Genomic DNA, 68,362 nt, shown 5'->3' with positions numbered 1-68,362 from the left:
TTGGCACAGGGATGTGGGTCCTGTGCCTTGGCCCGTGGGGCCATCTGTGGGTGTCTGGTGCCCTGCAGGCCTCTCGGGAAACGCTGCTTGGTGTGGCCAAGTTCCTGAAGAGGAGGAAGCTGAAGCAGCTGGTGAAGAAGGGGCAGCTGTCAAAGTTCAGCGAGGTGCTGGTAAGGAGGGCCTGGAAGGCCCAGGCTGAGGCTGGAGAAGGCCCCTGAGGGCGGTGCTCAGGGTGCGGGGCCGGGCAGCTGTGCCCCTGGCCGCTGCTGCAGGCAGAGGCCGCGCGGGCTCTTCTCCAGGCTCCCGTGGGCCCGAGGCGGGTGCCCATGGAGCCCCGGCCCGGCAGGGCTGCGGGGCGGCACGGCGGCTCCCCGGGCAGCAGCCGTCCCTCTGCCCCCTCCCCTCGGGAGCCCTTGGCCAGCGGCTGCTGTGGCCACGCCTCAGGGCGGTGCGGGCAGGGGAGGCCGGGGCTGGGCGCAGGCAGCGCCCGGCCCAGGGGCTGAGCCCGCGCCAACGCTTCCCTCCTGCCGCTCTCTGCAGCTGGCAGAGGACAGGAGCCGAGCGGCCGAGCACCTGCGCGGGGCCCTGCGCTACCTGCAGAGCCCACAGGAGCCCCTGCGAGAGGCGGCCGTCAGGATCATCGGTGAGTGCCGAGCCCGGGCTCCCTCCCCGGGCCGCCGCAGCTCGGCCCCGGCCCCGCCTGCTGCCCCGGCAGCGCCGGCCGGGCCCGGCGCCGTGGAGCCCCGGCCGGGCTGGGGGCTGCTGCCGCCCTCTGGCAGCCGCGCTCTGGGGCGGCAGCGTGCGGCAAGGGTGCGGGCTGAGCCCTGCCGGGCCAGCAGCCCGTGTGGCCGCGGCGCCGGCAGCGGCGCTGGCAGGGAGCTGCGCCGCTGGGGCCGTGACAGGCTCTGTTTTGGCAGGGATGGCCGGGATGGTCATGAGGGGCCGCAAGGAAGAGCTCCAGCTCCTCAATGAGGGTGAGTGCGGGCAGCGGGCTGACAGCGGGGGCTGCCGCTGGGGGAACTGCAAATCCTGGCCTGGCTGCGGCAGGCTTCGCTCCCTGTGTGGACAAGCACAGAGAGATCTCAGGGAGACGCGCAGGGGAGATTGGTGGCCAGCACCTTCTAAGCCATCTCATTGTCTCCTGCTGCCTCCTGTCCATGGCCAGAGTTAGGAGCTATGGCCCTGGCAGGAAGGCCTCCTTGGCTACCTGCAGATCCAGGCTCTGACCGTGGCTCTGCTCATGTCTCTTGCAGCCCTTCAAGGCCTGAGAAGAGATGACAGCCCTTCCCAAAGGAACATAGCGCTTCAGCAGAGAATCATGGAGAGATCTGCAGAACTCCGTTTATCTGGCGGCTCAGAAGAACCATTGCTGCTAAAAGGCCTGAAGACACCATGGAAGAGGAGATCACCTGGAGAGACCAGAAGAGACCAGGAGAGACCAGCTGGAGCTTCAGGCACAGCTGATGATTGGCACAGCTGAGCCTGTGGGAAGTTGCCATAGCTCCTGCCTTCTCCCTGCCTGTTGACAACTGCGTGCCTCCCCAGCCCTCAGACCCTGCCCGTCCCCTTTCTTCCCTCACCACTCCTCCCTTTGCTTGGCCTTCCGTGAATAAACAGTTTGGCTTCTTCACTTTGCCCGCATGCCTGTGGAGGTGAAGCAAATCCGGGGCCCTGGGACACACAGGCCCCTGCTGCCGTTCTCTGCCACGCCGTGTTTTGTGCACAGAGCCAGAGGAACAAGGGCAGGCCAGGCTGGAAAGGTCCCTGTGCTGAAGGTGCAGTTGCAGAGCACTGTGCAGTTCCAGATCTTGCTGAGCACACTGGAGGCCAGCAGTGGCACAAGGAGCCTGTGTGTCAGGACCAAAGTGGTGTCAAAGGCCCTGCCATATTTGGACACACGCTGTTGTGCGTGTCAACAAGATAATGAAGAACAGACAATGAAGGAAACCTTATGGTTTAACTGGTGGGAATTTGACCCTTGAGGGAAACAATGGACTGGTCAATGGATGGGAAGCTGTGCCACAATGGAGCTGTGCTTGGCATGGAGGGAGTATCACAAGTCATTGCAGCCTCATCTCACGCACTGGCCAAGCGTGAGATGACGTTGTAACGGGAAAAGCTCCATTCCAGAGGAGGAGATGTCAGGCCTGGTTCTGGGCTGGAGGGATGAAAAGGACAAAATGCCCGTCCTTTTGACGCAGGGCATGGCCTGCATGTGGGTGGCCGGCCTGCCCCTCCCACTGGAGCAGCATGCTGCGATAGGCTGAGAGCAGCCCGGTGCTCCTTGCTCCTCTCTGCTGAGCCGGGAGCGTTTGTCTGCTTTCGGCATGGCCCTGGCTGTGTGTCAGGGCTGCTGCGTGGACACGAGACAGCCGGTCCTGTCCTGCTGGGTGCCAGCGGTGCCTGGCAGCAGCCCTGCATCCACATCAGGATGCTGGCCAAGAGAGGCCCTGGAAGCTGAGGCAGCTGATTTGAAGCTTTTGCGGATACGCACAGGAGATGGCCAGCAGCGTTCCCTCAGGATACAGCAGTGCTGAGGGGTCTCCCCAGAGCTGCCCGATGCCACCCAGTTCTTGTGGCAGCAGTGTCTTTCCTGTGGGATGTTCTAGCTCCCCCAAGAGTGAAGAAGGAGCTGGAGAAAGAGCTTGCCAGGCTGCTCTGGATCCTTTCCCAGCAGGCCTGCCAGAGTGGAGAAGTGCGAGCTGAGCGCAGATGTGCCCATGGAAGAGCCGTGCACGGGAAGGCTGGCTGGCAAGGATGACCCAGGAACCATAGGCCTGGCAGGCTGGCTTTGCTCCAAGCCAGGGAAGGCCTTGGAGCAGATCCTCCTGAGTGCCATCCCACGGCAGGTGCAGGGAAGCAGGGGCCCTGCTGGAGGCTGGGAAAGCTCTGCGGAGGGACGGGCAGAGCTGGGGGTCCTGGCAGGGTGTTGAGGGCTTCTGTGGGGGTGTTTGGGGGGGTGGGTTTTGGGGAAGGAGTTTTCTGGAAGGTGAGAGGTCTGGGCTTGAATTTGAGTCCCTTTGAAGGCAGCATCTGTGCTTTGGCACAGCTTTGGTTCTGGAGGGCAGAAAAAAATCTCTGTGACTATTTCTTTTCCTGGTCCTGTTTCTCCTGCAGGGAACAAGAGGGGAGAGCTGTACTTTCTTGGCCACTTAGATATCTGTACTGGGGGAGGATTAGCCCTTTTGCCATCTACTCATTTGTTTGGGTTACTCTTGTAACGCTGAGTGGTCTTTCATTTCTTGAGAGCTTTTATTCCTTTAAGAGAATGAGGAGATGATCATCCCTTCTTGGAAAAGCACTTGCCAATCAAAGAATGGCCTTCTTTTTGGCTCTGTGTAGTGTTATGTTTGGTCAAGTGACTTGCAGTGGATGATGTTAAGGCAAAGGAGTTGCTGCTTTGAGAAGGGAAGAAACTTCCAAAGCATTCCCATTCTCGTGGCTATTCATTGGAGAAGTTTGCAACTTTTGCAAGTGCTTGAGTTGAGCAATGGGAAGTAAAGCTTTCCTGAAGTGAGGATTCTGAACTGGCCCGAGCCCACAGAGCAGGGCAGCATTTGCTGATGTTTGGAGCAGTTGCAAGAGATCCTGTGGGGCTGCCTGAGACACGTGGGCGCAGGGATTGCTTCCAGCCTGGGCCACTTTGGCCGGGCTGGGGGCGGCCCCGGGGCAGGCGGCAGTGTGTGCAAGGGCCCTGGCTGGCACGCTGCAGCAGGGTCGGCGTTGCATGGAATGGAAGCCGGTGACCAAGGGCCCTTTGTGACACGTGGGAAATAGAAGCTTGCCCGGGTGCTCGGAACAGGCGACGGGACAGAAGGGGACAGAGCGGTGCCGTGAGGAGCCCCCGCACAGCTCGCTCCTTCCCGTCTCAGCCGGAGCTTTTCCGCAGCGTCATTCCCGCAGCTGAGCTCGAGGCCAGCCTGCGGGACTCTGTGACTCGGAGCTTTTCCGAGGCGTCTGCCATTCCTGCGGCCAGCGCCATCAGGTCCAGACGGTGGGATTTGGTCACCTGAATGGCTTAGGAGGAGTCTCCTGTCATTGTGGCAGGAGCCCTCAAGACCACAGTGCAGGACTTGCTGTCCTGCAGCCTTCCTGAGGCTTGTCTGTCACAGGTGCCTTGAAGGCACAAGCGCAGTTGTTGACTTGGTGATATCCTGAGGCATCTCTCTTGAAGGCACCCTCAAGAATAGACTCTGGCATGGCAGCCAGATTGCCCAGCTTGTTGAAAGTGTTCAGGGGGGAAAAAAAGAGAAGGCCTGGAGCCGCCCCAGCACAAGAGCCTGAAGACCCGGAGCAGATCCAGACGCTGCAGGATGGTGAGTAGCAGAGCTGGGCCATAGGGCTGATGGCTACAGCCAGCACGGCCCCATGCCATCCCATCCCATGCCCTGGGGACATGCCCATGGACAGGATGGACGAGGGGCAGAGCAGACAGCCCACAATGGCCGCGCTCCATCGCCTGGGTCATGCCGGGGCTCTCCCTGCCTGGGGAGCGCAGGGCTGGGCTGTGTTCTCCGGCCTCTCCCGCAGCCCCTCAGCTCTGGCTGCGCTCGCTCTTTGCCAGGTGCAGCCCTGGAGAAGACACAAGAGCAGGAAGCCGGCCGCGGCCGCTTGCGCAAAACCCTGAAGGTACCTGCAGTTACCCCCGGCTGGGCTGGGCCTGCTGTCCCTGCTGAGCCCAGCAGCACGCTTGGAGCATGCCACGGAGCATGCCTGGCTTCCCTGCCCTTTATTCTCCTGCAGATGTTTGGGAAATTGCTGCGCATTCGACGACGTAGAAAGGTGGGCCCCACAGCAGCTGAGGGCACAGCCCAGCCTGCCTCGGGGCTGACCGAGGTCCAGGCAGAGCCTGATGTCAACCCAGATTGGGCTGAGCGCTCAGCAGACTCTGAGGCTGCAACGAACGAGGACAGGGCAAAGGCAGACGAGGCAGCGAGTGAGGATGTGGCCGTGACGAACAGCAACACCGCCGAGACCGAGGACATCTCAAATACTGGCAGCGGGCCCACTCTCACTGGGATTCATTCTCCCACTAGGGATCTTTTGGAGGACAGTGCTGCTCCTTCTCAGGAGCAGGTAAGCAGCCTGGGGCCGGGCCTGGAGGCCTGCCAGGATGGTGTGTCCCCTCAAGCCATGGTCCCTGGGCCCCTCAGCCTTTGAGGCCAGCAGAGTGTGGCGGGAAGGGAAGCACTTCTTGGGGGAAGCTGGGCAAGTTGCTCCCTTGGACAGCACTCCAAATCTCCCCCATGCCTCCTCCAGGTGCCGGCCATGGTAAGAAACATCCACCAGACTCTACTGTCCCATGGCACTGTGGATGCCAGGCTGCACAGCCACATTGCGAGGCTGGCTGAAGAGCACCCTGCCGACGTGGTGCTGACCCTCCTGCGCTGTGCCCCAACATGTGACAGGTACGGGGCCCACGTGCCTGGAGAGCTCAGGGCTCAGCAGCCTTTAGGGCCCGTGGCCCTGCGCAGCCTGTGCTATGGGGTCTGCCGGACAGGCAGAGAGGTCCAGGAGCCTCGGGCCCCTCTGTTTCCCGAGCCTGCTGCCAATGCTCCCCCCTGCCCCCCCAGGGCACCGGGGCTCTTTCACCTGCACTCGCACAGCTGCACAGGGCACGGTACTGTGACTGAGATGCCCCTGACACAGAGATCTGATCCCACAGAGCTGCTGCGAGGATATGGAGAAGCATTGGCTCGTCAGGAGTAACAATGCAGAAAGTGCTGCCAACTCTGCTCTGTGTAATGGAGGATTGGCCACTGCACAGCGCATGCGCCTCTGCTGGGGACGACAGGGACGTTTTTGCCCTGGCTGTGAGTTTCTGGGCCCATGCTCAGGGCCGCCAGGTGGCCTCTGCAGTAGCTCTCAGTGCTCTCAGTGCCGGAGTCACTGGGCTGAAAGCTGGGCTAGGGGCAGGCTCAGGGGACACCAGGCCCGCTGCTCCTCCTGCATCTGCCCTTGGGCCCTGCCCCATGGACACCTTGGCACTGAGCGCTGTCTCTGGCTGCTTCTTTTGCAGGCAGCTCTGGTGACTGTGCAGGTGCCCGGGTTGCTCAAGGCCATGATCCCTTATTCTGAGCAACTGTTTCTGGCACTGCTCTTCCATATTGTCATCACTACGCAGCAGCCGCCAGCAGAGGAAGTTGATAGCTTCTGGGGAGCGTGCCAGGAGGAGCAGCGCCTTCCCATCACGCTTAACAGGTGCCAGTCCTCCTGTCCTTGCCATGCCCTTGTGGCCAGCGCCAGCGCTCCTAGTGTGACCTGGGCTTTGCTCTGCACACAGGTTTGCAGTGCAGGCCATGAAGGTTCTGCTCTGCCGACTGCGGTGTGAGCACGTGGTGATGTCTATGGAGCGCAAGTGTGCCTGGGAGACGCTGCTGTGTGCTGACAGCCAGCACTATGCCATGGCTCTGCTGGCCAGGTGAGACCCCCTTGTCCCCGCTGTCCCCGGCATTTGTGCCCTGTGCTCCAGGCAGTCCCTGTGGTCATGGGCCACAGAGGCTCGTCACTGAGGGACGGCCAAGGAGGCTGAAAAAGCCTGGGAGAGGAGAGTGCCCAGAAGGGGCCACCTCCCAGAGCAGCCACATCCCCTGCAGGGATGCTGGGGAAAGAGCAGGCCTCTGTGAGTCAGTTCTGGGAGAGGTTTGTCCCCCACCTCAGGCTCTCGGTGCCTTTGTTCCCCCTGCCAGGGAGATGCGTTATGACTTGAGCCCACTGTGTTCGCATGTGGCATATCGCCTTCTCCTGCTGCTCAGCAGTGAAAAGCCAAGCTGGGATCTGCCCTTGCTGGCATTCCTTGTGGAGGTGAGCCTGGTGGCCAGCAGTGCCTGGCTGAGCTGCCTCGCAGCTCTCTGGCCTCTCAGAGCCACAGCTGCCTGGGCCAGTGGCCACGCCCTGTGCTGCTGCCTGGGCCCGGCCCTGTGGGGTTCTGGGCTCCTGCTGGATGGTTCCCCTGTCACTGCCCCGTGCCTTTCAGGTCCTCGAGTGCCTGCACTTGAGGAAATGTGCTGGCACTGTTGTGAAGATGATGTCAAGTTGCCTGCAGATGGAGTGCAGGGAGCGGCGGCGCCTGGCGCTCAGAGGCCTGGTGGTGCTCAGCAGGGAGCCCTGGATGGTGAGAAGGGGGCTGCGGCTGAAGCTGCGCTGTGCAAAGCAGCCCCTTGGGCGTGCAGGGCTTCAGGAGCTGAGGCAGCTGCTCCCAGCTCTCCTGCCTCAGCTGCCCCAGTGCTTTGGCTCAGGCCTTTGGCCTGTGGGCCCTGCAGCAGCAGCAGCAGCAGCAGCAGCAGCAGCAGCAGCAGCAGCAGCAGCAGCAGCAGGGTGGGCTTGCAGTGCCAGGGCGGTGTTGGCGGTGCAGCCGTCCATGGCTTTGCAGCGCAGCCTTGTGTTCCACGCAGGCCAGGAGAATGTGCAGCCTTTCTGAGAGCCTTCTGGAGCTGCTGGCTGAGGCCGATGGAAAGGTGGTCAGCATGTCCATGCATGTGTTGACAAATGTGCTCCAGGCAGACATGCTGGTATCCAGCTCCACTGCCCCCAAGCTGGCTGAGGCACTGCTGCTGCTCTTTGACCACGTAAGGCTCTGTGTGCCCAGCTGCGGGCACTGGCTGCTGCCCAGAAACTTTGGCCAGGTGAGCGTGGAGTATTTGGTGTAAAGGCCTGATCCTCTTGCATTCCTCCAGGACAACAGCTATGTGCAAGTGCTCTCCCTTGAGCTCTTCTTCAGGGTGATGGAGTCGGTAGTGGAGGAGGGAAGAAAGCCCCTTGCGAAGGTTTTGAGCCAAAGCCTCCTTCCACTCTTCTTCCAGTGCCATGATGAGAAGCGGTGTGTGGCAAAGGTGAGGTTTTGTGTGATGCTGGTGGATCTTGGGGAGGGGGCTGGGCTGCCTCCTGCCCTGGCACCTCCAGGAGTGCAGCCTGGTGCAGGCCTTGGCACAGGGATGTGGGTCCTGTGCCTTGGCCCGTGGGGCCATCTGTGGGTGTCTGGTGCCCTGCAGGCCTCTCGGGAAACGCTGCTTGGTGTGGCCAAGTTCCTGAAGAGGAGGAAGCTGAAGCAGCTGGTGAAGAAGGGGCAGCTGTCAAAGTTCAGCGAGGTGCTGGTAAGGAGGGCCTGGAAGGCCCAGGCTGAGGCTGGAGAAGGCCCCTGAGGGCGGTGCTCAGGGTGCAGGGCCGGGCAGCTGTGCCCCTGGCCGCTGCTGCAGGCAGAGGCCGCGCGGGCTCTTCTCCAGGCTCCCGTGGGCCCGAGGCGGGTGCCCATGGAGCCCCGGCCCGGCGGGGCTGCGGGGCGGCACGGCGGCTCCCCGGGCAGCAGCCGTCCCTCTGCCCCCTCCCCTCGGGAGCCCTTGGCCAGCGGCTGCTGTGGCCACGCCTCAGGGCTGTGCGGGCAGGGGAGGCCGGGGCTGGGCGCAGGCAGCGCCCGGCCCAGGGGCTGAGCCCGCGCCAACGCTTCCCTCCTGCCGCTCTCTGCAGCTGGCAGAGGACAGGAGCCGAGCGGCCGAGCACCTGCGCGGGGCCCTGCGCTACCTGCAGAGCCCACAGGAGCCCCTGCGAGAGGCGGCCGTCAGGATCATCGGTGAGTGCCGAGCCCGGGCTCCCTCCCCGGGCCGCCGCAGCTCGGCCCCGGCCCCGCCTGCTGCCCCGGCAGCGCCGGCCGGGCCCGGCGCCGTGGAGCCCCGGCCGGGCTGGGGGCTGCTGCCGCCCTCTGGCAGCCGCGCCCTGGGGCGGCAGCGTGCGGCAAGGGTGCGGGCTGAGCCCTGCCGGGCCAGCAGCCCGTGTGGCCGCGGCGCCGGCAGCGGCGCTGGCAGGGAGCTGCGCCGCTGGGGCCGTGACAGGCTCTGTTTTGGCAGGGATGGCCGGGATGGTCATGAGGGGCCGCAAGGAAGAGCTCCAGCTCCTCAATGAGGGTGAGTGCGGGCAGCGGGCTGACAGCGGGGGCTGCCGCTGGGGGAACTGCAAATCCTGGCCTGGCTGCGGCAGGCTTCGCTCCCTGTGTGGACAAGCACAGAGAGATCTCAGGGAGACACGCAGGGGAGATTGGTGGCCAGCACCTTCTAACCCATCTCATTGTCTCCTGCTGCCTCCTGTCCATGGCCAGAGTTAGGAGCTATGGCCCTGGCAGGAAGGCCTCCTTGGCTACCTGCAGATCCAGGCTCTGACCGTGGCTCTGCTCATGTCTCTTGCAGCCCTTCAAGGCCTGAGAAGAGATGACAGCCCTTCCCAAAGGAACATAGCGCTTCAGCAGAGAATCATGGAGAGATCTGCAGAACTCCGTTTATCTGGCGGCTCAGAAGAACCATTGCTGCTAAAAGGCCTGAAGACACCATGGAAGAGGAGATCACCTGGAGAGACCAGAAGAGACCAGGAGAGACCAGCTGGAGCTTCAGGCACAGCTGATGATTGGCACAGCTGAGCCTGTGGGAAGTTGCCATAGCTCCTGCCTTCTCCCTGCCTGTTGACAACTGCGTGCCTCCCCAGCCCTCAGACCCTGCCCGTCCCCTTTCTTCCCTCACCACTCCTCCCTTTGCTTGGCCTTCCGTGAATAAACAGTTTGGCTTCTTCACTTTGCCCACATGCCTGTGGAGGTGAAGCAAATCCGGGGCCCTGGGACACACAGGCCCCTGCTGCCGTTCTCTGCCACGCCGTGTTTTGTGCACAGAGCCAGAGGAACAAGGGCAGGCCAGGCTGGAAAGGTCCCTGTGCTGAAGGTGCAGTTGCAGAGCACTGTGCAGTTCCAGATCTTGCTGAGCACACTGGAGGCCAGCAGTGGCACAAGGAGCCTGTGTGTCAGGACCAAAGTGGTGTCAAAGGCCCTGCCATATTTGGACACACGCTGTTGTGCGTGTCAACAAGATAATGAAGAACAGACAATGAAGGAAACCTTATGGTTTAACTGGTGGGAATTTGACCCTTGAGGGAAACAATGGACTGGTCAATGGATGGGAAGCTGTGCCACAATGGAGCTGTGCTTGGCATGGAGGGAGTATCACAAGTCATTGCAGCCTCATCTCACGCACTGGCCAAGCGTGAGATGACGTTGTAACGGGAAAAGCTCCATTCCAGAGGAGGAGATGTCAGGCCTGGTTCTGGGCTGGAGGGATGAAAAGGACAAAATGCCCGTCCTTTTGACGCAGGGCATGGCCTGCATGTGGGTGGCCGGCCTGCCCCTCCCACTGGAGCAGCATGCTGCGATAGGCTGAGAGCAGCCCGGTGCTCCTTGCTCCTCTCTGCTGAGCCGGGAGCGTTTGTCTGCTTTCGGCATGGCCCTGGCTGTGTGTCAGGGCTGCTGCGTGGACACGAGACAGCCGGTCCTGTCCTGCTGGGTGCCAGCGGTGCCTGGCAGCAGCCCTGCATCCACATCAGGATGCTGGCCAAGAGAGGCCCTGGAAGCTGAGGCAGCTGATTTGAAGCTTTTGCGGATACGCACAGGGGATGGCCAGCAGCGTTCCCTCAGGATACAGCAGTGCTGAGGGGTCTCCCCAGAGCTGCCCGATGCCACCCAGTTCTTGTGGCAGCAGTGTCTTTCCTGTGGGATGTTCTAGCTCCCCCAAGAGTGAAGAAGGAGCTGGAGAAAGAGCTTGCCAGGCTGCTCTGGATCCTTTCCCAGCAGGCCTGCCAGAGTGGAGAAGTGCGAGCTGAGCGCAGATGTGCCCATGGAAGAGCCGTGCACGGGAAGGCTGGCTGGCAAGGATGACCCAGGAACCATAGGCCTGGCAGGCTGGCTTTGCTCCAAGCCAGGGAAGGCCTTGGAGCAGATCCTCCTGAGTGCCATCCCACGGCAGGTGCAGGGAAGCAGGGGCCCTGCTGGAGGCTGGGAAAGCTCTGCGGAGGGACGGGCAGAGCTGGGGGTCCTGGCAGGGTGTTGAGGGCTTCTGTGGGGGTGTTTGGGGGGGTGGGTTTTGGGGAAGGAGTTTTCTGGAAGGTGAGAGGTCTGGGCTTGAATTTGAGTCCCTTTGAAGGCAGCATCTGTGCTTTGGCACAGCTTTGGTTCTGGAGGGCAGAAAAAAATCTCTGTGACTATTTCTTTTCCTGGTCCTGTTTCTCCTGCAGGGAACAAGAGGGGAGAGCTGTACTTTCTTGGCCACTTAGATATCTGTACTGGGGGAGGATTAGCCCTTTTGCCATCTACTCATTTGTTTGGGTTACTCTTGTAACGCTGAGTGGTCTTTCATTTCTTGAGAGCTTTTATTCCTTTAAGAGAATGAGGAGATGATCATCCCTTCTTGGAAAAGCACTTGCCAATCAAAGAATGGCCTTCTTTTTGGCTCTGTGTAGTGTTATGTTTGGTCAAGTGACTTGCAGTGGATGATGTTAAGGCAAAGGAGTTGCTGCTTTGAGAAGGGAAGAAACTTCCAAAGCATTCCCATTCTCGTGGCTATTCATTGGAGAAGTTTGCAACTTTTGCAAGTGCTTGAGTTGAGCAATGGGAAGTAAAGCTTTCCTGAAGTGAGGATTCTGAACTGGCCCGAGCCCACAGAGCAGGGCAGCATTTGCTGATGTTTGGAGCAGTTGCAAGAGATCCTGTGGGGCTGCCTGAGACACGTGGGCGCAGGGATTGCTTCCAGCCTGGGCCACTTTGGCCGGGCTGGGGGCGGCCCCGGGGCAGGCGGCAGTGTGTGCAAGGGCCCTGGCTGGCACGCTGCAGCAGGGTCAGCGTTGCATGGAATGGAAGCCGGTCACCAAGGGCCCTTTGTGACACGTGGGAAATAGAAGCTTGCCCGGGTGCTCGGAACAGGCGACGGGACAGAAGGGGACAGAGCGGTGCCGTGAGGAGCCCCCGCACAGCTCGCTCCTTCCCGTCTCAGCCGGAGCTTTTCCGCAGCGTCATTCCCGCAGCTGAGCTCGAGGCCAGCCTGCGGGACTCTGTGACTCGGAGCTTTTCCGAGGCGTCTGCCATTCCTGCGGCCAGCGCCATCAGGTCCAGACGGTGGGATTTGGTCACCTGAATGGCTTAGGAGGAGTCTCCTGTCATTGTGGCAGGAGCCCTCAAGACCACAGTGCAGGACTTGCTGTCCTGCAGCCTTCCTGAGGCTTGTCTGTCACAGGTGCCTTGAAGGCACAAGCGCAGTTGTTGACTTGGTGATATCCTGAGGCATCTCTCTTGAAGGCACCCTCAAGAATAGACTCTGGCATGGCAGCCAGATTGCCCAGCTTGTTGAAAGTGTTCAGGGGGGAAAAAAAGAGAAGGCCTGGAGCCGCCCCAGCACAAGAGCCTGAAGACCCGGAGCAGATCCAGACGCTGCAGGATGGTGAGTAGCAGAGCTGGGCCATAGGGCTGATGGCTACAGCCAGCACGGCCCCATGCCATCCCATCCCATGCCCTGGGGACATGCCCATGGACAGGATGGACGAGGGGCAGAGCAGACAGCCCACAATGGCCACGCTCCATCGCCTGGGTCATGCCGGGGCTCTCCCTGCCTGGGGAGCGCAGGGCTGGGCTGTGTTCTCCGGCCTCTCCCGCAGCCCCTCAGCTCTGGCTGCGCTCGCTCTTTGCCAGGTGCAGCCCTGGAGAAGACACAAGAGCAGGAAGCCGGCCGCGGCCGCTTGCGCAAAACCCTGAAGGTACCTGCAGTTACCCCCGGCTGGGCTGGGCCTGCTGTCCCTGCTGAGCCCAGCAGCACGCTTGGAGCATGCCACGGAGCATGCCTGGCTTCCCTGCCCTTTATTCTCCTGCAGATGTTTGGGAAATTGCTGCGCATTCGACGACGTAGAAAGGTGGGCCCCACAGCAGCTGAGGGCACAGCCCAGCCTGCCTCGGGGCTGACCGAGGTCCAGGCAGAGCCTGATGTCAACCCAGATTGGGCTGAGCGCTCAGCAGACTCTGAGGCTGCAACGAACGAGGACAGGGCAAAGGCAGACGAGGCAGCGAGTGAGGATGTGGCCGTGACGAACAGCAACACCGCCGAGACCGAGGACATCTCAAATACTGGCAGCGGGCCCACTCTCACTGGGATTCATTCTCCCACTAGGGATCTTTTGGAGGACAGTGCTGCTCCTTCTCAGGAGCAGGTAAGCAGCCTGGGGCCGGGCCTGGAGGCCTGCCAGGATGGTGTGTCCCCTCAAGCCATGGTCCCTGGGCCCCTCAGCCTTTGAGGCCAGCAGAGTGTGGCGGGAAGGGAAGCACTTCTTGGGGGAAGCTGGGCAAGTTGCTCCCTTGGACAGCACTCCAAATCTCCCCCATGCCTCCTCCAGGTGCCGGCCATGGTAAGAAACATCCACCAGACTCTACTGTCCCATGGCACTGTGGATGCCAGGCTGCACAGCCACATTGCGAGGCTGGCTGAAGAGCACCCTGCCGACGTGGTGCTGACCCTCCTGCGCTGTGCCCCAACATGTGACAGGTACGGGGCCCACGTGCCTGGAGAGCTCAGGGCTCAGCAGCCTTTAGGGCCCGTGGCCCTGCGCAGCCTGTGCTATGGGGTCTGCCGGACAGGCAGAGAGGTCCAGGAGCCTCGGGCCCCTCTGTTTCCCGAGCCTGCTGCCAATGCTCCCCCCTGCCCCCCCAGGGCACCGGGGCTCTTTCACCTGCACTCGCACAGCTGCACAGGGCACGGTACTGTGACTGAGATGCCCCTGACACAGAGATCTGATCCCACAGAGCTGCTGCGAGGATATGGAGAAGCATTGGCTCGTCAGGAGTAACAGTGGAGAAAGTGCTGCCAACACTGCTCCGTGTAATGGAGGATTGGCCACTGCACAGCGCATGCGCCTCTGCTGGGGACGACAGGGACGTTTTTGCCCTGGCTGTGAGTTTCTGGGCCCATGCTCAGGGCCGCCAGGTGGCCTCTGCAGTAGCTCTCAGTGCTCTCAGTGCCGGAGTCACTGGGCTGAAAGCTGGGCTAGGGGCAGGCTCAGGGGACACCAGGCCCGCTGCTCCTCCTGCATCTGCCCTTGGGCCCTGCCCCATGGACACCTTGGCACTGAGCGCTGTCTCTGGCTGCTTCTTTTGCAGGCAGCTCTGGTGACTGTGCAGGTGCCCGGGTTGCTCAAGGCCATGATCCCTTATTCTGAGCAACTGTTTCTGGCACTGCTCTTCCATATTGTCATCACTACGCAGCAGCCGCCAGCAGAGGAAGTTGATAGCTTCTGGGGAGCGTGCCAGGAGGAGCAGCGCCTTCCCATCACGCTTAACAGGTGCCAGTCCTCCTGTCCTTGCCATGCCCTTGGGGCCAGCGCCAGCGCTCCTAGTGTGACCTGGGCTTTGCTCTGCACACAGGTTTGCAGTGCAGGCCATGAAGGTTCTGCTCTGCCGACTGCGGTGTGAGCACGTGGTGATGTCTATGGAGCGCAAGTGTGCCTGGGAGACGCTGCTGTGTGCTGACAGCCAGCACTATGCCATGGCTCTGCTGGCCAGGTGAGACCCCCTTGTCCCCGCTGTCCCCGGCATTTGTGCTCTGTGCTCCAGGCAGTCCCTGTGGTCATGGGCCACAGAGGCTCGTCACTGAGGGACGGCCAAGGAGGCTGAAAAAGCCTGGGAGAGGAGAGTGCCCAGAAGGGGCCACCTCCCAGAGCAGCCACATCCCCTGCAGGGATGCTGGGGAAAGAGCAGGCCTCTGGGAGTCAGTTCTGGGAGAGGTTTGTCCCCCACCTCAGGCTCTCGGTGCCTTTGTTCCCCCTGCCAGGGAGATGCGTTATGACTTGAGCCCACTGTGTTCGCATGTGGCATATCGCCTTCTCCTGCTGCTCAGCAGTGAAAAGCCAAGCTGGGATCTGCCCTTGCTGGCATTCCTTGTGGAGGTGAGCCTGGTGGCCAGCAGTGCCTGGCTGAGCTGCCTCGCAGCTCTCTGGCCTCTCAGAGCCACAGCTGCCTGGGCCAGTGGCCACGCCCTGTGCTGCTGCCTGGGCCCGGCCCTGTGGGGTTCTGGGCTCCTGCTGGATGGTTCCCCTGTCACTGCCCCGTGCCTTTCAGGTCCTCGAGTGCCTGCACTTGAGGAAATGTGCTGGCACTGTTGTGAAGATGATGTCAAGTTGCCTGCAGATGGAGTGCAGGGAGCGGCGGCGCCTGGCGCTCAGAGGCCTGGTGGTGCTCAGCAGGGAGCCCTGGATGGTGAGAAGGGGGCTGCGGCTGAAGCTGCGCTGTGCAAAGCAGCCCCTTGGGCGTGCAGGGCTTCAGGAGCTGAGGCAGCTGCTCCCAGCTCTCCTGCCTCAGCTGCCCCAGTGCTTTGGCTCAGGCCTTTGGCCTGTGGGCCCTGCAGCAGCAGCAGCAGCAGCAGCAGCAGCAGCAGCAGCAGCAGCAGCAGCAGCAGCAGGGTGGGCTTGCAGTGCCAGGGCGGTGTTGGCGGTGCAGCCGTCCATGGCTTTGCAGCGCAGCCTTGTGTTCCACGCAGGCCAGGAGAATGTGCAGCCTTTCTGAGAGCCTTCTGGAGCTGCTGGGTGAGGCCGATGGAAAGGTGGTCAGCATGTCCATGCATGTGTTGACAAATGTGCTCCAGGCAGACATGCTGGTATCCAGCTCCACTGCCCCCAAGCTGGCTGAGGCACTGCTGCTGCTCTTTGACCACGTAAGGCTCTGTGTGCCCAGCTGCGGGCACTGGCTGCTGCCCAGAAACTTTGGCCAGGTGAGCGTGGAGTATTTGGTGTAAAGGCCTGATCCTCTTGCATTCCTCCAGGACAACAGCTATGTGCAAGTGCTCTCCCTTGAGCTCTTCTTCAGGGTGATGGAGTCGGTAGTGGAGGAGGGAAGAAAGCCCCTTGCGAAGGTTTTGAGCCAAAGCCTCCTTCCACTCTTCTTCCAGTGCCATGATGAGAAGCGGTGTGTGGCAAAGGTGAGGTTTTGTGTGATGCTGGTGGATCTTGGGGAGGGGGCTGGGCTGCCTCCTGCCCTGGCACCTCCAGGAGTGCAGCCTGGTGCAGGCCTTGGCACAGGGATGTGGGTCCTGTGCCTTGGCCCGTGGGGCCATCTGTGGGTGTCTGGTGCCCTGCAGGCCTCTCGGGAAACGCTGCTTGGTGTGGCCAAGTTCCTGAAGAGGAGGAAGCTGAAGCAGCTGGTGAAGAAGGGGCAGCTGTCAAAGTTCAGCGAGGTGCTGGTAAGGAGGGCCTGGAAGGCCCAGGCTGAGGCTGGAGAAGGCCCCTGAGGGCGGTGCTCAGGGTGCGGGGCCGGGCAGCTGTGCCCCTGGCCGCTGCTGCAGGCAGAGGCCGCGCGGGCTCTTCTCCAGGCTCCCGTGGGCCCGAGGCGGGTGCCCATGGAGCCCCGGCCCGGCAGGGCTGCGGGGCGGCACGGCGGCTCCCCGGGCAGCAGCCGTCCCTCTGCCCCCTCCCCTCGGGAGCCCTTGGCCAGCGGCTGCTGTGGCCACGCCTCAGGGCGGTGCGGGCAGGGGAGGCCGGGGCTGGGCGCAGGCAGCGCCCGGCCCAGGGGCTGAGCCCGCGCCAACGCTTCCCTCCTGCCGCTCTCTGCAGCTGGCAGAGGACAGGAGCCGAGCGGCCGAGCACCTGCGCGGGGCCCTGCGCTACCTGCAGAGCCCACAGGAGCCCCTGCGAGAGGCGGCCGTCAGGATCATCGGTGAGTGCCGAGCCCGGGCTCTCTCCCCGGGCCGCCGCAGCTCGGCCCCGGCCCCGCCTGCTGCCCCGGCAGCGCTGGCCGGGCCCGGCGCCGTGGAGCCCCGGCCGGGCTGGGGGCTGCTGCCGCCCTCTGGCAGCCGCGCCCTGGGGCGGCAGCGTGCGGCAAGGGCCCCGGCTGAGCCCTGCCGGGCCAGCAGCCCGTGTGGCCGCGGCGCCGGCAGCGGCGCTGGCAGGGAGCTGCGCCGCTGGGGCCGTGACAGGCTCTGTTTTGGCAGGGATGGCCGGGATGGTCATGAGGGGCCGCAAGGAAGAGCTCCAGCTCCTCAATGAGGGTGAGTGCGGGCAGCGGGCTGACAGCGGGGGCTGCCGCTGGGGGAACTGCAAATCCTGGCCTGGCTGCGGCAGGCTTCGCTCCCTGTGTGGACAAGCACAGAGAGATCTCAGGGAGACGCGCAGGGGAGATTGGTGGCCAGCACCTTCTAACCCATCCCATTGTCTCCTGCTGCCTCCTGTCCATGGCCAGAGTTAGGAGCTATGGCCCTGGCAGGAAGGCCTCCTTGGCTACCTGCAGATCCAGGCTCTGACCGTGGCTCTGCTCATGTCTCTTGCAGCCCTTCAAGGCCTGAGAAGAGATGACAGCCCTTCCCAAAGGAACATAGCGCTTCAGCAGAGAATCATGGAGAGATCTGCAGAACTCCGTTTATCTGACTGCTCAGAAGAACCATTGCTGCTAAAAGGCCTGAAGACACCATGGAAGAGGAGATCACCTGGAGAGACCAGCTGGAGCTTCAGGCACAGCTGATGATTGGCACAGCTGAGCCTGTGGGAAGTTGCCATAGCTCCTGCCTTCTCCCTGCCTGTTGACAACTGCGTGCCTCCCCAGCCCTCAGACCCTGCCCGTCCCCTTTCTTCCCTCACCACTCCTCCCTTTGCTTGGCCTTCCGTGAATAAACAGTTTGGCTTCTTCACTTTGCCCGCATGCCTGTGGAGGTGAAGCAAATCCGGGGCCCTGGGACACACAGGCCCCTGCTGCCGTTCTCTGCCACGCCGTGTTTTGTGCACAGAGCCAGAGGAACAAGGGCAGGCCAGGCTGGAAAGGTCCCTGTGCTGAAGGTGCAGTTGCAGAGCACTGTGCAGTTCCAGATCTTGCTGAGCACACTGGAGGCCAGCAGTGGCACAAGGAGCCTGTGTGTCAGGACCAAAGTGGTGTCAAAGGCCCTGCCATATTTGGACACACGCTGTTGTGCGTGTCAACAAGATAATGAAGAACAGACAATGAAGGAAACCTTATGGTTTAACTGGTGGGAATTTGACCCTTGAGGGAAACAATGGACTGGTCAATGGATGGGAAGCTGTGCCACAATGGAGCTGTGCTTGGCATGGAGGGAGTATCACAAGTCATTGCAGCCTCATCTCACGCACTGGCCAAGCGTGAGATGACGTTGTAACGGGAAAAGCTCCATTCCAGAGGAGGAGATGTCAGGCCTGGTTCTGGGCTGGAGGGATGAAAAGGACAAAATGCCCGTCCTTTTGACGCAGGGCATGGCCTGCATGTGGGTGGCCGGCCTGCCCCTCCCACTGGAGCAGCATGCTGCGATAGGCTGAGAGCAGCCCGGTGCTCCTTGCTCCTCTCTGCTGAGCCGGGAGCGTTTGTCTGCTTTCGGCATGGCCCTGGCTGTGTGTCAGGGCTGCTGCGTGGACACGAGACAGCCGGTCCTGTCCCGCTGGGTGCCAGCGGTGCCTGGCAGCAGCCCTGCATCCACATCAGGATGCTGGCCAAGAGAGGCCCTGGAAGCTGAGGCAGCTGATTTGAAGCTTTTGCGGATACGCACAGGAGATGGCCAGCAGCGTTCCCTCAGGATACAGCAGTGCTGAGGGGTCTCCCCAGAGCTGCCCGATGCCACCCAGTTCTTGTGGCAGCAGTGTCTTTCCTGTGGGATGTTCTAGCTCCCCCAAGAGTGAAGAAGGAGCTGGAGAAAGAGCTTGCCAGGCTGCTCTGGATCCTTTCCCAGCAGGCCTGCCAGAGTGGAGAAGTGCGAGCTGAGCGCAGATGTGCCCATGGAAGAGCCGTGCACGGGAAGGCTGGCTGGCAAGGATGACCCAGGAACCATAGGCCTGGCAGGCTGGCTTTGCTCCAAGCCAGGGAAGGCCTTGGAGCAGATCCTCCTGAGTGCCATCCCACGGCAGGTGCAGGGAAGCAGGGGCCCTGCTGGAGGCTGGGAAAGCTCTGCGGAGGGACGGGCAGAGCTGGGGGTCCTGGCAGGGTGTTGAGGGCTTCTGTGGGGGTGTTTGGGGGGGTGGGTTTTGGGGAAGGAGTTTTCTGGAAGGTGAGAGGTCTGGGCTTGAATTTGAGTCCCTTTGAAGGCAGCATCTGTGCTTTGGCACAGCTTTGGTTCTGGAGGGCAGAAAAAAATCTCTGTGACTATTTCTTTTCCTGGTCCTGTTTCTCCTGCAGGGAACAAGAGGGGAGAGCTGTACTTTCTTGGCCACTTAGATATCTGTACTGGGGGAGGATTAGCCCTTTTGCCATCTACTCATTTGTTTGGGTTACTCTTGTAACGCTGAGTGGTCTTTCATTTCTTGAGAGCTTTTATTCCTTTAAGAGAATGAGGAGATGATCATCCCTTCTTGGAAAAGCACTTGCCAATCAAAGAATGGCCTTCTTTTTGGCTCTGTGTAGTGTTATGTTTGGTCAAGTGACTTGCAGTGGATGATGTTAAGGCAAAGGAGTTGCTGCTTTGAGAAGGGAAGAAACTTCCAAAGCATTCCCATTCTCGTGGCTATTCATTGGAGAAGTTTGCAACTTTTGCAAGTGCTTGAGTTGAGCAATGGGAAGTAAAGCTTTCCTGAAGTGAGGATTCTGAACTGGCCCGAGCCCACAGAGCAGGGCAGCATTTGCTGATGTTTGGAGCAGTTGCAAGAGATCCTGTGGGGCTGCCTGAGACACGTGGGCGCAGGGATTGCTTCCAGCCTGGGCCACTTTGGCCGGGCTGGGGGCGGCCCCGGGGCAGGCGGCAGTGTGTGCAAGGGCCCTGGCTGGCACGCTGCAGCAGGGTCGGCGTTGCATGGAATGGAAGCCGGTGACCAAGGGCCCTTTGTGACACGTGGGAAATAGAAGCTTGCCCGGGTGCTCGGAACAGGCGACGGGACAGAAGGGGACAGAGCGGTGCCGTGAGGAGCCCCCGCACAGCTCGCTCCTTCCCGTCTCAGCCGGAGCTTTTCCGCAGCGTCATTCCCGCAGCTGAGCTCGAGGCCAGCCTGCGGGACTCTGTGACTCGGAGCTTTTCCGAGGCGTCTGCCATTCCTGCGGCCAGCGCCATCAGGTCCAGACGGTGGGATTTGGTCACCTGAATGGCTTAGGAGGAGTCTCCTGTCATTGTGGCAGGAGCCCTCAAGACCACAGTGCAGGACTTGCTGTCCTGCAGCCTTCCTGAGGCTTGTCTGTCACAGGTGCCTTGAAGGCACAAGCGCAGTTGTTGACTTGGTGATATCCTGAGGCATCTCTCTTGAAGGCACCCTCAAGAATAGACTCTGGCATGGCAGCCAGATTGCCCAGCTTGTTGAAAGTGTTCAGGGGGGAAAAAAAGAGAAGGCCTGGAGCCGCCCCAGCACAAGAGCCTGAAGACCCGGAGCAGATCCAGACGCTGCAGGATGGTGAGTAGCAGAGCTGGGCCATAGGGCTGATGGCTACAGCCAGCACGGCCCCATGCCATCCCATCCCATGCCCTGGGGACATGCCCATGGACAGGATGGACGAGGGGCAGAGCAGACAGCCCACAATGGCCGCGCTCCATCGCCTGGGTCATGCCGGGGCTCTCCCTGCCTGGGGAGCGCAGGGCTGGGCTGTGTTCTCCGGCCTCTCCCGCAGCCCCTCAGCTCTGGCTGCGCTCGCTCTTTGCCAGGTGCAGCCCTGGAGAAGACACAAGAGCAGGAAGCCGGCCGCGGCCGCTTGCGCAAAACCCTGAAGGTACCTGCAGTTACCCCCGGCTGGGCTGGGCCTGCTGTCCCTGCTGAGCCCAGCAGCACGCTTGGAGCATGCCACGGAGCATGCCTGGCTTCCCTGCCCTTTATTCTCCTGCAGATGTTTGGGAAATTGCTGCGCATTCGACGACGTAGAAAGGTGGGCCCCACAGCAGCTGAGGGCACAGCCCAGCCTGCCTCGGGGCTGACCGAGGTCCAGGCAGAGCCTGATGTCAACCCAGATTGGGCTGAGCGCTCAGCAGACTCTGAGGCTGCAACGAACGAGGACAGGGCAAAGGCAGACGAGGCAGCGAGTGAGGATGTGGCCGTGACGAACAGCAACACCGCCGAGACCGAGGACATCTCAAATACTGGCAGCGGGCCCACTCTCACTGGGATTCATTCTCCCACTAGGGATCTTTTGGAGGACAGTGCTGCTCCTTCTCAGGAGCAGGTAAGCAGCCTGGGGCCGGGCCTGGAGGCCTGCCAGGATGGTGTGTCCCCTCAAGCCATGGTCCCTGGGCCCCTCAGCCTTTGAGGCCAGCAGAGTGTGGCGGGAAGGGAAGCACTTCTTGGGGGAAGCTGGGCAAGTTGCTCCCTTGGACAGCACTCCAAATCTCCCCCATGCCTCCTCCAGGTGCCGGCCATGGTAAGAAACATCCACCAGACTCTACTGTCCCATGGCACTGTGGATGCCAGGCTGCACAGCCACATTGCGAGGCTGGCTGAAGAGCACCCTGCCGACGTGGTGCTGACCCTCCTGCGCTGTGCCCCAACATGTGACAGGTACGGGGCCCACGTGCCTGGAGAGCTCAGGGCTCAGCAGCCTTTAGGGCCCGTGGCCCTGCGCAGCCTGTGCTATGGGGTCTGCCGGACAGGCAGAGAGGTCCAGGAGCCTCGGGCCCCTCTGTTTCCCGAGCCTGCTGCCAATGCTCCCCCCTGCCCCCCCAGGGCACCGGGGCTCTTTCACCTGCACTCGCACAGCTGCACAGGGCACGGTACTGTGACTGAGATGCCCCTGACACAGAGATCTGATCCCACAGAGCTGCTGCGAGGATATGGAGAAGCATTGGCTCGTCAGGAGTAACAGTGGAGAAAGTGCTGCCAACACTGCTCCGTGTAATGGAGGATTGGCCACTGCACAGCGCATGCGCCTCTGCTGGGGACGACAGGGACGTTTTTGCCCTGGCTGTGAGTTTCTGGGCCCATGCTCAGGGCCGCCAGGTGGCCTCTGCAGTAGCTCTCAGTGCTCTCAGTGCCGGAGTCACTGGGCTGAAAGCTGGGCTAGGGGCAGGCTCAGGGGACACCAGGCCCGCTGCTCCTCCTGCATCTGCCCTTGGGCCCTGCCCCATGGACACCTTGGCACTGAGCGCTGTCTCTGGCTGCTTCTTTTGCAGGCAGCTCTGGTGACTGTGCAGGTGCCCGGGTTGCTCAAGGCCATGATCCCTTATTCTGAGCAACTGTTTCTGGCACTGCTCTTCCATATTGTCATCACTACGCAGCAGCCGCCAGCAGAGGAAGTTGATAGCTTCTGGGGAGCGTGCCAGGAGGAGCAGCGCCTTCCCATCACGCTTAACAGGTGCCAGTCCTCCTGTCCTTGCCATGCCCTTGGGGCCAGCGCCAGCGCTCCTAGTGTGACCTGGGCTTTGCTCTGCACACAGGTTTGCAGTGCAGGCCATGAAGGTTCTGCTCTGCCGACTGCGGTGTGAGCACGTGGTGATGTCTATGGAGCGCAAGTGTGCCTGGGAGACGCTGCTGTGTGCTGACAGCCAGCACTATGCCATGGCTCTGCTGGCCAGGTGAGACCCCCTTGTCCCCGCTGTCCCCGGCATTTGTGCTCTGTGCTCCAGGCAGTCCCTGTGGTCATGGGCCACAGAGGCTCGTCACTGAGGGACGGCCAAGGAGGCTGAAAAAGCCTGGGAGAGGAGAGTGCCCAGAAGGGGCCACCTCCCAGAGCAGCCACATCCCCTGCAGGGATGCTGGGGAAAGAGCAGGCCTCTGTGAGTCAGTTCTGGGAGAGGTTTGTCCCCCACCTCAGGCTCTCGGTGCCTTTGTTCCCCCTGCCAGGGAGATGCGTTATGACTTGAGCCCACTGTGTTCCCATGTGGCATATCGCCTTCTCCTGCTGCTCAGCAGTGAAAAGCCAAGCTGGGATCTGCCCTTGCTGGCATTCCTTGTGGAGGTGAGCCTGGTGGCCAGCAGTGCCTGGCTGAGCTGCCTCGCAGCTCTCTGGCCTCTCAGAGCCACAGCTGCCTGGGCCAGTGGCCACGCCCTGTGCTGCTGCCTGGGCCCGGCCCTGTGGGGTTCTGGGCTCCTGCTGGATGGTTCCCCTGTCACTGCCCCGTGCCTTTCAGGTCCTCGAGTGCCTGCACTTGAGGAAATGTGCTGGCACTGTTGTGAAGATGATGTCAAGTTGCCTGCAGATGGAGTGCAGGGAGCGGCGGCGCCTGGCGCTCAGAGGCCTGGTGGTGCTCAGCAGGGAGCCCTGGATGGTGAGAAGGGGGCTGCGGCTGAAGCTGCGCTGTGCAAAGCAGCCCCTTGGGCGTGCAGGGCTTCAGGAGCTGAGGCAGCTGCTCCCAGCTCTCCTGCCTCAGCTGCCCCAGTGCTTTGGCTCAGGCCTTTGGCCTGTGGGCCCTGCAGCAGCAGCAGCAGCAGCAGCAGCAGCAGCAGCAGCAGCAGCAGCAGCAGCAGCAGGGTGGGCTTGCAGTGCCAGGGCGGTGTTGGCGGTGCAGCCGTCCATGGCTTTGCAGCGCAGCCTTGTGTTCCACGCAGGCCAGGAGAATGTGCAGCCTTTCTGAGAGCCTTCTGGAGCTGCTGGGTGAGGCCGATGGAAAGGTGGTCAGCATGTCCATGCATGTGTTGACAAATGTGCTCCAGGCAGACATGCTGGTATCCAGCTCCACTGCCCCCAAGCTGGCTGAGGCACTGCTGCTGCTCTTTGACCACGTAAGGCTCTGTGTGCCCAGCTGCGGGCACTGGCTGCTGCCCAGAAACTTTGGCCAGGTGAGCGTGGAGTATTTGGTGTAAAGGCCTGATCCTCTTGCATTCCTCCAGGACAACAGCTATGTGCAAGTGCTCTCCCTTGAGCTCTTCTTCAGGGTGATGGAGTCGGTAGTGGAGGAGGGAAGAAAGCCCCTTGCGAAGGTTTTGAGCCAAAGCCTCCTTCCACTCTTCTTCCAGTGCCATGATGAGAAGCGGTGTGTGGCAAAGGTGAGGTTTTGTGTGATGCTGGTGGATCTTGGGGAGGGGGCTGGGCTGCCTCCTGCCCTGGCACCTCCAGGAGTGCAGCCTGGTGCAGGCCTTGGCACAGGGATGTGGGTCCTGTGCCTTGGCCCGTGGGGCCATCTGTGGGTGTCTGGTGCCCTGCAGGCCTCTCGGGAAACGCTGCTTGGTGTGGCCAAGTTCCTGAAGAGGAGGAAGCTGAAGCAGCTGGTGAAGAAGGGGCAGCTGTCAAAGTTCAGCGAGGTGCTGGTAAGGAGGGCCTGGAAGGCCCAGGCTGAGGCTGGAGAAGGCCCCTGAGGGCGGTGCTCAGGGTGCGGGGCCGGGCAGCTGTGCCCCTGGCCGCTGCTGCAGGCAGAGGCCGCGCGGGCTCTTCTCCAGGCTCCCGTGGGCCCGAGGCGGGTGCCCATGGAGCCCCGGCCCGGCAGGGCTGCGGGGCGGCACGGCGGCTCCCCGGGCAGCAGCCGTCCCTCTGCCCCCTCCCCTCGGGAGCCCTTGGCCAGCGGCTGCTGTGGCCACGCCTCAGGGCGGTGCGGGCAGGGGAGGCCGGGGCTGGGCGCAGGCAGCGCCCGGCCCAGGGGCTGAGCCCGCGCCAACGCTTCCCTCCTGCCGCTCTCTGCAGCTGGCAGAGGACAGGAGCCGAGCGGCCGAGCACCTGCGCGGGGCCCTGCGCTACCTGCAGAGCCCACAGGAGCCCCTGCGAGAGGCGGCCGTCAGGATCATCGGTGAGTGCCGAGCCCGGGCTCTCTCCCCGGGCCGCCGCAGCTTGGCCCCGGCCCCGCCTGCTGCCCCGGCAGCGCTGGCCGGGCCCGGCGCCGTGGAGCCCCGGCCGGGCTGGGGGCTGCTGCCGCCCTCTGGCAGCCGCGCCCTGGGGCGGCAGCGTGCGGCAAGGGCCCCGGCTGAGCCCTGCCGGGCCAGCAGCCCGTGTGGCCGCGGCGCCGGCAGCGGCGCTGGCAGGGAGCTGCGCCGCTGGGGCCGTGACAGGCTCTGTTTTGGCAGGGATGGCCGGGATGGTCATGAGGGGCCGCAAGGAAGAGCTCCAGCTCCTCAATGAGGGTGAGTGCGGGCAGCGGGCTGACAGCGGGGGCTGCCGCTGGGGGAACTGCAAATCCTGGCCTGGCTGCGGCAGGCTTCGCTCCCTGTGTGGACAAGCACAGAGAGATCTCAGGGAGACGCGCAGGGGAGATTGGTGGCCAGCACCTTCTAACCCATCCCATTGTCTCCTGCTGCCTCCTGTCCATGGCCAGAGTTAGGAGCTATGGCCCTGGCAGGAAGGCCTCCTTGGCTACCTGCAGATCCAGGCTCTGACCGTGGCTCTGCTCATGTCTCTTGCAGCCCTTCAAGGCCTGAGAAGAGATGACAGCCCTTCCCAAAGGAACATAGCGCTTCAGCAGAGAATCATGGAGAGATCTGCAGAACTCCGTTTATCTGACTGCTCAGAAGAACCATTGCTGCTAAAAGGCCTGAAGACACCATGGAAGAGGAGATCACCTGGAGAGACCAGCTGGAGCTTCAGGCACAGCTGATGATTGGCACAGCTGAGCCTGTGGGAAGTTGCCATAGCTCCTGCCTTCTCCCTGCCTGTTGACAACTGCGTGCCTCCCCAGCCCTCAGACCCTGCCCGTCCCCTTTCTTCCCTCACCACTCCTCCCTTTGCTTGGCCTTCCGTGAATAAACAGTTTGGCTTCTTCACTTTGCCCGCATGCCTGTGGAGGTGAAGCAAATCCGGGGCCCTGGGACACACAGGCCCCTGCTGCCGTTCTCTGCCACGCCGTGTTTTGTGCACAGAGCCAGAGGAACAAGGGCAGGCCAGGCTGGAAAGGTCCCTGTGCTGAAGGTGCAGTTGCAGAGCACTGTGCAGTTCCAGATCTTGCTGAGCACACTGGAGGCCAGCAGTGGCACAAGGAGCCTGTGTGTCAGGACCAAAGTGGTGTCAAAGGCCCTGCCATATTTGGACACACGCTGTTGTGCGTGTCAACAAGATAATGAAGAACAGACAATGAAGGAAACCTTATGGTTTAACTGGTGGGAATTTGACCCTTGAGGGAAACAATGGACTGGTCAATGGATGGGAAGCTGTGCCACAATGGAGCTGTGCTTGGCATGGAGGGAGTATCACAAGTCATTGCAGCCTCATCTCACGCACTGGCCAAGCGTGAGATGACGTTGTAACGGGAAAAGCTCCATTCCAGAGGAGGAGATGTCAGGCCTGGTTCTGGGCTGGAGGGATGAAAAGGACAAAATGCCCGTCCTTTTGACGCAGGGCATGGCCTGCATGTGGGTGGCCGGCCTGCCCCTCCCACTGGAGCAGCATGCTGCGATAGGCTGAGAGCAGCCCGGTGCTCCTTGCTCCTCTCTGCTGAGCCGGGAGCGTTTGTCTGCTTTCGGCATGGCCCTGGCTGTGTGTCAGGGCTGCTGCGTGGACACGAGACAGCCGGTCCTGTCCCGCTGGGTGCCAGCGGTGCCTGGCAGCAGCCCTGCATCCACATCAGGATGCTGGCCAAGAGAGGCCCTGGAAGCTGAGGCAGCTGATTTGAAGCTTTTGCGGATACGCACAGGAGATGGCCAGCAGCGTTCCCTCAGGATACAGCAGTGCTGAGGGGTCTCCCCAGAGCTGCCCGATGCCACCCAGTTCTTGTGGCAGCAGTGTCTTTCCTGTGGGATGTTCTAGCTCCCCCAAGAGTGAAGAAGGAGCTGGAGAAAGAGCTTGCCAGGCTGCTCTGGATCCTTTCCCAGCAGGCCTGCCAGAGTGGAGAAGTGCGAGCTGAGCGCAGATGTGCCCATGGAAGAGCCGTGCACGGGAAGGCTGGCTGGCAAGGATGACCCAGGAACCATAGGCCTGGCAGGCTGGCTTTGCTCCAAGCCAGGGAAGGCCTTGGAGCAGATCCTCCTGAGTGCCATCCCACGGCAGGTGCAGGGAAGCAGGGGCCCTGCTGGAGGCTGGGAAAGCTCTGCGGAGGGACGGGCAGAGCTGGGGGTCCTGGCAGGGTGTTGAGGGCTTCTGTGGGGGTGTTTGGGGGGGTGGGTTTTGGGGAAGGAGTTTTCTGGAAGGTGAGAGGTCTGGGCTTGAATTTGAGTCCCTTTGAAGGCAGCATCTGTGCTTTGGCACAGCTTTGGTTCTGGAGGGCAGAAAAAAATCTCTGTGACTATTTCTTTTCCTGGTCCTGTTTCTCCTGCAGGGAACAAGAGGGGAGAGCTGTACTTTCTTGGCCACTTAGATATCTGTACTGGGGGAGGATTAGCCCTTTTGCCATCTACTCATTTGTTTGGGTTACTCTTGTAACGCTGAGTGGTCTTTCATTTCTTGAGAGCTTTTATTCCTTTAAGAGAATGAGGAGATGATCATCCCTTCTTGGAAAAGCACTTGCCAATCAAAGAATGGCCTTCTTTTTGGCTCTGTGTAGTGTTATGTTTGGTCAAGTGACTTGCAGTGGATGATGTTAAGGCAAAGGAGTTGCTGCTTTGAGACGGGAAGAAACTTCCAAAGCATTCCCATTCTCGTGGCTATTCATTGGAGAAGTTTGCAACTTTTGCAAGTGCTTGAGTTGAGCAATGGGAAGTAAAGCTTTCCTGAAGTGAGGATTCTGAACTGGCCCGAGCCCACAGAGCAGGGCAGCATTTGCTGATGTTTGGAGCAGTTGCAAGAGATCCTGTGGGGCTGCCTGAGACACGTGGGCGCAGGGATTGCTTCCAGCCTGGGCCACTTTGGCCGGGCTGGGGGCGGCCCCGGGGCAGGCGGCAGTGTGTGCAAGGGCCCTGGCTGGCACGCTGCAGCAGGGTCGGCGTTGCATGGAATGGAAGCCGGTGACCAAGGGCCCTTTGTGACACGTGGGAAATAGAAGCTTGCCCGGGTGCTCGGAACAGGCGACGGGACAGAAGGGGACAGAGCGGTGCCGTGAGGAGCCCCCGCACAGCTCGCTCCTTCCCGTCTCAGCCGGAGCTTTTCCGCAGCGTCATTCCCGCAGCTGAGCTCGAGGCCAGCCTGCGGGACTCTGTGACTCGGAGCTTTTCCGAGGCGTCTGCCATTCCTGCGGCCAGCGCCATCAGGTCCAGACGGTGGGATTTGGTCACCTGAATGGCTTAGGAGGAGTCTCCTGTCATTGTGGCAGGAGCCCTCAAGACCACAGTGCAGGACTTGCTGTCCTGCAGCCTTCCTGAGGCTTGTCTGTCACAGGTGCCTTGAAGGCACAAGCGCAGTTGTTGACTTGGTGATATCCTGAGGCATCTCTCTTGAAGGCACCCTCAAGAATAGACTCTGGCATGGCAGCCAGATTGCCCAGCTTGTTGAAAGTGTTCAGGGGGGAAAAAAAGAGAAGGCCTGGAGCCGCCCCAGCACAAGAGCCTGAAGACCCGGAGCAGATCCAGACGCTGCAGGATGGTGAGTAGCAGAGCTGGGCCATAGGGCTGATGGCTACAGCCAGCACGGCCCCATGCCATCCCATCCCATGCCCTGGGGACATGCCCATGGACAGGATGGACGAGGGGCAGAGCAGACAGCCCACAATGGCCGCGCTCCATCGCCTGGGTCATGCCGGGGCTCTCCCTGCCTGGGGAGCGCAGGGCTGGGCTGTGTTCTCCGGCCTCTCCCGCAGCCCCTCAGCTCTGGCTGCGCTCGCTCTTTGCCAGGTGCAGCCCTGGAGAAGACACAAGAGCAGGAAGCCGGCCGCGGCCGCTTGCGCAAAACCCTGAAGGTACCTGCAGTTACCCCCGGCTGGGCTGGGCCTGCTGTCCCTGCTGAGCCCAGCAGCACGCTTGGAGCATGCCACGGAGCATGCCTGGCTTCCCTGCCCTTTATTCTCCTGCAGATGTTTGGGAAATTGCTGCGCATTCGACGACCTAGAAAGGTGGGCCCCACAGCAGCTGAGGGCACAGCCCAGCCTGCCTCGGGGCTGACCGAGGTCCAGGCAGAGCCTGATGTCAACCCAGATTGGGCTGAGCGCTCAGCAGACTCTGAGGCTGCAACGAACGAGGACAGGGCAAAGGCAGACGAGGCAGCGAGTGAGGATGTGGCCGTGACGAACAGCAACACCGCCGAGACCGAGGACATCTCAAATACTGGCAGCGGGCCCACTCTCACTGGGATTCATTCTCCCACTAGGGATCTTTTGGAGGACAGTGCTGCTCCTTCTCAGGAGCAGGTAAGCAGCCTGGGGCCGGGCCTGGAGGCCTGCCAGGATGGTGTGTCCCCTCAAGCCATGGTCCCTGGGCCCCTCAGCCTTTGAGGCCAGCAGAGTGTGGCGGGAAGGGAAGCACTTCTTGGGGGAAGCTGGGCAAGTTGCTCCCTTGGACAGCACTCCAAATCTCCCCCATGCCTCCTCCAGGTGCCGGCCATGGTAAGAAACATCCACCAGACTCTACTGTCCCATGGCACTGTGGATGCCAGGCTGCACAGCCACATTGCGAGGCTGGCTGAAGAGCACCCTGCCGACGTGGTGCTGACCCTCCTGCGCTGTGCCCCAACATGTGACAGGTACGGGGCCCACGTGCCTGGAGAGCTCAGGGCTCAGCAGCCTTTAGGGCCCGTGGCCCTGCGCAGCCTGTGCTATGGGGTCTGCCGGACAGGCAGAGAGGTCCAGGAGCCTCGGGCCCCTCTGTTTCCCGAGCCTGCTGCCAATGCTCCCCCCTGCCCCCCCAGGGCACCGGGGCTCTTTCACCTGCACTCGCACAGCTGCACAGGGCACGGTACTGTGACTGAGATGCCCCTGACACAGAGATCTGATCCCACAGAGCTGCTGCGAGGATATGGAGAAGCATTGGCTCGTCAGGAGTAACAGTGGAGAAAGTGCTGCCAACACTGCTCCGTGTAATGGAGGATTGGCCACTGCACAGCGCATGCGCCTCTGCTGGGGACGACAGGGACGTTTTTGCCCTGGCTGTGAGTTTCTGGGCCCATGCTCAGGGCCGCCAGGTGGCCTCTGCAGTAGCTCTCAGTGCTCTCAGTGCCGGAGTCACTGGGCTGAAAGCTGGGCTAGGGGCAGGCTCAGGGGACACCAGGCCCGCTGCTCCTCCTGCATCTGCCCTTGGGCCCTGCCCCATGGACACCTTGGCACTGAGCGCTGTCTCTGGCTGCTTCTTTTGCAGGCAGCTCTGGTGACTGTGCAGGTGCCCGGGTTGCTCAAGGCCATGATCCCTTATTCTGAGCAACTGTTTCTGGCACTGCTCTTCCATATTGTCATCACTACGCAGCAGCCGCCAGCAGAGGAAGTTGATAGCTTCTGGGGAGCGTGCCAGGAGGAGCAGCGCCTTCCCATCACGCTTAACAGGTGCCAGTCCTCCTGTCCTTGCCATGCCCTTGGGGCCAGCGCCAGCGCTCCTAGTGTGACCTGGGCTTTGCTCTGCACACAGGTTTGCAGTGCAGGCCATGAAGGTTCTGCTCTGCCGACTGCGGTGTGAGCACGTGGTGATGTCTATGGAGCGCAAGTGTGCCTGGGAGACGCTGCTGTGTGCTGACAGCCAGCACTATGCCATGGCTCTGCTGGCCAGGTGAGACCCCCTTGTCCCCGCTGTCCCCGGCATTTGTGCTCTGTGCTCCAGGCAGTCCCTGTGGTCATGGGCCACAGAGGCTCGTCACTGAGGGACGGCCAAGGAGGCTGAAAAAGCCTGGGAGAGGAGAGTGCCCAGAAGGGGCCACCTCCCAGAGCAGCCACATCCCCTGCAGGGATGCTGGGGAAAGAGCAGGCCTCTGGGAGTCAGTTCTGGGAGAGGTTTGTCCCCCACCTCAGGCTCTCGGTGCCTTTGTTCCCCCTGCCAGGGAGATGCGTTATGACTTGAGCCCACTGTGTTCCCATGTGGCATATCGCCTTCTCCTGCTGCTCAGCAGTGAAAAGCCAAGCTGGGATCTGCCCTTGCTGGCATTCCTTGTGGAGGTGAGCCTGGTGGCCAGCAGTGCCTGGCTGAGCTGCCTCGCAGCTCTCTGGCCTCTCAGAGCCACAGCTGCCTGGGCCAGTGGCCACGCCCTGTGCTGCTGCCTGGGCCCGGCCCTGTGGGGTTCTGGGCTCCTGCTGGATGGTTCCCCTGTCACTGCCCCGTGCCTTTCAGGTCCTCGAGTGCCTGCACTTGAGGAAATGTGCTGGCACTGTTGTGAAGATGATGTCAAGTTGCCTGCAGATGGAGTGCAGGGAGCGGCGGCGCCTGGCGCTCAGAGGCCTGGTGGTGCTCAGCAGGGAGCCCTGGATGGTGAGAAGGGGGCTGCGGCTGAAGCTGCGCTGTGCAAAGCAGCCCCTTGGGCGTGCAGGGCTTCAGGAGCTGAGGCAGCTGCTCCCAGCTCTCCTGCCTCAGCTGCCCCAGTGCTTTGGCTCAGGCCTTTGGCCTGTGGGCCCTGCAGCAGCAGCAGCAGCAGCAGCAGCAGCAGCAGCAGCAGCAGCAGGGTGGGCTTGCAGTGCCAGGGCGGTGTTGGCGGTGCAGCCGTCCATGGCTTTGCAGCGCAGCCTTGTGTTCCACGCAGGCCAGGAGAATGTGCAGCCTTTCTGAGAGCCTTCTGGAGCTGCTGGGTGAGGCCGATGGAAAGGTGGTCAGCATGTCCATGCATGTGTTGACAAATGTGCTCCAGGCAGACATGCTGGTATCCAGCTCCACTGCCCCCAAGCTGGCTGAGGCACTGCTGCTGCTCTTTGACCACGTAAGGCTCTGTGTGCCCAGCTGCGGGCACTGGCTGCTGCCCAGAAACTTTGGCCAGGTGAGCGTGGAGTATTTGGTGTAAAGGCCTGATCCTCTTGCATTCCTCCAGGACAACAGCTATGTGCAAGTGCTCTCCCTTGAGCTCTTCTTCAGGGTGATGGAGTCGGTAGTGGAGGAGGGAAGAAAGCCCCTTGCGAAGGTTTTGAGCCAAAGCCTCCTTCCACTCTTCTTCCAGTGCCATGATGAGAAGCGGTGTGTGGCAAAGGTGAGGTTTTGTGTGATGCTGGTGGATCTTGGGGAGGGGGCTGGGCTGCCTCCTGCCCTGGCACCTCCAGGAGTGCAGCCTGGTGCAGGCCTTGGCACAGGGATGTGGGTCCTGTGCCTTGGCCCGTGGGGCCATCTGTGGGTGTCTGGTGCCCTGCAGGCCTCTCGGGAAACGCTGCTTGGTGTGGCCAAGTTCCTGAAGAGGAGGAAGCTGAAGCAGCTGGTGAAGAAGGGGCAGCTGTCAAAGTTCAGCGAGGTGCTGGTAAGGAGGGCCTGGAAGGCCCAGGCTGAGGCTGGAGAAGGCCCCTGAGGGCGGTGCTCAGGGTGCGGGGCCGGGCAGCTGTGCCCCTGGCCGCTGCTGCAGGCAGAGGCCGCGCCGGCTCTTCTCCAGGCTCCCGTGGGCCCGAGGCGGGTGCCCATGGAGCCCCGGCCCGGCAGGGCTGCGGGGCGGCACGGCGGCTCCCCGGGCAGCAGCCGTCCCTCTGCCCCCTCCCCTCGGGAGCCCTTGGCCAGCGGCTGCTGTGGCCACGCCTCAGGGCGGTGCGGGCAGGGGAGGCCGGGGCTGGGCGCAGGCAGCGCCCGGCCCAGGGGCTGAGCCCGCGCCAACGCTTCCCTCCTGCCGCTCTCTGCAGCTGGCAGAGGACAGGAGCCGAGCGGCCGAGCACCTGCGCGGGGCCCTGCGCTACCTGCAGAGCCCACAGGAGCCCCTGCGAGAGGCGGCCGTCAGGATCATCGGTGAGTGCCGAGCCCGGGCTCTCTCCCCGGGCCGCCGCAGCTCGGCCCCGGCCCCGCCTGCTGCCCCGGCAGCGCTGGCCGGGCCCGGCGCCGTGGAGCCCCGGCCGGGCTGGGGGCTGCTGCCGCCCTCTGGCAGCCGCGCCCTGGGGCGGCAGCGTGCGGCAAGGGCCCCGGCTGAGCCCTGCCGGTCCAGCAGCCCGTGTGGCCGCGGCGCCGGCAGCGGCGCTGGCAGGGAGCTGCGCCGCTGGGGCCGTGACAGGCTCTGTTTTGGCAGGGATGGCCGGGATGGTCATGAGGGGCCGCAAGGAAGAGCTCCAGCTCCTCAATGAGGGTGAGTGCGGGCAGCGGGCTGACAGCGGGGGCTGCCGCTGGGGGAACTGCAAATCCTGGCCTGGCTGCGGCAGGCTTCGCTCCCTGTGTGGACAAGCACAGAGAGATCTCAGGGAGACGCGCAGGGGAGATTGGTGGCCAGCACCTTCTAACCCATCCCATTGTCTCCTGCTGCCTCCTGTCCATGGCCAGAGTTAGGAGCTATGGCCCTGGCAGGAAGGCCTCCTTGGCTACCTGCAGATCCAGGCTCTGACCGTGGCTCTGCTCATGTCTCTTGCAGCCCTTCAAGGCCTGAGAAGAGATGACAGCCCTTCCCAAAGGAACATAGCGCTTCAGCAGAGAATCATGGAGAGATCTGCAGAACTCCGTTTATCTGACGGCTCAGAAGAACCATTGCTGCTAAAAGGCCTGAAGACACCATGGAAGAGGAGATCACCTGGAGAGACCAGCTGGAGCTTCAGGCACAGCTGATGATTGGCACAGCTGAGCCTGTGGGAAGTTGCCATAGCTCCTGCCTTCTCCCTGCCTGTTGACAACTGCGTGCCTCCCCAGCCCTCAGACCCTGCCCGTCCCCTTTCTTCCCTCACCACTCCTCCCTTTGCTTGGCCTTCCGTGAATAAACAGTTTGGCTTCTTCACTTTGCCCGCATGCCTGTGGAGGTGAAGCAAATCCGGGGCCCTGGGACACACAGGCCCCTGCTGCCGTTCTCTGCCACGCCGTGTTTTGTGCACAGAGCCAGAGGAACAAGGGCAGGCCAGGCTGGAAAGGTCCCTGTGCTGAAGGTGCAGTTGCAGAGCACTGTGCAGTTCCAGATCTTGCTGAGCACACTGGAGGCCAGCAGTGGCACAAGGAGCCTGTGTGTCAGGACCAAAGTGGTGTCAAAGGCCCTGCCATATTTGGACACACGCTGTTGTGCGTGTCAACAAGATAATGAAGAACAGACAATGAAGGAAACCTTATGGTTTAACTGGTGGGAATTTGACCCTTGAGGGAAACAATGGACTGGTCAATGGATGGGAAGCTGTGCCACAATGGAGCTGTGCTTGGCATGGAGGGAGTATCACAAGTCATTGCAGCCTCATCTCACGCACTGGCCAAGCGTGAGATGACGTTGTAACGGGAAAAGCTCCATTCCAGAGGAGGAGATGTCAGGCCTGGTTCTGGGCTGGAGGGATGAAAAGGACAAAATGCCCGTCCTTTTGACGCAGGGCATGGCCTGCATGTGGGTGGCCGGCCTGCCCCTCCCACTGGAGCAGCATGCTGCGATAGGCTGAGAGCAGCCCGGTGCTCCTTGCTCCTCTCTGCTGAGCCGGGAGCGTTTGTCTGCTTTCGGCATGGCCCTGGCTGTGTGTCAGGGCTGCTGCGTGGACACGAGACAGCCGGTCCTGTCCCGCTGGGTGCCAGCGGTGCCTGGCAGCAGCCCTGCATCCACATCAGGATGCTGGCCAAGAGAGGCCCTGGAAGCTGAGGCAGCTGATTTGAAGCTTTTGCGGATACGCACAGGAGATGGCCAGCAGCGTTCCCTCAGGATACAGCAGTGCTGAGGGGTCTCCCCAGAGCTGCCCGATGCCACCCAGTTCTTGTGGCAGCAGTGTCTTTCCTGTGGGATGTTCTAGCTCCCCCAAGAGTGAAGAAGGAGCTGGAGAAAGAGCTTGCCAGGCTGCTCTGGATCCTTTCCCAGCAGGCCTGCCAGAGTGGAGAAGTGCGAGCTGAGCGCAGATGTGCCCATGGAAGAGCCGTGCACGGGAAGGCTGGCTGGCAAGGATGACCCAGGAACCATAGGCCTGGCAGGCTGGCTTTGCTCCAAGCCAGGGAAGGCCTTGGAGCAGATCCTCCTGAGTGCCATCCCACGGCAGGTGCAGGGAAGCAGGGGCCCTGCTGGAGGCTGGGAAAGCTCTGCGGAGGGACGGGCAGAGCTGGGGGTCCTGGCAGGGTGTTGAGGGCTTCTGTGGGGGTGTTTGGGGGGGTGGGTTTTGGGGAAGGAGTTTTCTGGAAGGTGAGAGGTCTGGGCTTGAATTTGAGTCCCTTTGAAGGCAGCATCTGTGCTTTGGCACAGCTTTGGTTCTGGAGGGCAGAAAAAAATCTCTGTGACTATTTCTTTTCCTGGTCCTGTTTCTCCTGCAGGGAACAAGAGGGGAGAGCTGTACTTTCTTGGCCACTTAGATATCTGTACTGGGGGAGGATTAGCCCTTTTGCCATCTACTCATTTGTTTGGGTTACTCTTGTAACGCTGAGTGGTCTTTCATTTCTTGAGAGCTTTTATTCCTTTAAGAGAATGAGGAGATGATCATCCCTTCTTGGAAAAGCACTTGCCAATCAAAGAATGGCCTTCTTTTTGGCTCTGTGTAGTGTTATGTTTGGTCAAGTGACTTGCAGTGGATGATGTTAAGGCAAAGGAGTTGCTGCTTTGAGACGGGAAGAAACTTCCAAAGCATTCCCATTCTCGTGGCTATTCATTGGAGAAGTTTGCAACTTTTGCAAGTGCTTGAGTTGAGCAATGGGAAGTAAAGCTTTCCTGAAGTGAGGATTCTGAACTGGCCCGAGCCCACAGAGCAGGGCAGCATTTGCTGATGTTTGGAGCAGTTGCAAGAGATCCTGTGGGGCTGCCTGAGACACGTGGGCGCAGGGATTGCTTCCAGCCTGGGCCACTTTGGCCGGGCTGGGGGCGGCCCCGGGGCAGGCGGCAGTGTGTGCAAGGGCCCTGGCTGGCACGCTGCAGCAGGGTCGGCGTTGCATGGAATGGAAGCCGGTGACCAAGGGCCCTTTGTGACACGTGGGAAATAGAAGCTTGCCCGGGTGCTCGGAACAGGCGACGGGACAGAAGGGGACAGAGCGGTGCCGTGAGGAGCCCCCGCACAGCTCGCTCCTTCCCGTCTCAGCCGGAGCTTTTCCGCAGCGTCATTCCCGCAGCTGAGCTCGAGGCCAGCCTGCGGGACTCTGTGACTCGGAGCTTTTCCGAGGCGTCTGCCATTCCTGCGGCCAGCGCCATCAGGTCCAGACGGTGGGATTTGGTCACCTGAATGGCTTAGGAGGAGTCTCCTGTCATTGTGGCAGGAGCCCTCAAGACCACAGTGCAGGACTTGCTGTCCTGCAGCCTTCCTGAGGCTTGTCTGTCACAGGTGCCTTGAAGGCACAAGCGCAGTTGTTGACTTGGTGATATCCTGAGGCATCTCTCTTGAAGGCACCCTCAAGAATAGACTCTGGCATGGCAGCCAGATTGCCCAGCTTGTTGAAAGTGTTCAGGGGGGAAAAAAAGAGAAGGCCTGGAGCCGCCCCAGCACAAGAGCCTGAAGACCCGGAGCAGATCCAGACGCTGCAGGATGGTGAGTAGCAGAGCTGGGCCATAGGGCTGATGGCTACAGCCAGCACGGCCCCATGCCATCCCATCCCATGCCCTGGGGACATGCCCATGGACAGGATGGACGAGGGGCAGAGCAGACAGCCCACAATGGCCGCGCTCCATCGCCTGGGTCATGCCGGGGCTCTCCCTGCCTGGGGAGCGCAGGGCTGGGCTGTGTTCTCCGGCCTCTCCCGCAGCCCCTCAGCTCTGGCTGCGCTCGCTCTTTGCCAGGTGCAGCCCTGGAGAAGACACAAGAGCAGGAAGCCGGCCGCGGCCGCTTGCGCAAAACCCTGAAGGTACCTGCAGTTACCCCCGGCTGGGCTGGGCCTGCTGTCCCTGCTGAGCCCAGCAGCACGCTTGGAGCATGCCACGGAGCATGCCTGGCTTCCCTGCCCTTTATTCTCCTGCAGATGTTTGGGAAATTGCTGCGCATTCGACGACGTAGAAAGGTGGGCCCCACAGCAGCTGAGGGCACAGCCCAGCCTGCCTCGGGGCTGACCGAGGTCCAGGCAGAGCCTGATGTCAACCCAGATTGGGCTGAGCGCTCAGCAGACTCTGAGGCTGCAACGAACGAGGACAGGGCAAAGGCAGACGAGGCAGCGAGTGAGGATGTGGCCGTGACGAACAGCAACACCGCCGAGACCGAGGACATCTCAAATACTGGCAGCGGGCCCACTCTCACTGGGATTCATTCTCCCACTAGGGATCTTTTGGAGGACAGTGCTGCTCCTTCTCAGGAGCAGGTAAGCAGCCTGGGGCCGGGCCTGGAGGCCTGCCAGGATGGTGTGTCCCCTCAAGCCATGGTCCCTGGGCCCCTCAGCCTTTGAGGCCAGCAGAGTGTGGCGGGAAGGGAAGCACTTCTTGGGGGAAGCTGGGCAAGTTGCTCCCTTGGACAGCACTCCAAATCTCCCCCATGCCTCCTCCAGGTGCCGGCCATGGTAAGAAACATCCACCAGACTCTACTGTCCCATGGCACTGTGGATGCCAGGCTGCACAGCCACATTGCGAGGCTGGCTGAAGAGCACCCTGCCGACGTGGTGCTGACCCTCCTGCGCTGTGCCCCAACATGTGACAGGTACGGGGCCCACGTGCCTGGAGAGCTCAGGGCTCAGCAGCCTTTAGGGCCCGTGGCCCTGCGCAGCCTGTGCTATGGGGTCTGCCGGACAGGCAGAGAGGTCCAGGAGCCTCGGGCCCCTCTGTTTCCCGAGCCTGCTGCCAATGCTCCCCCCTGCCCCCCCAGGGCACCGGGGCTCTTTCACCTGCACTCGCACAGCTGTACAGGGCACGGTACTGTGACTGAGATGCCCCTGACACAGAGATCTGATCCCACAGAGCTGCTGCGAGGATATGGAGAAGCATTGGCTCGTCAGGAGTAACAGTGGAGAAAGTGCTGCCAACACTGCTCCGTGTAATGGAGGATTGGCCACTGCACAGCGCATGCGCCTCTGCTGGGGACGACAGGGACGTTTTTGCCCTGGCTGTGAGTTTCTGGGCCCATGCTCAGGGCCGCCAGGTGGCCTCTGCAGTAGCTCTCAGTGCTCTCAGTGCCGGAGTCACTGGGCTGAAAGCTGGGCTAGGGGCAGGCTCAGGGGACACCAGGCCCGCTGCTCCTCCTGCATCTGCCCTTGGGCCCTGCCCCATGGACACCTTGGCACTGAGCGCTGTCTCTGGCTGCTTCTTTTGCAGGCAGCTCTGGTGACTGTGCAGGTGCCCGGGTTGCTCAAGGCCATGATCCCTTATTCTGAGCAACTGTTTCTGGCACTGCTCTTCCATATTGTCATCACTACGCAGCAGCCGCCAGCAGAGGAAGTTGATAGCTTCTGGGGAGCGTGCCAGGAGGAGCAGCGCCTTCCCATCACGCTTAACAGGTGCCAGTCCTCCTGTCCTTGCCATGCCCTTGGGGCCAGCGCCAGCGCTCCTAGTGTGACCTGGGCTTTGCTCTGCACACAGGTTTGCAGTGCAGGCCATGAAGGTTCTGCTCTGCCGACTGCGGTGTGAGCACGTGGTGATGTCTATGGAGCGCAAGTGTGCCTGGGAGACGCTGCTGTGTGCTGACAGCCAGCACTATGCCATGGCTCTGCTGGCCAGGTGAGACCCCCTTGTCCCCGCTGTCCCCGGCATTTGTGCTCTGTGCTCCAGGCAGTCCCTGTGGTCATGGGCCACAGAGGCTCGTCACTGAGGGACGGCCAAGGAGGCTGAAAAAGCCTGGGAGAGGAGAGTGCCCAGAAGGGGCCACCTCCCAGAGCAGCCACATCCCCTGCAGGGATGCTGGGGAAAGAGCAGGCCTCTGGGAGTCAGTTCTGGGAGAGGTTTGTCCCCCACCTCAGGCTCTCGGTGCCTTTGTTCCCCCTGCCAGGGAGATGCGTTATGACTTGAGCCCACTGTGTTCCCATGTGGCATATCGCCTTCTCCTGCTGCTCAGCAGTGAAAAGCCAAGCTGGGATCTGCCCTTGCTGGCATTCCTTGTGGAGGTGAGCCTGGTGGCCAGCAGTGCCTGGCTGAGCTGCCTCGCAGCTCTCTGGCCTCTCAGAGCCACAGCTGCCTGGGCCAGTGGCCACGCCCTGTGCTGCTGCCTGGGCCCGGCCCTGTGGGGTTCTGGGCTCCTGCTGGATGGTTCCCCTGTCACTGCCCCGTGCCTTTCAGGTCCTCGAGTGCCTGCACTTGAGGAAATGTGCTGGCACTGTTGTGAAGATGATGTCAAGTTGCCTGCAGATGGAGTGCAGGGAGCGGCGGCGCCTGGCGCTCAGAGGCCTGGTGGTGCTCAGCAGGGAGCCCTGGATGGTGAGAAGGGGGCTGCGGCTGAAGCTGCGCTGTGCAAAGCAGCCCCTTGGGCGTGCAGGGCTTCAGGAGCTGAGGCAGCTGCTCCCAGCTCTCCTGCCTCAGCTGCCCCAGTGCTTTGGCTCAGGCCTTTGGCCTGTGGGCCCTGCAGCAGCAGCAGCAGCAGCAGCAGCAGCAGCAGCAGCAGCAGCAGCAGCAGCAGCAGGGTGGGCTTGCAGTGCCAGGGCGGTGTTGGCGGTGCAGCCGTCCATGGCTTTGCAGCGCAGCCTTGTGTTCCACGCAGGCCAGGAGAATGTGCAGCCTTTCTGAGAGCCTTCTGGAGCTGCTGGGTGAGGCCGATGGAAAGGTGGTCAGCATGTCCATGCATGTGTTGACAAATGTGCTCCAGGCAGACATGCTGGTATCCAGCTCCACTGCCCCCAAGCTGGCTGAGGCACTGCTGCTGCTCTTTGACCACGTAAGGCTCTGTGTGCCCAGCTGCGGGCACTGGCTGCTGCCCAGAAACTTTGGCCAGGTGAGCGTGGAGTATTTGGTGTAAAGGCCTGATCCTCTTGCATTCCTCCAGGACAACAGCTATGTGCAAGTGCTCTCCCTTGAGCTCTTCTTCAGGGTGATGGAGTCGGTAGTGGAGGAGGGAAGAAAGCCCCTTGCGAAGGTTTTGAGCCAAAGCCTCCTTCCACTCTTCTTCCAGTGCCATGATGAGAAGCGGTGTGTGGCAAAGGTGAGGTTTTGTGTGATGCTGGTGGATCTTGGGGAGGGGGCTGGGCTGCCTCCTGCCCTGGCACCTCCAGGAGTGCAGCCTGGTGCAGGCCTTGGCACAGGGATGTGGGTCCTGTGCCTTGGCCCGTGGGGCCATCTGTGGGTGTCTGGTGCCCTGCAGGCCTCTCGGGAAACGCTGCTTGGTGTGGCCAAGTTCCTGAAGAGGAGGAAGCTGAAGCAGCTGGTGAAGAAGGGGCAGCTGTCAAAGTTCAGCGAGGTGCTGGTAAGGAGGGCCTGGAAGGCCCAGGCTGAGGCTGGAGAAGGCCCCTGAGGGCGGTGCTCAGGGTGCGGGGCCGGGCAGCTGTGCCCCTGGCCGCTGCTGCAGGCAGAGGCCGCGCGGGCTCTTCTCCAGGCTCCCGTGGGCCCGAGGCGGGTGCCCATGGAGCCCCGGCCCGGCGGGGCTGCGGGGCGGCACGGCGGCTCCCCGGGCAGCAGCCGTCCCTCTGCCCCCTCCCCTCGGGAGCCCTTGGCCAGCGGCTGCTGTGGCCACGCCTCAGGGCGGTGCGGGCAGGGGAGGCCGGGGCTGGGCGCAGGCAGCGCCCGGCCCAGGGGCTGAGCCCGCGCCAACGCTTCCCTCCTGCCGCTCTCTGCAGCTGGCAGAGGACAGGAGCCGAGCGGCCGAGCACCTGCGCGGGGCCCTGCGCTACCTGCAGAGCCCACAGGAGCCCCTGCGAGAGGCGGCCGTCAGGATCATCGGTGAGTGCCGAGCCCGGGCTCCCTCCCCGGGCCGCCGCAGCTCGGCCCCGGCCCCGCCTGCTGCCCCAGCAGCGCCGGCCGGGCCCGGCGCCGTGGAGCCCCGGCCGGGCTGGGGGCTGCTGCCGCCCTCTGGCAGCCGCGCCCTGGGGCGGCAGCGTGCGGCAAGGGTGCGGGCTGAGCCCTGCCGGGCCAGCAGCCCGTGTGGCCGCGGCGCCGGCAGCGGCGCTGGCAGGGAGCTGCGCCGCTGGGGCCGTGACAGGCTCTGTTTTGGCAGGGATGGCCGGGATGGTCATGAGGGGCCGCAAGGAAGAGCTCCAGCTCCTCAATGAGGGTGAGTGCGGGCAGCGGGCTGACAGCGGGGGCTGCCGCTGGGGGAACTGCAAATCCTGGCCTGGCTGCGGCAGGCTTCGCTCCCTGTGTGGACAAGCACAGAGAGATCTCAGGGAGACGCGCAGGGGAGATTGGTGGCCAGCACCTTCTAACCCATCTCATTGTCTCCTGCTGCCTCCTGTCCATGGCCAGAGTTAGGAGCTATGGCCCTGGCAGGAAGGCCTCCTTGGCTACCTGCAGATCCAGGCTCTGACCGTGGCTCTGCTCATGTCTCTTGCAGCCCTTCAAGGCCTGAGAAGAGATGACAGCCCTTCCCAAAGGAACATAGCGCTTCAGCAGAGAATCATGGAGAGATCTGCAGAACTCCGTTTATCTGACGGCTCAGAAGAACCATTGCTGCTAAAAGGCCTGAAGACACCATGGAAGAGGAGATCACCTGGAGAGACCAGCTGGAGCTTCAGGCACAGCTGATGATTGGCACAGCTGAGCCTGTGGGAAGTTGCCATAGCTCCTGCCTTCTCCCTGCCTGTTGACAACTGCGTGCCTCCCCAGCCCTCAGACCCTGCCCGTCCCCTTTCTTCCCTCACCACTCCTCCCTTTGCTTGGCCTTCCGTGAATAAACAGTTTGGCTTCTTCACTTTGCCCGCATGCCTGTGGAGGTGAAGCAAATCCGGGGCCCTGGGACACACAGGCCCCTGCTGCCGTTCTCTGCCACGCCGTGTTTTGTGCACAGAGCCAGAGGAACAAGGGCAGGCCAGGCTGGAAAGGTCCCTGTGCTGAAGGTGCAGTTGCAGAGCACTGTGCAGTTCCAGATCTTGCTGAGCACACTGGAGGCCAGCAGTGGCACAAGGAGCCTGTGTGTCAGGACCAAAGTGGTGTCAAAGGCCCTGCCATATTTGGACACACGCTGTTGTGCGTGTCAACAAGATAATGAAGAACAGACAATGAAGGAAACCTTATGGTTTAACTGGTGGGAATTTGACCCTTGAGGGAAACAATGGACTGGTCAATGGATGGGAAGCTGTGCCACAATGGAGCTGTGCTTGGCATGGAGGGAGTATCACAAGTCATTGCAGCCTCATCTCACGCACTGGCCAAGCGTGAGATGACGTTGTAACGGGAAAAGCTCCATTCCAGAGGAGGAGATGTCAGGCCTGGTTCTGGGCTGGAGGGATGAAAAGGACAAAATGCCCGTCCTTTTGACGCAGGGCATGGCCTGCATGTGGGTGGCCGGCCTGCCCCTCCCACTGGAGCAGCATGCTGCGATAGGCTGAGAGCAGCCCGGTGCTCCTTGCTCCTCTCTGCTGAGCCGGGAGCGTTTGTCTGCTTTCGGCATGGCCCTGGCTGTGTGTCAGGGCTGCTGCGTGGACACGAGACAGCCGGTCCTGTCCTGCTGGGTGCCAGCGGTGCCTGGCAGCAGCCCTGCATCCACATCAGGATGCTGGCCAAGAGAGGCCCTGGAAGCTGAGGCAGCTGATTTGAAGCTTTTGCGGATACGCACAGGAGATGGCCAGCAGCGTTCCCTCAGGATACAGCAGTGCTGAGGGGTCTCCCCAGAGCTGCCCGATGCCACCCAGTTCTTGTGGCAGCAGTGTCTTTCCTGTGGGATGTTCTAGCTCCCCCAAGAGTGAAGAAGGAGCTGGAGAAAGAGCTTGCCAGGCTGCTCTGGATCCTTTCCCAGCAGGCCTGCCAGAGTGGAGAAGTGCGAGCTGAGCGCAGATGTGCCCATGGAAGAGCCGTGCACGGGAAGGCTGGCTGGCAAGGATGACCCAGGAACCATAGGCCTGGCAGGCTGGCTTTGCTCCAAGCCAGGGAAGGCCTTGGAGCAGATCCTCCTGAGTGCCATCCCATGGCAGGTGCAGGGAAGCAGGGGCCCTGCTGGAGGCTGGGAAAGCTCTGCGGAGGGACGGGCAGAGCTGGGGGTCCTGGCAGGGTGTTGAGGGCTTCTGTGGGGGTGTTTGGGGGGGTGGGTTTTGGGGAAGGAGTTTTCTGGAAGGTGAGAGGTCTGGGCTTGAATTTGAGTCCCTTTGAAGGCAGCATCTGTGCTTTGGCACAGCTTTGGTTCTGGAGGGCAGAAAAAAATCTCTGTGACTATTTCTTTTCCTGGTCCTGTTTCTCCTGCAGGGAACAAGAGGGGAGAGCTGTACTTTCTTGGCCACTTAGATATCTGTACTGGGGGAGGATTAGCCCTTTTGCCATCTACTCATTTGTTTGGGTTACTCTTGTAACGCTGAGTGGTCTTTCATTTCTTGAGAGCTTTTATTCCTTTAAGAGAATGAGGAGATGATCATCCCTTCTTGGAAAAGCACTTGCCAATCAAAGAATGGCCTTCTTTTTGGCTCTGTGTAGTGTTATGTTTGGTCAAGTGACTTGCAGTGGATGATGTTAAGGCAAAGGAGTTGCTGCTTTGAGAAGGGAAGAAACTTCCAAAGCATTCCCATTCTCGTGGCTATTCATTGGAGAAGTTTGCAACTTTTGCAAGTGCTTGAGTTGAGCAATGGGAAGTAAAGCTTTCCTGAAGTGAGGATTCTGAACTGGCCCGAGCCCACAGAGCAGGGCAGCATTTGCTGATGTTTGGAGCAGTTGCAAGAGATCCTGTGGGGCTGCCTGAGACACGTGGGCGCAGGGATTGCTTCCAGCCTGGGCCACTTTGGCCGGGCTGGGGGCGGCCCCGGGGCAGGCGGCAGTGTGTGCAAGGGCCCTGGCTGGCACGCTGCAGCAGGGTCGGCGTTGCATGGAATGGAAGCCGGTGACCAAGGGCCCTTTGTGACACGTGGGAAATAGAAGCTTGCCCGGGTGCTCGGAACAGGCGACGGGACAGAAGGGGACAGAGCAGTGCCGTGAGGAGCCCCCGCACAGCTCGCTCCTTCCCGTCTCAGCCGGAGCTTTTCCGCAGCGTCATTCCCGCAGCTGAGCTCGAGGCCAGCCTGCGGGACTCTGTGACTCGGAGCTTTTCCGAGGCGTCTGCCATTCCTGCGGCCAGCGCCATCAGGTCCAGACGGTGGGATTTGGTCACCTGAATGGCTTAGGAGGAGTCTCCTGTCATTGTGGCAGGAGCCCTCAAGACCACAGTGCAGGACTTGCTGTCCTGCAGCCTTCCTGAGGCTTGTCTGTCACAGGTGCCTTGAAGGCACAAGCGCAGTTGTTGACTTGGTGATATCCTGAGGCATCTCTCTTGAAGGCACCCTCAAGAATAGACTCTGGCATGGCAGCCAGATTGCCCAGCTTGTTGAAAGTGTTCAGGGGGGAAAAAAAGAGAAGGCCTGGAGCCGCCCCAGCACAAGAGCCTGAAGACCCGGAGCAGATCCAGACGCTGCAGGATGGTGAGTAGCAGAGCTGGGCCATAGGGCTGATGGCTACAGCCAGCACGGCCCCATGCCATCCCATCCCATGCCCTGGGGACATGCCCATGGACAGGATGGACGAGGGGCAGAGCAGACAGCCCACAATGGCCGCGCTCCATCGCCTGGGTCATGCCGGGGCTCTCCCTGCCTGGGGAGCGCAGGGCTGGGCTGTGTTCTCCGGCCTCTCCCGCAGCCCCTCAGCTCTGGCTGCGCTCGCTCTTTGCCAGGTGCAGCCCTGGAGAAGACACAAGAGCAGGAAGCCGGCCGCAGCCGCTTGCGCAAAACCCTGAAGGTACCTGCAGTTACCCCCGGCTGGGCTGGGCCTGCTGTCCCTGCTGAGCCCAGCAGCACGCTTGGAGCATGCCACGGAGCATGCCTGGCTTCCCTGCCCTTTATTCTCCTGCAGATGTTTGGGAAATTGCTGCGCATTCGACGACCTAGAAAGGTGGGCCCCACAGCAGCTGAGGGCACAGCCCAGCCTGCCTCGGGGCTGACCGAGGTCCAGGCAGAGCCTGATGTCAACCCAGATTGGGCTGAGCGCTCAGCAGACTCTGAGGCTGCAACGAACGAGGACAGGGCAAAGGCAGACGAGGCAGCGAGTGAGGATGTGGCCGTGACGAACAGCAACACCGCCGAGACCGAGGACATCTCAAATACTGGCAGCGGGCCCACTCTCACTGGGATTCATTCTCCCACTAGGGATCTTTTGGAGGACAGTGCTGCTCCTTCTCAGGAGCAGGTAAGCAGCCTGGGGCCGGGCCTGGAGGCCTGCCAGGATGGTGTGTCCCCTCAAGCCATGGTCCCTGGGCCCCTCAGCCTTTGAGGCCAGCAGAGTGTGGCGGGAAGGGAAGCACTTCTTGGGGGAAGCTGGGCAAGTTGCTCCCTTGGACAGCACTCCAAATCTCCCCCATGCCTCCTCCAGGTGCCGGCCATGGTAAGAAACATCCACCAGACTCTACTGTCCCATGGCACTGTGGATGCCAGGCTGCACAGCCACATTGTGAGGCTGGCTGAAGAGCACCCTGCCGACGTGGTGCTGACCCTCCTGCGCTGTGCCCCAACATGTGACAGGTACGGGGCCCACGTGCCTGGAGAGCTCAGGGCTCAGCAGCCTTTAGGGCCCGTGGCCCTGCGCAGCCTGTGCTATGGGGTCTGCCGGACAGGCAGAGAGGTCCAGGAGCCTCGGGCCCCTCTGTTTCCCGAGCCTGCTGCCAATGCTCCCCCCTGCCCCCCCAGGGCACCGGGGCTCTTTCACCTGCACTCGCACAGCTGCACAGGGCACGGTACTGTGACTGAGATGCCCCTGACACAGAGATCTGATCCCACAGAGCTGCTGCGAGGATATGGAGAAGCATTGGCTCGTCAGGAGTAACAATGCAGAAAGTGCTGCCAACTCTGCTCCGTGTAATGGAGGATTGGCCACTGCACAGCGCATGCGCCTCTGCTGGGGACGACAGGGACGTTTTTGCCCTGGCTGTGAGTTTCTGGGCCCATGCTCAGGGCCGCCAGGTGGCCTCTGCAGTAGCTCTCAGTGCTCTCAGTGCCGGAGTCACTGGGCTGAAAGCTGGGCTAGGGGCAGGCTCAGGGGACACCAGGCCCGCTGCTCCTCCTGCATCTGCCCTTGGGCCCTGCCCCATGGACACCTTGGCACTGAGCGCTGTCTCTGGCTGCTTCTTTTGCAGGCAGCTCTGGTGACTGTGCAGGTGCCCGGGTTGCTCAAGGCCATGATCCCTTATTCTGAGCAACTGTTTCTGGCACTGCTCTTCCATATTGTCATCACTACGCAGCAGCCGCCAGCAGAGGAAGTTGATAGCTTCTGGGGAGCGTGCCAGGAGGAGCAGCGCCTTCCCATCACGCTTAACAGGTGCCAGTCCTCCTGTCCTTGCCATGCCCTTGTGGCCAGCGCCAGCGCTCCTAGTGTGACCTGGGCTTTGCTCTGCACACAGGTTTGCAGTGCAGGCCATGAAGGTTCTGCTCTGCCGACTGCGGTGTGAGCACGTGGTGATGTCTATGGAGCGCAAGTGTACCTGGGAGACGCTGCTGTGTGCTGACAGCCAGCACTATGCCATGGCTCTGCTGGCCAGGTGAGACCCCCTTGTCCCCGCTGTCCCCGGCATTTGTGCTCTGTGCTCCAGGCAGTCCCTGTGGTCATGGGCCACAGAGGCTCGTCACTGAGGGACGGCCAAGGAGGCTGAAAAAGCCTGGGAGAGGAGAGTGCCCAGAAGGGGCCACCTCCCAGAGCAGCCACATCCCCTGCAGGGATACTGGGGAAAGAGCAGGCCTCTGGGAGTCAGTTCTGGGAGAGGTTTGTCCCCCACCTCAGGCTCTCGGTGCCTTTGTTCCCCCTGCCAGGGAGATGCGTTATGACTTGAGCCCACTGTGTTCGCATGTGGCATATCGCCTTCTCCTGCTGCTCAGCAGTGAAAAGCCAAGCTGGGATCTGCCCTTGCTGGCATTCCTTGTGGAGGTGAGCCTGGTGGCCAGCAGTGCCTGGCTGAGCTGCCTCGCAGCTCTCTGGCCTCTCAGAGCCACAGCTGCCTGGGCCAGTGGCCACGCCCTGTGCTGCTGCCTGGGCCCGGCCCTGTGGGGTTCTGGGCTCCTGCTGGATGGTTCCCCTGTCACTGCCCCGTGCCTTTCAGGTCCTCGAGTGCCTGCACTTGAGGAAATGTGCTGGCACTGTTGTGAAGATGATGTCAAGTTGCCTGCAGATGGAGTGCAGGGAGCGGCGGCGCCTGGCGCTCAGAGGCCTGGTGGTGCTCAGCAGGGAGCCCTGGATGGTGAGAAGGGGGCTGCGGCTGAAGCTGCGCTGTGCAAAGCAGCCCCTTGGGCGTGCAGGGCTTCAGGAGCTGAGGCAGCTGCTCCCAGCTCTCCTGCCTCAGCTGCCCCAGTGCTTTGGCTCAGGCCTTTGGCCTGTGGGCCCTGCAGCAGCAGCAGCAGCAGCAGCAGCAGCAGCAGCAGCAGCAGCAGGGTGGGCTTGCAGTGCCAGGGCGGTGTTGGCGGTGCAGCCGTCCATGGCTTTGCAGCGCAGCCTTGTGTTCCACGCAGGCCAGGAGAATGTGCAGCCTTTCTGAGAGCCTTCTGGAGCTGCTGGGTGAGGCCGATGGAAAGGTGGTCAGCATGTCCATGCATGTGTTGACAAATGTGCTCCAGGCAGACATGCTGGTATCCAGCTCCACTGCCCCCAAGCTGGCTGAGGCACTGCTGCTGCTCTTTGACCACGTAAGGCTCTGTGTGCCCAGCTGCGGGCACTGGCTGCTGCCCAGAAACTTTGGCCAGGTGAGCGTGGAGTATTTGGTGTAAAGGCCTGATCCTCTTGCATTCCTCCAGGACAACAGCTATGTGCAAGTGCTCTCCCTTGAGCTCTTCTTCAGGGTGATGGAGTCGGTAGTGGAGGAGGGAAGAAAGCCCCTTGCGAAGGTTTTGAGCCAAAGCCTCCTTCCACTCTTCTTCCAGTGCCATGATGAGAAGCGGTGTGTGGCAAAGGTGAGGTTTTGTGTGATGCTGGTGGATCTTGGGGAGGGGGCTGGGCTGCCTCCTGCCCTGGCACCTCCAGGAGTGCAGCCTGGTGCAGGCCTTGGCACAGGGATGTGGGTCCTGTGCCTTGGCCCGTGGGGCCATCTGTGGGTGTCTGGTGCCCTGCAGGCCTCTCGGGAAACGCTGCTTGGTGTGGCCAAGTTCCTGAAGAGGAGGAAGCTGAAGCAGCTGGTGAAGAAGGGGCAGCTGTCAAAGTTCAGCGAGGTGCTGGTAAGGAGGGCCTGGAAGGCCCAGGCTGAGGCTGGAGAAGGCCCCTGAGGGCGGTGCTCAGGGTGCGGGGCCGGGCAGCTGTGCCCCTGGCCGCTGCTGCAGGCAGAGGCCGCGCGGGCTCTTCTCCAGGCTCCCGTGGGCCCGAGGCGGGTGCCCATGGAGCCCCGGCCCGGCGGGGCTGCGGGGCGGCACGGCGGCTCCCCGGGCAGCAGCCGTCCCTCTGCCCCCTCCCCTCGGGAGCCCTTGGCCAGCGGCTGCTGTGGCCACGCCTCAGGGCGGTGCGGGCAGGGGAGGCCGGGGCTGGGCGCAGGCAGCGCCCGGCCCAGGGGCTGAGCCCGCGCCAACGCTTCCCTCCTGCCGCTCTCTGCAGCTGGCAGAGGACAGGAGCCGAGCGGCCGAGCACCTGCGCGGGGCCCTGCGCTACCTGCAGAGCCCACAGGAGCCCCTGCGAGAGGCGGCCGTCAGGATCATCGGTGAGTGCCGAGCCCGGGCTCCCTCCCCGGGCCGCCGCAGCTCGGCCCCGGCCCCGCCTGCTGCCCCGGCAGCGCCGGCCGGGCCCGGCGCCGTGGAGCCCCGGCCGGGCTGGGGGCTGCTGCCGCCCTCTGGCAGCCGCGCCCTGGGGCGGCAGCGTGCGGCAAGGGTGCGGGCTGAGCCCTGCCGGGCCAGCAGCCCGTGTGGCCGCGGCGCCGGCAGCGGCGCTGGCAGGGAGCTGCGCCGCTGGGGCCGTGACAGGCTCTGTTTTGGCAGGGATGGCCGGGATGGTCATGAGGGGCCGCAAGGAAGAGCTCCAGCTCCTCAATGAGGGTGAGTGCGGGCAGCGGGCTGACAGCGGGGGCTGCCGCTGGGGGAACTGCAAATCCTGCCCTGGCTGCGGCAGGCTTCGCTCCCTGTGTGGACAAGCACAGAGAGATCTCAGGGAGACGCGCAGGGGAGATTGGTGGCCAGCACCTTCTAACCCATCTCATTGTCTCCTGCTGCCTCCTGTCCATGGCCAGAGTTAGGAGCTATGGCCCTGGCAGGAAGGCCTCCTTGGCTACCTGCAGATCCAGGCTCTGACCGTGGCTCTGCTCATGTCTCTTGCAGCCCTTCAAGGCCTGAGAAGAGATGACAGCCCTTCCCAAAGGAACATAGCGCTTCAGCAGAGAATCATGGAGAGATCTGCAGAACTCCGTTTATCTGGCGGCTCAGAAGAACCATTGCTGCTAAAAGGCCTGAAGACACCATGGAAGAGGAGATCACCTGGAGAGACCAGAAGAGACCAGGAGAGACCAGCTGGAGCTTCAGGCACAGCTGATGATTGGCACAGCTGAGCCTGTGGGAAGTTGCCATAGCTCCTGCCTTCTCCCTGCCTGTTGACAACTGCGTGCCTCCCCAGCCCTCAGACCCTGCCCGTCCCCTTTCTTCCCTCACCACTCCTCCCTTTGCTTGGCCTTCCGTGAATAAACAGTTTGGCTTCTTCACTTTGCCCGCATGCCTGTGGAGGTGAAGCAAATCCGGGGCCCTGGGACACACAGGCCCCTGCTGCCGTTCTCTGCCACGCCGTGTTTTGTGCACAGAGCCAGAGGAACAAGGGCAGGCCAGGCTGGAAAGGTCCCTGTGCTGAAGGTGCAGTTGCAGAGCACTGTGCAGTTCCAGATCTTGCTGAGCACACTGGAGGCCAGCAGTGGCACAAGGAGCCTGTGTGTCAGGACCAAAGTGGTGTCAAAGGCCCTGCCATATTTGGACACACGCTGTTGTGCGTGTCAACAAGATAATGAAGAACAGACAATGAAGGAAACCTTATGGTTTAACTGGTGGGAATTTGACCCTTGAGGGAAACAATGGACTGGTCAATGGATGGGAAGCTGTGCCACAATGGAGCTGTGCTTGGCATGGAGGGAGTATCACAAGTCATTGCAGCCTCATCTCACGCACTGGCCAAGCGTGAGATGACGTTGTAACGGGAAAAGCTCCATTCCAGAGGAGGAGATGTCAGGCCTGGTTCTGGGCTGGAGGGATGAAAAGGACAAAATGCCCGTCCTTTTGACGCAGGGCATGGCCTGCATGTGGGTGGCCGGCCTGCCCCTCCCACTGGAGCAGCATGCTGCGATAGGCTGAGAGCAGCCCGGTGCTCCTTGCTCCTCTCTGCTGAGCCGGGAGCGTTTGTCTGCTTTCGGCATGGCCCTGGCTGTGTGTCAGGGCTGCTGCGTGGACACGAGACAGCCGGTCCTGTCCCGCTGGGTGCCAGCGGTGCCTGGCAGCAGCCCTGCATCCACATCAGGATGCTGGCCAAGAGAGGCCCTGGAAGCTGAGGCAGCTGATTTGAAGCTTTTGCGGATACGCACAGGAGATGGCCAGCAGCGTTCCCTCAGGATACAGCAGTGCTGAGGGGTCTCCCCAGAGCTGCCCGATGCCACCCAGTTCTTGTGGCAGCAGTGTCTTTCCTGTGGGATGTTCTAGCTCCCCCAAGAGTGAAGAAGGAGCTGGAGAAAGAGCTTGCCAGGCTGCTCTGGATCCTTTCCCAGCAGGCCTGCCAGAGTGGAGAAGTGCGAGCTGAGCGCAGATGTGCCCATGGAAGAGCCGTGCACGGGAAGGCTGGCTGGCAAGGATGACCCAGGAACCATAGGCCTGGCAGGCTGGCTTTGCTCCAAGCCAGGGAAGGCCTTGGAGCAGATCCTCCTGAGTGCCATCCCACGGCAGGTGCAGGGAAGCAGGGGCCCTGCTGGAGGCTGGGAAAGCTCTGCGGAGGGACGGGCAGAGCTGGGGGTCCTGGCAGGGTGTTGAGGGCTTCTGTGGGGGTGTTTGGGGGGGTGGGTTTTGGGGAAGGAGTTTTCTGGAAGGTGAGAGGTCTGGGCTTGAATTTGAGTCCCTTTGAAGGCAGCATCTGTGCTTTGGCACAGCTTTGGTTCTGGAGGGCAGAAAAAAATCTCTGTGACTATTTCTTTTCCTGGTCCTGTTTCTCCTGCAGGGAACAAGAGGGGAGAGCTGTACTTTCTTGGCCACTTAGATATCTGTACTGGGGGAGGATTAGCCCTTTTGCCATCTACTCATTTGTTTGGGTTACTCTTGTAACGCTGAGTGGTCTTTCATTTCTTGAGAGCTTTTATTCCTTTAAGAGAATGAGGAGATGATCATCCCTTCTTGGAAAAGCACTTGCCAATCAAAGAATGGCCTTCTTTTTGGCTCTGTGTAGTGTTATGTTTGGTCAAGTGACTTGCAGTGGATGATGTTAAGGCAAAGGAGTTGCTGCTTTGAGAAGGGAAGAAACTTCCAAAGCATTCCCATTCTCGTGGCTATTCATTGGAGAAGTTTGCAACTTTTGCAAGTGCTTGAGTTGAGCAATGGGAAGTAAAGCTTTCCTGAAGTGAGGATTCTGAACTGGCCCGAGCCCACAGAGCAGGGCAGCATTTGCTGATGTTTGGAGCAGTTGCAAGAGATCCTGTGGGGCTGCCTGAGACACGTGGGCGCAGGGATTGCTTCCAGCCTGGGCCACTTTGGCCGGGCTGGGGGCGGCCCCGGGGCAGGCGGCAGTGTGTGCAAGGGCCCTGGCTGGCACGCTGCAGCAGGGTCGGCGTTGCATGGAATGGAAGCCGGTGACCAAGGGCCCTTTGTGACACGTGGGAAATAGAAGCTTGCCCGGGTGCTCGGAACAGGCGACGGGACAGAAGGGGACAGAGCGGTGCCGTGAGGAGCCCCCGCACAGCTCGCTCCTTCCCGTCTCAGCCGGAGCTTTTCCGCAGCGTCATTCCCGCAGCTGAGCTCGAGGCCAGCCTGCGGGACTCTGTGACTCGGAGCTTTTCCGAGGCGTCTGCCATTCCTGCGGCCAGCGCCATCAGGTCCAGACGGTGGGATTTGGTCACCTGAATGGCTTAGGAGGAGTCTCCTGTCATTGTGGCAGGAGCCCTCAAGACCACAGTGCAGGACTTGCTGTCCTGCAGCCTTCCTGAGGCTTGTCTGTCACAGGTGCCTTGAAGGCACAAGCGCAGTTGTTGACTTGGTGATATCCTGAGGCATCTCTCTTGAAGGCACCCTCAAGAATAGACTCTGGCATGGCAGCCAGATTGCCCAGCTTGTTGAAAGTGTTCAGGGGGGAAAAAAAGAGAAGGCCTGGAGCCGCCCCAGCACAAGAGCCTGAAGACCCGGAGCAGATCCAGACGCTGCAGGATGGTGAGTAGCAGAGCTGGGCCATAGGGCTGATGGCTACAGCCAGCACGGCCCCATGCCATCCCATCCCATGCCCTGGGGACATGCCCATGGACAGGATGGACGAGGGGCAGAGCAGACAGCCCACAATGGCCGCGCTCCATCGCCTGGGTCATGCCGGGGCTCTCCCTGCCTGGGGAGCGCAGGGCTGGGCTGTGTTCTCCGGCCTCTCCCGCAGCCCCTCAGCTCTGGCTGCGCTCGCTCTTTGCCAGGTGCAGCCCTGGAGAAGACACAAGAGCAGGAAGCCGGCCGCGGCCGCTTGCGCAAAACCCTGAAGGTACCTGCAGTTACCCCCGGCTGGGCTGGGCCTGCTGTCCCTGCTGAGCCCAGCAGCACGCTTGGAGCATGCCACGGAGCATGCCTGGCTTCCCTGCCCTTTATTCTCCTGCAGATGTTTGGGAAATTGCTGCGCATTCGACGACCTAGAAAGGTGGGCCCCACAGCAGCTGAGGGCACAGCCCAGCCTGCCTCGGGGCTGACCGAGGTCCAGGCAGAGCCTGATGTCAACCCAGATTGGGCTGAGCGCTCAGCAGACTCTGAGGCTGCAACGAACGAGGACAGGGCAAAGGCAGACGAGGCAGCGAGTGAGGATGTGGCCGTGACGAACAGCAACACCGCCGAGACCGAGGACATCTCAAATACTGGCAGCGGGCCCACTCTCACTGGGATTCATTCTCCCACTAGGGATCTTTTGGAGGACAGTGCTGCTCCTTCTCAGGAGCAGGTAAGCAGCCTGGGGCCGGGCCTGGAGGCCTGCCAGGATGGTGTGTCCCCTCAAGCCATGGTCCCTGGGCCCCTCAGCCTTTGAGGCCAGCAGAGTGTGGCGGGAAGGGAAGCACTTCTTGGGGGAAGCTGGGCAAGTTGCTCCCTTGGACAGCACTCCAAATCTCCCCCATGCCTCCTCCAGGTGCCGGCCATGGTAAGAAACATCCACCAGACTCTACTGTCCCATGGCACTGTGGATGCCAGGCTGCACAGCCACATTGTGAGGCTGGCTGAAGAGCACCCTGCCGACGTGGTGCTGACCCTCCTGCGCTGTGCCCCAACATGTGACAGGTACGGGGCCCACGTGCCTGGAGAGCTCAGGGCTCAGCAGCCTTTAGGGCCCGTGGCCCTGCGCAGCCTGTGCTATGGGGTCTGCCGGACAGGCAGAGAGGTCCAGGAGCCTCGGGCCCCTCTGTTTCCCGAGCCTGCTGCCAATGCTCCCCCCTGCCCCCCCAGGGCACCGGGGCTCTTTCACCTGCACTCGCACAGCTGCACAGGGCACGGTACTGTGACTGAGATGCCCCTGACACAGAGATCTGATCCCACAGAGCTGCTGCGAGGATATGGAGAAGCATTGGCTCGTCAGGAGTAACAGTGGAGAAAGTGCTGCCAACACTGCTCCGTGTAATGGAGGATTGGCCACTGCACAGCGCATGCGCCTCTGCTGGGGACGACAGGGACGATCTTGCCCTGGCTGTGAGTTTCTGGGCCCATGCTCAGGGCCGCCAGGTGGCCTCTGCAGTAGCTCTCAGTGCTCTCAGTGCCGGAGTCACTGGGCTGAAAGCTGGGCTAGGGGCAGGCTCAGGGGACACCAGGCCCGCTGCTCCTCCTGCATCTGCCCTTGGGCCCTGCCCCATGGACACCTTGGCACTGAGCGCTGTCTCTGGCTGCTTCTTTTGCAGGCAGCTCTGGTGACTGTGCAGGTGCCCGGGTTGCTCAAGGCCATGATCCCTTATTCTGAGCAACTGTTTCTGGCACTGCTCTTCCATATTGTCATCACTACGCAGCAGCCGCCAGCAGAGGAAGTTGATAGCTTCTGGGGAGCGTGCCAGGAGGAGCAGCGCCTTCCCATCACGCTTAACAGGTGCCAGTCCTCCTGTCCTTGCCATGCCCTTGTGGCCAGCGCCAGCGCTCCTAGTGTGACCTGGGCTTTGCTCTGCACACAGGTTTGCAGTGCAGGCCATGAAGGTTCTGCTCTGCCGACTGCGGTGTGAGCACGTGGTGATGTCTATGGAGCGCAAGTGTGCCTGGGAGACGCTGCTGTGTGCTGACAGCCAGCACTATGCCATGGCTCTGCTGGCCAGGTGAGACCCCCTTGTCCCCGCTGTCCCCGGCATTTGTGCCCTGTGCTCCAGGCAGTCCCTGTGGTCATGGGCCACAGAGGCTCGTCACTGAGGGACGGCCAAGAAGGCTGAAAAAGCCTGGGAGAGGAGAGTGCCCAGAAGGGGCCGCCTCCCAGAGCGGCCACATCCCCTGCAGGGATGCTGGGGAAAGAGCAGGCCTCTGGGAGTCAGTTCTGGGAGAGGTTTGTCCCCCACCTCAGGCTCTCGGTGCCTTTGTTCCCCCTGCCAGGGAGATGCGTTATGACTTGAGCCCACTGTGTTCGCATGTGGCATATCGCCTTCTCCTGCTGCTCAGCAGTGAAAAGCCAAGCTGGGATCTGCCCTTGCTGGCATTCCTTGTGGAGGTGAGCCTGGTGGCCAGCAGTGCCTGGCTGAGCTGCCTCGCAGCTCTCTGGCCTCTCAGAGCCACAGCTGCCTGGGCCAGTGGCCACGCCCTGTGCTGCTGCCTGGGCCCGGCCCTGTGGGGTTCTGGGCTCCTGCTGGATGGTTCCCCTGTCACTGCCCCGTGCCTTTCAGGTCCTCGAGTGCCTGCACTTGAGGAAATGTGCTGGCACTGTTGTGAAGATGATGTCAAGTTGCCTGCAGATGGAGTGCAGGGAGCGGCGGCGCCTGGCGCTCAGAGGCCTGGTGGTGCTCAGCAGGGAGCCCTGGATGGTGAGAAGGGGGCTGCGGCTGAAGCTGCGCTGTGCAAAGCAGCCCCTTGGGCGTGCAGGGCTTCAGGAGCTGAGGCAGCTGCTCCCAGCTCTCCTGCCTCAGCTGCCCCAGTGCTTTGGCTCAGGCCTTTGGCCTGTGGGCCCTGCGGCAGCAGCAGCAGCAGCAGCAGCAGCAGCAGCAGCAGCAGCAGGGTGGGCTTGCAGTGCCAGGGCGGTGTTGGCGGTGCAGCCGTCCATGGCTTTGCAGCGCAGCCTTGTGTTCCACGCAGGCCAGGAGAATGTGCAGCCTTTCTGAGAGCCTTCTGGAGCTGCTGGGTGAGGCCGATGGAAAGGTGGTCAGCATGTCCATGCATGTGTTGACAAATGTGCTCCAGGCAGACATGCTGGTATCCAGCTCCACTGCCCCCAAGCTGGCTGAGGCACTGCTGCTGCTCTTTGACCACGTAAGGCTCTGTGTGCCCAGCTGCGGGCACTGGCTGCTGCCCAGAAACTTTGGCCAGGTGAGCGTGGAGTATTTGGTGTAAAGGCCTGATCCTCTTGCATTCCTCCAGGACAACAGCTATGTGCAAGTGCTCTCCCTTGAGCTCTTCTTCAGGGTGATGGAGTCGGTAGTGGAGGAGGGAAGAAAGCCCCTTGCGAAGGTTTTGAGCCAAAGCCTCCTTCCACTCTTCTTCCAGTGCCATGATGAGAAGCGGTGTGTGGCAAAGGTGAGGTTTTGTGTGATGCTGGTGGATCTTGGGGAGGGGGCTGGGCTGCCTCCTGCCCTGGCACCTCCAGGAGTGCAGCCTGGTGCAGGCCTTGGCACAGGGATGTGGGTCCTGTGCCTTGGCCCGTGGGGCCATCTGTGGGTGTCTGGTGCCCTGCAGGCCTCTCGGGAAACGCTGCTTGGTGTGGCCAAGTTCCTGAAGAGGAGGAAGCTGAAGCAGCTGGTGAAGAAGGGGCAGCTGTCAAAGTTCAGCGAGGTGCTGGTAAGGAGGGCCTGGAAGGCCCAGGCTGAGGCTGGAGAAGGCCCCTGAGGGCGGTGCTCAGGGTGCGGGGCCGGGCAGCTGTGCCCCTGGCCGCTGCTTCAGGCAGAGGCCGCGCCGGCTCTTCTCCAGGCTCCCGTGGGCCCGAGGCGGGTGCCCATGGAGCCCCGGCCCGGCGGGGCTGCGGGGCGGCACGGCGGCTCCCCGGGCAGCAGCCGTCCCTCTGCCCCCTCCCCTCGGGAGCCCTTGGCCAGCGGCTGCTGTGGCCACGCCTCAGGGCGGTGCGGGCAGGGGAGGCCGGGGCTGGGCGCAGGCAGCGCCCGGCCCAGGGGCTGAGCCCGCGCCAACGCTTCCCTCCTGCCGCTCTCTGCAGCTGGCAGAGGACAGGAGCCGAGCGGCCGAGCACCTGCGCGGGGCCCTGCGCTACCTGCAGAGCCCACAGGAGCCCCTGCGAGAGGCGGCCGTCAGGATCATCGGTGAGTGCCGAGCCCGGGCTCCCTCCCCGGGCCGCCGCAGCTCGGCCCCGGCCCCGCCTGCTGCCCCGGCAGCGCCGGCCGGGCCCGGCGCCGTGGAGCCCCGGCCGGGCTGGGGGCTGCTGCCGCCCTCTGGCAGCCGCGCCCTGGGGCGGCAGCGTGCGGCAAGGGTGCGGGCTGAGCCCTGCCGGGCCAGCAGCCCGTGTGGCCGCGGCGCCGGCAGCGGCGCTGGCAGGGAGCTGCGCCGCTGGGGCCGTGACAGGCTCTGTTTTGGCAGGGATGGCCGGGATGGTCATGAGGGGCCGCAAGGAAGAGCTCCAGCTCCTCAATGAGGGTGAGTGCGGGCAGCGGGCTGACAGCGGGGGCTGCCGCTGGGGGAACTGCAAATCCTGCCCTGGCTGCGGCAGGCTTCGCTCCCTGTGTGGACAAGCACAGAGAGATCTCAGGGAGACGCGCAGGGGAGATTGGTGGCCAGCACCTTCTAACCCATCTCATTGTCTCCTGCTGCCTCCTGTCCATGGCCAGAGTTAGGAGCTATGGCCCTGGCAGGAAGGCCTCCTTGGCTACCTGCAGATCCAGGCTCTGACCGTGGCTCTGCTCATGTCTCTTGCAGCCCTTCAAGGCCTGAGAAGAGATGACAGCCCTTCCCAAAGGAACATAGCGCTTCAGCAGAGAATCATGGAGAGATCTGCAGAACTCCGTTTATCTGGCGGCTCAGAAGAACCATTGCTGCTAAAAGGCCTGAAGACACCATGGAAGAGGAGATCACCTGGAGAGACCAGAAGAGACCAGGAGAGACCAGCTGGAGCTTCAGGCACAGCTGATGATTGGCACAGCTGAGCCTGTGGGAAGTTGCCATAGCTCCTGCCTTCTCCCTGCCTGTTGACAACTGCGTGCCTCCCCAGCCCTCAGACCCTGCCCGTCCCCTTTCTTCCCTCACCACTCCTCCCTTTGCTTGGCCTTCCATGAATAAACAGTTTGGCTTCTTCACTTTGCCCGCATGCCTGTGGAGGTGAAGCAAATCCGGGGCCCTGGGACACACAGGCCCCTGCTGCCGTTCTCTGCCACGCCGTGTTTTGTGCACAGAGCCAGAGGAACAAGGGCAGGCCAGGCTGGAAAGGTCCCTGTGCTGAAGGTGCAGTTGCAGAGCACTGTGCAGTTCCAGATCTTGCTGAGCACACTGGAGGCCAGCAGTGGCACAAGGAGCCTGTGTGTCAGGACCAAAGTGGTGTCAAAGGCCCTGCCATATTTGGACACACGCTGTTGTGCGTGTCAACAAGATAATGAAGAACAGACAATGAAGGAAACCTTATGGTTTAACTGGTGGGAATTTGACCCTTGAGGGAAACAATGGACTGGTCAATGGATGGGAAGCTGTGCCACAATGGAGCTGTGCTTGGCATGGAGGGAGTATCACAAGTCATTGCAGCCTCATCTCACGCACTGGCCAAGCGTGAGATGACGTTGTAACGGGAAAAGCTCCATTCCAGAGGAGGAGATGTCAGGCCTGGTTCTGGGCTGGAGGGATGAAAAGGACAAAATGCCCGTCCTTTTGACGCAGGGCATGGCCTGCATGTGGGTGGCCGGCCTGCCCCTCCCACTGGAGCAGCATGCTGCGATAGGCTGAGAGCAGCCCGGTGCTCCTTGCTCCTCTCTGCTGAGCCGGGAGCGTTTGTCTGCTTTCGGCATGGCCCTGGCTGTGTGTCAGGGCTGCTGCGTGGACACGAGACAGCCGGTCCTGTCCCGCTGGGTGCCAGCGGCGCCTGGCAGCAGCCCTGCATCCACATCAGGATGCTGGCCAAGAGAGGCCCTGGAAGCTGAGGCAGCTGATTTGAAGCTTTTGCGGATACGCACAGGGGATGGCCAGCAGCGTTCCCTCAGGATACAGCAGTGCTGAGGGGTCTCCCCAGAGCTGCCCGATGCCACCCAGTTCTTGTGGCAGCAGTGTCTTTCCTGTGGGATGTTCTAGCTCCCCCAAGAGTGAAGAAGGAGCTGGAGAAAGAGCTTGCCAGGCTGCTCTGGATCCTTTCCCAGCAGGCCTGCCAGAGTGGAGAAGTGCGAGCTGAGCGCAGATGTGCCCATGGAAGAGCCGTGCACGGGAAGGCTGGCTGGCAAGGATGACCCAGGAACCATAGGCCTGGCAGGCTGGCTTTGCTCCAAGCCAGGGAAGGCCTTGGAGCAGATCCTCCTGAGTGCCATCCCACGGCAGGTGCAGGGAAGCAGGGGCCCTGCTGGAGGCTGGGAAAGCTCTGCGGAGGGACGGGCAGAGCTGGGGGTCCTGGCGGGGTGTTGAGGGCTTCTGTGGGGGTGTTTGGGGGGGTGGGTTTTGGGGAAGGAGTTTTCTGGAAGGTGAGAGGTCTGGGCTTGAATTTGAGTCCCTTTGAAGGCAGCATCTGTGCTTTGGCACAGCTTTGGTTCTGGAGGGCAGAAAAAAATCTCTGTGACTATTTCTTTTCCTGGTCCTGTTTCTCCTGCAGGGAACAAGAGGGGAGAGCTGTACTTTCTTGGCCACTTAGATATCTGTACTGGGGGAGGATTAGCCCTTTTGCCATCTACTCATTTGTTTGGGTTACTCTTGTAACGCTGAGTGGTCTTTCATTTCTTGAGAGCTTTTATTCCTTTAAGAGAATGAGGAGATGATCATCCCTTCTTGGAAAAGCACTTGCCAATCAAAGAATGGCCTTCTTTTTGGCTCTGTGTAGTGTTATGTTTGGTCAAGTGACTTGCAGTGGATGATGTTAAGGCAAAGGAGTTGCTGCTTTGAGAAGGGAAGAAACTTCCAAAGCATTCCCATTCTCGTGGCTATTCATTGGAGAAGTTTGCAACTTTTGCAAGTGCTTGAGTTGAGCAATGGGAAGTAAAGCTTTCCTGAAGTGAGGATTCTGAACTGGCCCGAGCCCACAGAGCAGGGCAGCATTTGCTGATGTTTGGAGCAGTTGCAAGAGATCCTGTGGGGCTGCCTGAGACACGTGGGCGCAGGGATTGCTTCCAGCCTGGGCCACTTTGGCCGGGCTGGGGGCGGCCCCGGGGCAGGCGGCAGTGTGTGCAAGGGCCCTGGCTGGCACGCTGCAGCAGGGTCGGCGTTGCATGGAATGGAAGCCGGTGACCAAGGGCCCTTTGTGACACGTGGGAAATAGAAGCTTGCCCGGGTGCTCGGAACAGGCGACGGGACAGAAGGGGACAGAGCGGTGCCGTGAGGAGCCCCCGCACAGCTCGCTCCTTCCCGTCTCAGCCGGAGCTTTTCCGCAGCGTCATTCCCGCAGCTGAGCTCGAGGCCAGCCTGCGGGACTCTGTGACTCGGAGCTTTTCCGAGGCGTCTGCCATTCCTGCGGCCAGCGCCATCAGGTCCAGACGGTGGGATTTGGTCACCTGAATGGCTTAGGAGGAGTCTCCTGTCATTGTGGCAGGAGCCCTCAAGACCACAGTGCAGGACTTGCTGTCCTGCAGCCTTCCTGAGGCTTGTCTGTCACAGGTGCCTTGAAGGCACAAGCGCAGTTGTTGACTTGGTGATATCCTGAGGCATCTCTCTTGAAGGCACCCTCAAGAATAGACTCTGGCATGGCAGCCAGATTGCCCAGCTTGTTGAAAGTGTTCAGGGGGGAAAAAAAGAGAAGGCCTGGAGCCGCCCCAGCACAAGAGCCTGAAGACCCGGAGCAGATCCAGACGCTGCAGGATGGTGAGTAGCAGAGCTGGGCCATAGGGCTGATGGCTACAGCCAGCACGGCCCCATGCCATCCCATCCCATGCCCTGGGGACATGCCCATGGACAGGATGGACGAGGGGCAGAGCAGACAGCCCACAATGGCCGCGCTCCATCGCCTGGGTCATGCCGGGGCTCTCCCTGCCTGGGGAGCGCAGGGCTGGGCTGTGTTCTCCGGCCTCTCCCGCAGCCCCTCAGCTCTGGCTGCGCTCGCTCTTTGCCAGGTGCAGCCCTGGAGAAGACACAAGAGCAGGAAGCCGGCCGCGGCCGCTTGCGCAAAACCCTGAAGGTACCTGCAGTTACCCCCGGCTGGGCTGGGCCTGCTGTCCCTGCTGAGCCCAGCAGCACGCTTGGAGCATGCCACGGAGCATGCCTGGCTTCCCTGCCCTTTATTCTCCTGCAGATGTTTGGGAAATTGCTGCGCATTCGACGACCTAGAAAGGTGGGCCCCACAGCAGCTGAGGGCACAGCCCAGCCTGCCTCGGGGCTGACCGAGGTCCAGGCAGAGCCTGATGTCAACCCAGATTGGGCTGAGCGCTCAGCAGACTCTGAGGCTGCAACGAACGAGGACAGGGCAAAGGCAGACGAGGCAGCGAGTGAGGATGTGGCCGTGACGAACAGCAACACCGCCGAGACCGAGGACATCTCAAATACTGGCAGCGGGCCCACTCTCACTGGGATTCATTCTCCCACTAGGGATCTTTTGGAGGACAGTGCTGCTCCTTCTCAGGAGCAGGTAAGCAGCCTGGGGCCGGGCCTGGAGGCCTGCCAGGATGGTGTGTCCCCTCAAGCCATGGTCCCTGGGCCCCTCAGCCTTTGAGGCCAGCAGAGTGTGGCGGGAAGGGAAGCACTTCTTGGGGGAAGCTGGGCAAGTTGCTCCCTTGGACAGCACTCCAAATCTCCCCCATGCCTCCTCCAGGTGCCGGCCATGGTAAGAAACATCCACCAGACTCTACTGTCCCATGGCACTGTGGATGCCAGGCTGCACAGCCACATTGTGAGGCTGGCTGAAGAGCACCCTGCCGACGTGGTGCTGACCCTCCTGCGCTGTGCCCCAACATGTGACAGGTACGGGGCCCACGTGCCTGGAGAGCTCAGGGCTCAGCAGCCTTTAGGGCCCGTGGCCCTGCGCAGCCTGTGCTATGGGGTCTGCCGGACAGGCAGAGAGGTCCAGGAGCCTCGGGCCCCTCTGTTTCCCGAGCCTGCTGCCAATGCTCCCCCCTGCCCCCCCAGGGCACCGGGGCTCTTTCACCTGCACTCGCACAGCTGCACAGGGCACGGTACTGTGACTGAGATGCCCCTGACACAGAGATCTGATCCCACAGAGCTGCTGCGAGGATATGGAGAAGCATTGGCTCGTCAGGAGTAACAATGCAGAAAGTGCTGCCAACTCTGCTCCGTGTAATGGAGGATTGGCCACTGCACAGCGCATGCGCCTCTGCTGGGGACGACAGGGACGTTTTTGCCCTGGCTGTGAGTTTCTGGGCCCATGCTCAGGGCCGCCAGGTGGCCTCTGCAGTAGCTCTCAGTGCTCTCAGTGCCGGAGTCACTGGGCTGAAAGCTGGGCTAGGGGCAGGCTCAGGGGACACCAGGCCCGCTGCTCCTCCTGCATCTGCCCTTGGGCCCTGCCCCATGGACACCTTGGCACTGAGCGCTGTCTCTGGCTGCTTCTTTTGCAGGCAGCTCTGGTGACTGTGCAGGTGCCCGGGTTGCTCAAGGCCATGATCCCTTATTCTGAGCAACTGTTTCTGGCACTGCTCTTCCATATTGTCATCACTACGCAGCAGCCGCCAGCAGAGGAAGTTGATAGCTTCTGGGGAGCGTGCCAGGAGGAGCAGCGCCTTCCCATCACGCTTAACAGGTGCCAGTCCTCCTGTCCTTGCCATGCCCTTGTGGCCAGCGCCAGCGCTCCTAGTGTGACCTGGGCTTTGCTCTGCACACAGGTTTGCAGTGCAGGCCATGAAGGTTCTGCTCTGCCGACTGCGGTGTGAGCACGTGGTGATGTCTATGGAGCGCAAGTGTACCTGGGAGACGCTGCTGTGTGCTGACAGCCAGCACTATGCCATGGCTCTGCTGGCCAGGTGAGACCCCCTTGTCCCCGCTGTCCCCGGCATTTGTGCTCTGTGCTCCAGGCAGTCCCTGTGGTCATGGGCCACAGAGGCTCGTCACTGAGGGACGGCCAAGGAGGCTGAAAAAGCCTGGGAGAGGAGAGTGCCCAGAAGGGGCCACCTCCCAGAGCAGCCACATCCCCTGCAGGGATACTGGGGAAAGAGCAGGCCTCTGGGAGTCAGTTCTGGGAGAGGTTTGTCCCCCACCTCAGGCTCTCGGTGCCTTTGTTCCCCCTGCCAGGGAGATGCGTTATGACTTGAGCCCACTGTGTTCGCATGTGGCATATCGCCTTCTCCTGCTGCTCAGCAGTGAAAAGCCAAGCTGGGATCTGCCCTTGCTGGCATTCCTTGTGGAGGTGAGCCTGGTGGCCAGCAGTGCCTGGCTGAGCTGCCTCGCAGCTCTCTGGCCTCTCAGAGCCACAGCTGCCTGGGCCAGTGGCCACGCCCTGTGCTGCTGCCTGGGCCCGGCCCTGTGGGGTTCTGGGCTCCTGCTGGATGGTTCCCCTGTCACTGCCCCGTGCCTTTCAGGTCCTCGAGTGCCTGCACTTGAGGAAATGTGCTGGCACTGTTGTGAAGATGATGTCAAGTTGCCTGCAGATGGAGTGCAGGGAGCGGCGGCGCCTGGCGCTCAGAGGCCTGGTGGTGCTCAGCAGGGAGCCCTGGATGGTGAGAAGGGGGCTGCGGCTGAAGCTGCGCTGTGCAAAGCAGCCCCTTGGGCGTGCAGGGCTTCAGGAGCTGAGGCAGCTGCTCCCAGCTCTCCTGCCTCAGCTGCCCCAGTGCTTTGGCTCAGGCCTTTGGCCTGTGGGCCCTGCAGCAGCAGCAGCAGCAGCAGCAGCAGCAGCAGCAGCAGCAGCAGGGTGGGCTTGCAGTGCCAGGGCGGTGTTGGCGGTGCAGCCGTCCATGGCTTTGCAGCGCAGCCTTGTGTTCCACGCAGGCCAGGAGAATGTGCAGCCTTTCTGAGAGCCTTCTGGAGCTGCTGGGTGAGGCCGATGGAAAGGTGGTCAGCATGTCCATGCATGTGTTGACAAATGTGCTCCAGGCAGACATGCTGGTATCCAGCTCCACTGCCCCCAAGCTGGCTGAGGCACTGCTGCTGCTCTTTGACCACGTAAGGCTCTGTGTGCCCAGCTGCGGGCACTGGCTGCTGCCCAGAAACTTTGGCCAGGTGAGCGTGGAGTATTTGGTGTAAAGGCCTGATCCTCTTGCATTCCTCCAGGACAACAGCTATGTGCAAGTGCTCTCCCTTGAGCTCTTCTTCAGGGTGATGGAGTCGGTAGTGGAGGAGGGAAGAAAGCCCCTTGCGAAGGTTTTGAGCCAAAGCCTCCTTCCACTCTTCTTCCAGTGCCATGATGAGAAGCGGTGTGTGGCAAAGGTGAGGTTTTGTGTGATGCTGGTGGATCTTGGGGAGGGGGCTGGGCTGCCTCCTGCCCTGGCACCTCCAGGAGTGCAGCCTGGTGCAGGCCTTGGCACAGGGATGTGGGTCCTGTGCCTTGGCCCGTGGGGCCATCTGTGGGTGTCTGGTGCCCTGCAGGCCTCTCGGGAAACGCTGCTTGGTGTGGCCAAGTTCCTGAAGAGGAGGAAGCTGAAGCAGCTGGTGAAGAAGGGGCAGCTGTCAAAGTTCAGCGAGGTGCTGGTAAGGAGGGCCTGGAAGGCCCAGGCTGAGGCTGGAGAAGGCCCCTGAGGGCGGTGCTCAGGGTGCGGGGCCGGGCAGCTGTGCCCCTGGCCGCTGCTGCAGGCAGAGGCCGCGCGGGCTCTTCTCCAGGCTCCCGTGGGCCCGAGGCGGGTGCCCATGGAGCCCCGGCCCGGCGGGGCTGCGGGGCGGCACGGCGGCTCCCCGGGCAGCAGCCGTCCCTCTGCCCCCTCCCCTCGGGAGCCCTTGGCCAGCGGCTGCTGTGGCCACGCCTCAGGGCGGTGCGGGCAGGGGAGGCCGGGGCTGGGCGCAGGCAGCGCCCGGCCCAGGGGCTGAGCCCGCGCCAACGCTTCCCTCCTGCCGCTCTCTGCAGCTGGCAGAGGACAGGAGCCGAGCGGCCGAGCACCTGCGCGGGGCCCTGCGCTACCTGCAGAGCCCACAGGAGCCCCTGCGAGAGGCGGCCGTCAGGATCATCGGTGAGTGCCGAGCCCGGGCTCCCTCCCCGGGCCGCCGCAGCTCGGCCCCGGCCCCGCCTGCTGCCCCGGCAGCGCCGGCCGGGCCCGGCGCCGTGGAGCCCCGGCCGGGCTGGGGGCTGCTGCCGCCCTCTGGCAGCCGCGCCCTGGGGCGGCAGCGTGCGGCAAGGGTGCGGGCTGAGCCCTGCCGGGCCAGCAGCCCGTGTGGCCGCGGCGCCGGCAGCGGCGCTGGCAGGGAGCTGCGCCGCTGGGGCCGTGACAGGCTCTGTTTTGGCAGGGATGGCCGGGATGGTCATGAGGGGCCGCAAGGAAGAGCTCCAGCTCCTCAATGAGGGTGAGTGCGGGCAGCGGGCTGACAGCGGGGGCTGCCGCTGGGGGAACTGCAAATCCTGCCCTGGCTGCGGCAGGCTTCGCTCCCTGTGTGGACAAGCACAGAGAGATCTCAGGGAGACGCGCAGGGGAGATTGGTGGCCAGCACCTTCTAACCCATCTCATTGTCTCCTGCTGCCTCCTGTCCATGGCCAGAGTTAGGAGCTATGGCCCTGGCAGGAAGGCCTCCTTGGCTACCTGCAGATCCAGGCTCTGACCGTGGCTCTGCTCATGTCTCTTGCAGCCCTTCAAGGCCTGAGAAGAGATGACAGCCCTTCCCAAAGGAACATAGCGCTTCAGCAGAGAATCATGGAGAGATCTGCAGAACTCCGTTTATCTGGCGGCTCAGAAGAACCATTGCTGCTAAAAGGCCTGAAGACACCATGGAAGAGGAGATCACCTGGAGAGACCAGAAGAGACCAGGAGAGACCAGCTGGAGCTTCAGGCACAGCTGATGATTGGCACAGCTGAGCCTGTGGGAAGTTGCCATAGCTCCTGCCTTCTCCCTGCCTGTTGACAACTGCGTGCCTCCCCAGCCCTCAGACCCTGCCCGTCCCCTTTCTTCCCTCACCACTCCTCCCTTTGCTTGGCCTTCCGTGAATAAACAGTTTGGCTTCTTCACTTTGCCCGCATGCCTGTGGAGGTGAAGCAAATCCGGGGCCCTGGGACACACAGGCCCCTGCTGCCGTTCTCTGCCACGCCGTGTTTTGTGCACAGAGCCAGAGGAACAAGGGCAGGCCAGGCTGGAAAGGTCCCTGTGCTGAAGGTGCAGTTGCAGAGCACTGTGCAGTTCCAGATCTTGCTGAGCACACTGGAGGCCAGCAGTGGCACAAGGAGCCTGTGTGTCAGGACCAAAGTGGTGTCAAAGGCCCTGCCATATTTGGACACACGCTGTTGTGCGTGTCAACAAGATAATGAAGAACAGACAATGAAGGAAACCTTATGGTTTAACTGGTGGGAATTTGACCCTTGAGGGAAACAATGGACTGGTCAATGGATGGGAAGCTGTGCCACAATGGAGCTGTGCTTGGCATGGAGGGAGTATCACAAGTCATTGCAGCCTCATCTCACGCACTGGCCAAGCGTGAGATGACGTTGTAACGGGAAAAGCTCCATTCCAGAGGAGGAGATGTCAGGCCTGGTTCTGGGCTGGAGGGATGAAAAGGACAAAATGCCCGTCCTTTTGACGCAGGGCATGGCCTGCATGTGGGTGGCCGGCCTGCCCCTCCCACTGGAGCAGCATGCTGCGATAGGCTGAGAGCAGCCCGGTGCTCCTTGCTCCTCTCTGCTGAGCCGGGAGCGTTTGTCTGCTTTCGGCATGGCCCTGGCTGTGTGTCAGGGCTGCTGCGTGGACACGAGACAGCCGGTCCTGTCCCGCTGGGTGCCAGCGGTGCCTGGCAGCAGCCCTGCATCCACATCAGGATGCTGGCCAAGAGAGGCCCTGGAAGCTGAGGCAGCTGATTTGAAGCTTTTGCGGATACGCACAGGAGATGGCCAGCAGCGTTCCCTCAGGATACAGCAGTGCTGAGGGGTCTCCCCAGAGCTGCCCGATGCCACCCAGTTCTTGTGGCAGCAGTGTCTTTCCTGTGGGATGTTCTAGCTCCCCCAAGAGTGAAGAAGGAGCTGGAGAAAGAGCTTGCCAGGCTGCTCTGGATCCTTTCCCAGCAGGCCTGCCAGAGTGGAGAAGTGCGAGCTGAGCGCAGATGTGCCCATGGAAGAGCCGTGCACGGGAAGGCTGGCTGGCAAGGATGACCCAGGAACCATAGGCCTGGCAGGCTGGCTTTGCTCCAAGCCAGGGAAGGCCTTGGAGCAGATCCTCCTGAGTGCCATCCCACGGCAGGTGCAGGGAAGCAGGGGCCCTGCTGGAGGCTGGGAAAGCTCTGCGGAGGGACGGGCAGAGCTGGGGGTCCTGGCAGGGTGTTGAGGGCTTCTGTGGGGGTGTTTGGGGGGGTGGGTTTTGGGGAAGGAGTTTTCTGGAAGGTGAGAGGTCTGGGCTTGAATTTGAGTCCCTTTGAAGGCAGCATCTGTGCTTTGGCACAGCTTTGGTTCTGGAGGGCAGAAAAAAATCTCTGTGACTATTTCTTTTCCTGGTCCTGTTTCTCCTGCAGGGAACAAGAGGGGAGAGCTGTACTTTCTTGGCCACTTAGATATCTGTACTGGGGGAGGATTAGCCCTTTTGCCATCTACTCATTTGTTTGGGTTACTCTTGTAACGCTGAGTGGTCTTTCATTTCTTGAGAGCTTTTATTCCTTTAAGAGAATGAGGAGATGATCATCCCTTCTTGGAAAAGCACTTGCCAATCAAAGAATGGCCTTCTTTTTGGCTCTGTGTAGTGTTATGTTTGGTCAAGTGACTTGCAGTGGATGATGTTAAGGCAAAGGAGTTGCTGCTTTGAGAAGGGAAGAAACTTCCAAAGCATTCCCATTCTCGTGGCTATTCATTGGAGAAGTTTGCAACTTTTGCAAGTGCTTGAGTTGAGCAATGGGAAGTAAAGCTTTCCTGAAGTGAGGATTCTGAACTGGCCCGAGCCCACAGAGCAGGGCAGCATTTGCTGATGTTTGGAGCAGTTGCAAGAGATCCTGTGGGGCTGCCTGAGACACGTGGGCGCAGGGATTGCTTCCAGCCTGGGCCACTTTGGCCGGGCTGGGGGCGGCCCCGGGGCAGGCGGCAGTGTGTGCAAGGGCCCTGGCTGGCACGCTGCAGCAGGGTCGGCGTTGCATGGAATGGAAGCCGGTGACCAAGGGCCCTTTGTGACACGTGGGAAATAGAAGCTTGCCCGGGTGCTCGGAACAGGCGACGGGACAGAAGGGGACAGAGCGGTGCCGTGAGGAGCCCCCGCACAGCTCGCTCCTTCCCGTCTCAGCCGGAGCTTTTCCGCAGCGTCATTCCCGCAGCTGAGCTCGAGGCCAGCCTGCGGGACTCTGTGACTCGGAGCTTTTCCGAGGCGTCTGCCATTCCTGCGGCCAGCGCCATCAGGTCCAGACGGTGGGATTTGGTCACCTGAATGGCTTAGGAGGAGTCTCCTGTCATTGTGGCAGGAGCCCTCAAGACCACAGTGCAGGACTTGCTGTCCTGCAGCCTTCCTGAGGCTTGTCTGTCACAGGTGCCTTGAAGGCACAAGCGCAGTTGTTGACTTGGTGATATCCTGAGGCATCTCTCTTGAAGGCACCCTCAAGAATAGACTCTGGCATGGCAGCCAGATTGCCCAGCTTGTTGAAAGTGTTCAGGGGGGAAAAAAAGAGAAGGCCTGGAGCCGCCCCAGCACAAGAGCCTGAAGACCCGGAGCAGATCCAGACGCTGCAGGATGGTGAGTAGCAGAGCTGGGCCATAGGGCTGATGGCTACAGCCAGCACGGCCCCATGCCATCCCATCCCATGCCCTGGGGACATGCCCATGGACAGGATGGACGAGGGGCAGAGCAGACAGCCCACAATGGCCGCGCTCCATCGCCTGGGTCATGCCGGGGCTCTCCCTGCCTGGGGAGCGCAGGGCTGGGCTGTGTTCTCCGGCCTCTCCCGCAGCCCCTCAGCTCTGGCTGCGCTCGCTCTTTGCCAGGTGCAGCCCTGGAGAAGACACAAGAGCAGGAAGCCGGCCGCGGCCGCTTGCGCAAAACCCTGAAGGTACCTGCAGTTACCCCCGGCTGGGCTGGGCCTGCTGTCCCTGCTGAGCCCAGCAGCACGCTTGGAGCATGCCACGGAGCATGCCTGGCTTCCCTGCCCTTTATTCTCCTGCAGATGTTTGGGAAATTGCTGCGCATTCGACGACCTAGAAAGGTGGGCCCCACAGCAGCTGAGGGCACAGCCCAGCCTGCCTCGGGGCTGACCGAGGTCCAGGCAGAGCCTGATGTCAACCCAGATTGGGCTGAGCGCTCAGCAGACTCTGAGGCTGCAACGAACGAGGACAGGGCAAAGGCAGACGAGGCAGCGAGTGAGGATGTGGCCGTGACGAACAGCAACACCGCCGAGACCGAGGACATCTCAAATACTGGCAGCGGGCCCACTCTCACTGGGATTCATTCTCCCACTAGGGATCTTTTGGAGGACAGTGCTGCTCCTTCTCAGGAGCAGGTAAGCAGCCTGGGGCCGGGCCTGGAGGCC

This window comes from Agelaius tricolor, unplaced genomic scaffold (genome assembly GCF_023055355.1).
Source record: "Agelaius tricolor isolate 1412-34295 unplaced genomic scaffold, bAgeTri1.0.p SCAF_52, whole genome shotgun sequence".
Taxonomy (NCBI): Eukaryota; Metazoa; Chordata; class Aves; order Passeriformes; family Icteridae; genus Agelaius; species Agelaius tricolor.
Note: the sequence above shows the minus strand (reverse complement) of the source record.